The following is a 72,089-nucleotide window of genomic DNA, read 5'->3' on the forward strand; positions in this document are numbered from 1 at the left end:
ATGGATCCACCGGATATGAAGTCAATTTGGTGCTCAATTCCTCTAATTGGAGGTAAACCATGCGAAACCTCTTCAGGAAAGACCACCTCGAATTCTTGTAAGAGAGAAACAATAACACTAGGCAAAGAATAGATAAGGTCGTTAGTGCTCAGGAGTGCCTCTTTATACAAAAGGATAAGGGGCAGCTGATTTGAAAACAAAACTCCTTTGATCTCACTTTTTTTTGCATAAAAGATATTTTTCTTTCTCGCTCCTTTTTTTTTCCTTGCCCACTTCTTTTGTCTCTTTCCTCTCATTTTCTTTCCTCTCATTTTTCTTTTCCTCGACTTCTTTTTTCTCAATTTTTTTCTCTAAATTTCTTTTTCTTTCTTCTTTTCATTTGCTTTTTGTAGTCTCAACTGGTCCTCCATAACTTTTCTTAGAGTCAACGGTACAAGAATAATAGGTTGTCATTTCAAAGTAAAACTATTCCTATTTGTGAGGCTATCATGTGTTACCTTTCGATCAAATTTCCAAGGTCTTCCCAACAATAGATGGCATGCATGCATGAGAACCACGTGACACAACAGCTCATCTTCATATTTGCCAATAGAGATTGCTACCAAGACTTGTTTTGTTACCTTGATTTCTCTGCAAGCGTTTAGCCACTGGAGTCGATAAGGTCGCAAATGTTTCCGTGTTGGTAGTGATAATTTCTCCACCAAATCAGTACTTGTCACATTGATGCAACTCCCCCCATCAATAATAACACTGCAAACCTTGTTATTGACAAAGCAATAGGTATGAAACAAATTCTCCCTTTGATTACCTTCTTCCTCCTTAGCTTGTAGATTGAGAACTCGTCGGGCCACCAATAAGTCTCTAATAACAACATGTTGTTCATCATCACTATCCTCTTTTTGTGGCATTCCTTCAACTATTTCATCCTCATCTTCCGACTCAAGTTCACCTTGGGTGTTTATTACCATCACCATTTTGTTCACACATTGACTAGCTATATGGCCATGCCCTTGACATTTAAAACACTTGATATCATCAGTTTTGGAGGAAATGGGCTCACGGTTACCTTGAGTAGAAGATGGTGTGGATTTGGGCTTCTTGAAGGGTTCAAACTTTGGCTTATTGAGGTTGTTCCTCCTTTCTTGGAGACGCTCGCCATGTGTCGTGAGTAGTCATTGGTTGTCCCTTCCTAGCCAATCCTCTCCTCTTGAGTTGTTCTTCCACTTTTTGTGCTTGGTGGACCATATCCGACAGCTCAACATAATGTTGCAATTCAACAATATCAGCAATTTCTGGATTTAAACCATGTAAAAACCTGGCCATAGTGGCTTCCCGATCTTCATCGACATTAGCTCGGATCATGGACAACTCCATCTCCTTGAAATATTCATCCACACTTTTGGAGCCTTGAGATAACCTTTGAAGCCACTGATATAAGCTTCTATAATAATGGCTGGGTACAAACCTACTTCTCATGAGCACTTTCATCTCCTCCCAAGTGGACACAGGTTGCTCTCTATTCCTTCTCCGAGTTATCACCACTTGATCCCACCAAATAGCGTAATCAGTGAATTCAATGGTAGCTAACTTCACCTTTTTAAGCTCTAAGAATTCATGACAGTCAAACACCATTTCCATCTTAGTTTCTCATTTCAAGTAAGCTTCTGGGTCATTTCTCCCTTGGAAGGTTGAAATTTTCATCTTAATCCCTCCTAAATCATTATTTCTTCTAGTTCCGTTTCTATCTCCTCGATATCCAATCCTGCCCCGATTGTAGTTTTACTCATCAAAGTCTTCCATAATAACCTCTTCATCTTCTTCGACATCAATCCCTTGGGCATGTCTTCATTGTGGTCTAGTAATACAATCTTGTTGATGTCTTCTTGGTGTCCCATCCTCCACCCGATCCAAACTCTCATGGATAGATTCTGATTCCGCCCTCATCATTCGCTGCATCTCCCCCATCAATGCCTGTAATTGCAGGTTCAGAAGTGGCCTAGCCCCCTCATTTGCTCCATCCTCCTGGTTGTTGGACATGGCTGCAAAATGAAAGAAAAACTCACAAGCACTCAACTCACGTTTGGGTGGTAGCTCTCAATTGATGTTATCTCTCAGGTCTTGATCAAACTCTAGAACAAATCAAAATATCACGTAGCAATTCAAAAGATACCACTGAAACTTATGATAGCAGAATTTTTAGAGGAAATGAAAGAGTAGAAGTTTGAGAATAAGGAAAACAAGAAAAGAATTGTTGAAGACAATTTACTTCAATTCACATAAGCGGCTTTTTTTTCTGCGCTTTCTTCTTCTTCTTTTTTTTTGTCTTTTCGTTGCACTTGATTTTCCCCACGATTGTTTTTTTTTTTTTGCTTTTGGCTAAACAACAAGTAATCTACTTATGATTGCATTCCCCATAATTTACTTCAATTCACACAAGTTTGAGAATAGATTTGCACTTGCCTTTGAATTGAAGCTCTGATACCAGATGATACAAACCCCACCAACAAATGTGATGGAACCCGAGACAAAGGTGGATAGAACCTCAAGAACTAAATGACAAGAGTGTGAGTCTTGACCCGTAACCTAGAACTGGCATGAACCAAGCCTGCGAAGGAAAGAAACGCCACACCCGGGGTGATAAGTTTTGATGGGCTGAACGCCACGAGAGTAAACTCGATAAGTTCAAAAAGTCCTTTCAAGAAGTAAGAGAGCACACAATCTCACTAAAAACTAAGTTGCTTCATACTAAGATGTCCCTCCCTTATATAATGGGAGTGAACAAGGAAAAGTACAAGATAAGTGCATTCACAATTAGAGTCCTAATGTTGCATGTCTCATGCAAGCAATCTAGGAACCCAAAACAAAATAAATACATGCACAATTAGAGTCCCAAGTCACATGCTTCATTAAACAATCTAAAATACTTAAGTCTTCATGCATGAACGAGTTCCCATGCTTATTAGCGTTCTTCCATTAAGCACGGCCAGTCATGGATGGTTATGTCCGATTACGTGGATTAGGCCACGACTAGCAGTTGGGATTATCTTGGTCTCTCCTTGCTTATAGTACTCCTAATATTTTTTGATTAGCCCATTTAGTGTTTTCTTGGAACGCTTTGCCCGCAGTCTTGTAATTGGACCTTCCGGAAATGATAACTGATCTCTCCTATCTTCAACCCTTGGGTATACATCAAAATAGCTATAGCCTCCATGTGCATGAGTTGACATAGGTTCACATACATCGATATATATAAGGCTCATTACGTAGTTCTCTCATTCACCCCTTAAAAGGTAACTTAGTTATCTAGCTTTTTAAGCATAAAACATATGTATCAAATAAATCTAATTCAAAAGATTCCAAAATGTCAATATTTTACAATTTAGTTATGCATGTATAGGAAGTAACAACAACTTATATGGCCAAGGAGAGAATTCCATGTATAGGAAGTAATTGATCATCACTTCTAGTGCGTGTGTTGCTCATTTCAATATTGAATATGTCATTAGATATGTCTAGTGCATATATCCCATTGCACAACATTCCAGTCTAAAAAAGAATACCATTTAAAGTTATGTAACAACAACTATTACTAAAAGTAAGATGGTAACATTTTTTATTTAAGCAATAAAAAGAAATAATGTTCTTTATTAATGAAGGAACATAATAATAATTATCCAACCAAAACTAGTCCACTATAGAGTTTTAACAAATAAGTTTCTATGACTATAGTTGCAACTTTTGCTCCATTGTCAACTCGTAAATTTTCTTTTTGCTTAACCAGTTTTCTACTATTCCTTGATCTCTATATGTCATTACATATGTGTGAGGCACACCAATATCCAATACTTAAGTGTTTGAGGCAATAGTAGGACATTCAATAATGAAGATACCTTTATGAGGTGGCACATCAGATGCTCTCTTCTTCTTTATGAACTCAAGATAAATTTTATAGTTTTTCTCTAATGCCCCATCTTACCATAATGGTGACATGCGCCCTTTAGAGCCAATTCTTCTTTCTTGGCCTTCTTCTTCCCCAAATCAGTCATATGCTTCAGATATACTTTAAGTCATCAATAGCATCAAGAGTCGGACTTATGGGAAGAGACTCTTCAAGGACATAGGCAATCTTCTCAATCTTGAAAACAATTCTCAGGTTTTGAAGCCAAACCAAGAAGTTTGGTCCTGTCAATTTATTTATTTCTAAAATCGAGCACAAAGTCATAGAAGTTATGCTTATTTTAACAACCTAGAAATACAAAATTAAATATATAAGAGAGACAAATTAATTATGACATGAAAAAAATTCACCTTCATAAAAAGGATCTCACTTGCTTACCCAAATTTAAAAGCCCTTACTTTGAATTCGAGAGATGGTAGGTTGTCTCCAAGTGGATTGATATCCATTATAGATAAGAATTACCTTCGAGAAAGTCCAGCAAGTGATTCTTAATTTTAGTGGTAGGTATCAAATATACCAATTATATATCACATATATATAACTATCACTTTATATGCTATCAACTATTGATATTTGCATAACTCATTAGGTTGTTAACTCAATAACATATATACATCAGATGCATATCACCCAACTTCATATTTATCCATATTAACTTTGGAGTGAGCCCAATAAATCATGAGATCATATCTTAATGGTCTGAATATGTACAATGCCAAATTAGGCTTGGAGAGAGTCCAACAAGTTAAATAAGAAATTAAACTCTAGATCTTATCATATTAATGGAAGATCTAAGCTTTAAAATTTAAATAAGGAATTTATTTTATTAAGGTCTCATCAATTCCATACAAGATATAAACATGACATAGTTGTCATGGTTTAAACATGGTATAAATATGACATAGTTGTCATAGTATAAACATGGTATAAACATGACATAGCTGTCATACATTAACATATTTCTATTATTAAGAATCTGGTTTCCAAAAATAAAAATTTCCTTAACTATATTAGGAAACAATTTAAAATTTTTTAGAAATTCCAAATAGGATTTAGGAAATAATTTTCAAAATTGGAAGTTGCTAATCAGATTAGGAAACAATTTCTAAAATTAAAATTTCTGAATGGATTATAAAATAATTTCAAAAATTATAACTTCTTAATTGATTAGGAAATAATTTCCAAAATTAGAATTTTTCCTATAGATTAGGAAATAATTTCTAAAAGTAGAATTTCCTAACGAATTAGGAAATAATTTCTAAGATTGAAATTCTCTAATAGATTAGGAAATAATTTCTAAAATTAAATTTTCTAATCATATTATGAAATAATTTTCAAAATTGGAAATTCCTAATCGAACATGAAATATGCGGTCAACACCATGGGTGCTTCTAAGCGCATCTTCGATTTTTTTGAGAAAACATATGACATGAAAAACATAAATCTAATATCTATGTTAAAACACAAGTGGCTCTAATATCATGGCTCTGATACCACTTATTAGGACTAAAAAAAATTACATTTCTCCATAATGGTATGATATTATCTACTTTCGGTCTAAACCCTCTTGGATTTATTTTTGGGTTCTATTCAGAAGACCCATACTAATAGAGATATTTTTTATGTTTTTAAACCCAGGATCTTTTCCATTATTTCTAATGTAGGACATTGATTATATTCCTAACATATTTGGCTATGAGAATGATTCATAGAGATGAAGAGAGTTATGTTCTAATTTTAAAGAATATTTTTCCCTTACGATTGTCAAATCCTAAATGTACCACTATACACAATGAAGCCAACTAGCTCTTAACAAACACCGGACTAGTCCCCACTCCCATGGAGTAGCTCCCTAGACATTTGTCCTCTAGACCAGAGTCTGCTAGACATTTTTTTTTCTTGTGATAATTCTTCTACAGGTCATTTCGAGTCCAGGTTTTATTTTTTTTTTTGGTTTTAACACCCCTCTCAACGCCATCCATATTAAGCATACTGAGCATAGACATCTCTTGGAGGAATAAAGGCACGTGATGGATGAGCAATTTCAGAGTATGTGGCAACACTTTCAGAGGTTGGATGGATTATTTGGTCAAGCCACTAACTATTTCTAGCATCAAAGCAAGAGTGAGAAATAAAGGAGGAAAATTGAAGCTTGATGTGTAAGGCATGCCATGAAATCGATGTCAAGTACATCCAATGGTGTAGAAGTAATCTCCCTGATTTCCCAGACTTTCCTCCTTCTCCACCGTATTAGTATTCTTATATCTTATTTTTATTGGGACAATGAAAAATCGTTTGAGGGAATGTACATATGTTAACTTAGTTAGTTTTTAATTTAGATTTTTTTTTGTTTTTGTTTGGTTATGTTTCTTTTTTCCTTGCATCATAAAACTTTTATTTTATTGCATTATCATGCTACCATATCATTCATGCATTTGCTTGTTTATTTCTTATAGCTTAACACTAGCATGATAGACTTGATGTTTTTGTGATAATATACTAGTATGCTTAGTGAGCTATTTTCTTCTATCAGTAGTAGCCTAACTTGAGCATTATTTTTGTTGCAAAATTTTGGTGTTAGCTTAATTGTTAAGGATCTTTCTACACTTATATTTAATTTTGATAGTGATACATTTGAAAATAGTCACAATTCATAGGACTAGATTAGTACTCTTGTTTCCTAGGTGACCCTTTCATTATATTTTAGTTACTAGATAAACTCAGATTATGGTACTCATTGAAAAAATCAAAATCACAAAACAAAAGAGAGAGAAATAGATCATAGTGAAAAAGAGCATGATTAATTATCAAAAAAGAAAAAATATATGAGAGGAAAGAAATAAGGAATAAAAAAATAGTTGTCATGAGTGGAAACTAATAAGTTACCCTTTTGAGAACAAGTTAGGTTACTAAGGAAATACTTATTATGTTTCTCTTGATGCCAAGTATTCCATTGATACCTTATATATATAAGTACTCTAGATTAGTTTTGATGTAGATCAACCAAGTTAAGTTAGACTCTATGTCTTTGATGTCTTGTGTCTAAGTGTGTAGGGACTAAGGAATACAAGAAGTCGAGTGGATGATACAACGAGTAAGAAGGATGATACAAGAAGGGAGTTGATGGGCTCAATGCATTTGAGGGATGAGGAGCTATGGAAAAGTACACTAACGGAGCAAAAAAAGATACACGCGGTGCATTCGAGGGACAAGAAACTAGGATGAAGCCTGCTTGAGGAGAAGGTCGGAGTTGAGTTTGGGTGGGCTCAACTATGGACTACCGGAATATCACCCAAGTGAGTGGATTAAAGAATGGTTAACTTCTGAGGTTAACTATTCAAGGCGCCTAGAATGTCTCTAAGTGCCCTGAAGATTTGAAGAGCCTTAGTTGTCTTGAGGCACCTCGAATGAATAGGACCCAAGGTGCCTCAGATGGATCTTAGGCGCCTCATATGTAGGAAGCAACCGTTGTAGTGTGGATAAGCAGTGACTACCATGACAACCGACTCGAGGCGCCTTAGATGAACTAAGGTGCCTCAAGTCTGATAGATTAGTAAATTATTGAGCATAAATCAAACTTCATCCACATGGAGGCACCCTCAAAGATAATTGAGGTGCATGGAATTACCATGTTAGCAAAATGGTCATTTCGACTAGTAGAATATAAATAGAGACCTTGTCCTCTAAGTTATATAACACACTTTATATTTCTTTTCATCCTCTCAAATGTTGTAAGGGGCCACTCTGCCTCTAACCTTGTCAAAGAAGGAGATTGATAGTGCTTTCCACAGTCTTGGATTAACAACCACTCAGTTATAACCAAGTAAATGCCCTGCCTCTTATTTTTTATTTATGTTATTTTTTAATTAATTAGTGTGTCCTTGCTTAGATAAGTTAGTAAGAGAATTCAAAATTCTAACTTACATGTTATTCACCCTCTCTAACCGATCCACTAATCCTAACAAGTGGTATCATAGCTCAATCATCTCATAAGGACTAATCGTCGACTAAAGCAACAAGGAATATGGCCAGATCAATCATCTATCTATCAAAGTTTGAGGGGGAGTTCAAGCTTTGGAAGCATTGAATAAAGGTATTTTCAAAACCAATTTCGATATATTACTACTTATTAAATATGGTTTTGAAACACCTAAGGATAAGAATGGAGAAAAGAATAAGAGCTCTAATAGAACAAGAAGCAACAGACTGAGTTCATGGAAAACGGTAAGGCTGAGTTTCATCTTCTAAGTGTACTATCATCTCAAGAAATCAATCGAATCGACTCTTACAACTCCACCAAAGAACTCTAAGATAAATTCCTAGAGCCGCATGAAGGAACCTCAGAGGCCAAGTACAAGACAAGATTTACTTAGAAATCAGCTAAGCAACCTTCAGATAGAAAAGGGAGAAAAGGTAGCATAGCTATATACCAGATTGAAGGAGCTAATAATTGGTCTCAACAACCTTGGTGAAATATTAACAAATAGAGATTCGCTAAGGTATACATTAAATGCATTTCCAAGAACCCTAAAATAGACATCAATTGTAGACTCTTACTATATCTCCAAAGACCTCGAGATAAGTAATTTAGAAATTTTATTTTGGACTCTCGAACTTCACAAATCTCAATGTATAGGACTAAGAAAAGAAAAGAAGTTGAATTAGAACCCAGTACTAACAGCAAAGAAGAATGAACCAGATTCAGAGTCATCTTTTGATGAAAACGAAGAAGCATATATCGTAATAAAATTTGATAAAGTTTTTAAAACTAACAACTTTGATAAGCGACAAGTTACGAAGTTTCTTCAAAGTCATGGGAGAAGAAAGGTAAAATGCTACAACTGTGATAAAGAAGGTCACATCAAAGATCAATGCCCTAGATTAAAGAATAAGGGAAAATTCAAAAATAAACAACTAAAGAAGACATAGAAAAACCTAAAAGTCACATGGAGCGACTTATCGTCAGAAGAGTCTGAGATAGAGGAATACGCCAGATTAGCACTAATAACTAACCACCCAAAAGAAGATGATGGAGACACTTCGGCGGAGAGCATTGATGAAGGGAGAGCATCCACTTACGAGTCTGATATGGTAAGTGAGGTACGACTCTTACCTTCTGATAAATTATTCAAAGCAATTAGGATGCTAAGTAGATCACTATGTAAAACAAGCAAGAAATATGTTGAAATAAAGAAAAATAAATTAGAGTTAGAGAATAAGTTAGAAGAATTTGATAAATTTAAAATTGAAAATGCAAAATTAAAAGATCAAATAGAAATGTTAGAAAAGGATTACTCATGCTCAAATTCAAATTTATTCAAATGTTAGATAGTATCGAGGACTAAATTAGTATTTAAAGAATCATAGAGGCTAAATTAAAAAAAAAATAAATTTTGATGTTCCACTAAAATACTTGATAAATCAAGTAGAAAAAAATTTGTTTCAGATTCCCAAATCAATTTTGACTTATTAGATTTCTTTGGAATTACTAGAAATTTAGTTGCTAGAAATTAATTTGTTTGAATTATTATTGGAAAAATTATTTTTCATATACTTTTTGTTTAATTTTCTTTAGGTTTAAATTTTTCTTTGACAAACAAATATGTTATGTGTTAATAGAAAAAATTTCAGATTTTTTGACTTTTAAAAATGTTAATGTACATTTTCGAGCTGAGTCCGAGCCGAGTGTAGCTCACGAGCAGCCTAGGTATAAAATTTCTTAAACCTTCCTCCTTTGAGTTTAACTGATTCTGTTTTTCTTTTGTAGCTGACATTATGATGCGCGCCCAAGTTGTCAGGATAATGAAGGCCCAGCAGGCCGAGATCGAGGCGGCTGCTCCCAAGGAGATGGAGCGGCTCGGCTTGACCCCGGTCGACTCGCAAGAGGGCACGGCTAGGGAAACTGCAACTGTTGGAGAAAATACAACTACGAGCGATGGGACCACCGAACGGACTCCCAGTGTGGGAGCGGCAACCGAACCAGGCTCAATTTACAACGTGCCACACGTCATTCCTGCTGAGGGATCGGGGTCCTCAGGTAAGAATGGAGGCGCCGTCCCAATTTGCTACTTCAGCCATTCAAGCCTCTGAGGAGGGAGGCGTCCCATCCCAAGCCCCTGTAACAGTGGAGGCTACTTCCTCCGATCGGACTCCATCCGTGGTTGAGCTGCAAGAGCCGCTCGTCGTTCAACCACTCACCTCCCTTCCTCTGGCTGAGTGGAAGATAACCCGCTCAGCCATTCATCCTGCTGCCCAATCTTCCGGTCCGTCTACCTCTGCCCAATCGGCGTCGGGTGGGAGACGATTCATCACCGCTGCCCATTGTGTGCCGACCGAGGATCTTCGCGCGCCAAGCGACCAGCCCGAATCTTCCCAACACCAAGTCTACATCCGGAGTCGGCTCGGGCGCGTCTGGGAGGAGGCGAGGGAGCGAGAGGCCATGAAGTCCCCGAGCACGCTGGCCGACAGTCATCTGGAGATGTCCACCGGGGTTAGTTCTCTCAGCTATCACTTCATAAATTGTCTCTGATAGGCACTAATATTTGTTTGCAGCACTGGGTGGAGATCATCGCCATGTGCCAGCGGTTGGCACAGGTGGAAGATGAGCTGAAGAAGCTCAAAATTTCTAGAGAAGGCTCTTCCTCCCGGGGGCCGCCGTCCACTCAACTAAAGGCCGAGCTAGAGAGGGCCCAACAACTTTTGACAGAGGAGCAGCAAAAATCGGCCGAACAGGCCAGTAGGCTGAGTCAGATTGAGGCTCAACTGAAGACTTACGACTGAAAACTCGATCTGGGCACTACAAGGAAACAGCGCGCCGTCGCCGATCTGGAAGAAAAGAATAAAGCAGCCCGACAGATGGCCGAAGATCTGAAGAAGCCAAGGACTCTCTGTCTGCCGAGCGGGAGGGTCGGTCGACCAAGGAGGCAGAACTTCAAGGCCAAATGAAGCGCCTCGAGGAGGAATTAGAGGCTTCACACACCGCTTTGAAGACCTATCAGGAGGCCGAGCCAAGTCGCTTCGCGGTCCTGAAGCAACAGTACCTCTGCTCGGACCAGTTCATGGGGAAGGCGGCCGATCGGATCGTCCGATCGTTTGAGCAGGCGATCGATGTGACGCTCAGCCAACTGAAGATGAACGGGCATGTCTCCGAGGCCCTATCTAATAAAGATGTGAATCATGTCTAACTTCTCGAATCCATCCCCGACAAGGTCTTTGAATACATCGATTGAGCAAGGGGTCAGTAGAGTTTTTTACAAGTCTAAACTGTAATCCTGCCGCTCGGCAGCGCTTATTCATGAAATCATTTTGCGCCCTCTTCATATGTTGTTTGCTTGCCAAGTATTTGGATGCGTAGTCCCGCTCGGCTGTGGCGCCCGTGCCATTATTGAAGTATTCACTTAGGATCATACCTCCGGGGTTTAGAGTCGCCGCTCGACTTCAATTTTAGTGTATACGTTAGATAATTTTCTAAGGTCAGGGTTTAACGTCACCGCTCGACGGTCTTTAAGGTGAGGTTTTTATAGTTGCCACTCCAACTCTAGGGTTTAACGTCGCCGCTCGACGTCCTTCAAGACATGGTTTTTATAGTCACCGCTCCGACTTTACGGTTTAACGTCGCCGCTCGACGATCTTCAAGACGGGGTTTTTATAGTCGTCGCTCGGACTCTAGGGTTTAACGTCGTCGCTCAACGGTCTTCAAGGCGGGATTTTTATAGTCGCCGCTCCAACTATAGGGTTTAACGTCGCCGCTCGACGGTCTTCAAGGCAGGGTTTTTATAGTCGCCACTCCGACTCTAAGGTTTAACGTCGTCGCTCGACGATCTTCAAGGCGGGGTTTTTATAGTCGCAGCTCTGACTCTAGGGTTTAACGTTGCCGCTCGACGGTCTTCAAGACGGGGATTTTTTAGTCGTTGCTCTGATTCTAGGGTTTAACGTCGCCGCTCGACGGTCTTCAAGATGAGGTTTTTATAGTCACCGCTTTGACTCTAGGGTTTAACGTCGCCGTTGGACGGTCTTCCAGGCGGGTTGGCCGCTCAGCAATAACTTTGTAAACCTTTGCTTTAGCTTTTAATCCTGCAGCCGAAGGAAACAGAAAACAAAGATTACATGGTATTAGTTACATCAGCGCACCTTTCACCCAGCTTGGTACTACTGGAGGTGGTTTGCACTTCATGGACGCTCTAGCCTCCGCCCATCCTCGTCTTCTAGGTAATAAGCACCCGACCGAGCTTTCCCATGACCTTGAAGGGTCCAGCCCAAGGAGCCTCTATCTTGGTGGCATCCTCAACCGGCTTCACCTTTTTCTATACGAAGTTGCCGACCTGAAAAGATCTAGGTATTACCCGCCTGTTGTAGTTTTTGCGCATCCTTTGTAGATAAGCTGTCAGCCGGACTACTACTTTGGCACGTGCTTCATCCACTAAGTCCAGCTCCTGGAGTCTCCGCCCGACATTCTCTTCGTTGTACTGCTATAGATGATCGGATTCGATTCCAACTTCAACAGGGACGACCGCTTCGCCTCCATAGACCAAGTGAAACGGTGTCACTCCCATCCCCTCTTTTGGGGTCGTTCATATTGCCCATAGCACGCCCGGAAGCTCGTCCTCCCAGATGTCCCCAACGTGGTCGAGCCGAACTCAAAGAATTCACAGAATTTTCTGATTGCCGACCTCAGCTTGCCCGTTGCTCTGGTATACGCCACGGAAGTGAAGGCCTACTGAATCCCATAACCTTTGCACCATTCTCTGATACGTTGCCCGATGAACTGTCTCCCATTATCGGAGACAAGCCGACGCGGAATTCCGAACCGGCATATGATGTGCTGCCAAATGAATTTCTAAACCATATGCTCAGTTATTCTTGCGATCGGCTCGGCCTCGATCCATTTGGAGAAGTAGTCTACCGCGACGAACTTTCGTTGGTCGGTCATCATGGAGAAGGGCCCCACTATATCCATGCCCCACTGGTCGAACGGGTAGGATACTATGGACATCGTCATCACTTCTATGGGTCGGTGTGAGAGGCTGTGATACCTCTTACAGGACATGCATGTGGACACTGTCCGAGCGGCATCCACCTTGAGGGTTGGCTAAAAATATCTGGCCAGCAGTATCTTCCTGGCCAACGACTGGCCGCCCGGGTGCCCTTCGCAAGTTCCTTGATGCACCTCCTGTACAATGTACTCGATGTCTTCTGGCCCGACGCACTTGAGTAGAGAAGACTTTCTTGTACAGTTGATCCCCAATCAGCTTGAATCTTCCTGCTCTCCTTCTCAACAGGTGGGTTTCCTCTCGATCGGACGGTGTAATTCCCAATCGTAAGAACTCTATCAACGCTGTCCTCCAATCGTTTGGGAAGGCGAGTCCCTCCCTCCGATCAATGTGTGCCACCAGAGATACATGCTCGATCGGCTGCGATATGACAACAGGCAATATAGAGCTAGCTACCACTTGATTTTCCGCTCAGGGTATCTTCTGAATAATCACCTTCTGAAAGTGGGCTTTTAACCTTTCAAAGGCTTCGGCGTGGAACTTGAGTCGGGTGTTGCTTATCTCAAATGTCTCAGCGAGTTGCTGAGCGACTAACTGGGAGTGCGAGTGAATCAAGACCCTGATTGCTCCGACATGCCGAGCGGCTTGTAGGCCTGCTATGAGTGCCTCGTATTCAGCCTCATTATTAGTTGCCCGATATTCTAGCCGAACGGGCACATGCATCCATTCTTCCTGAGGGGAGATCAGTAGTACAACGACTCCACTCCCTTGCCGAGTGGATGATCCATCCACATATATCATCCAAGTGGCTTTTGGCTCGAGATTCTGTACTTCGGTGACAAAGTCTGCCAAGGATTGTGCCTTGATAGCCATTCGGGGCTGATACTATATATCGAACTCACTAAGCTCCGTTGTCCATTTGATCAGCTGTCCGGATGCTTCTGGATTGAGGAGGACTCAGCCCAGATGGTTGTTTGTCATTACTATGATTGTATGCACAAGGAAGTATGGTCGAAGCCTCCGAGCGGCGAGCACCAGCGTAAAGGCAAGTTTCTCGAGACCAGTGTAGCGGGATTCAGCATCTTTTAAGATATGGCTCAGGAAGTATATTGGTTGTTCCTTGCCGTTCGACCATACCAACACCGAGCCGACAGCGTGCTCGGTCGAGGATAAATAAATGTGAAGTGGCTCGTTGGCAGCTGGCTTAGCCAATACAGGCAGATAAGTCAGATATGCTTTTAGTTCTTCAAACACCTCGTCGCACTCCTTGTCCCATTGGAATTTGGTAGCTCGGTGTAGTATCTTGAAAAAATGGAGGCTCCGGTCAGCAGACTTGGAGATGAATCGAGATAAGACAGTTATCCGACCGGTGAGGCGCTGAGTTTCCTTTAAATTCCTTGGAGGCGGCATGTCTTGTAACGCCTTTACCTTACTAGGGTTCGCCTCGATGCCCCGCTCGGTGACAATGTAGCTGAGGAATTTCCCACCTTTTGCATCGAATAGACATTTGCTCGGGTTCAGCTTAATTCCATATGCGCGGACCATCTAGTAAGTTTCTTCTATATCTGCGAAGAGGTCGGCAGCTCAGAGAGACTTAATGAGTATATCATCGACATATACTTCCTTGTTTCATCCGATCTGTTGTTGGAACACCTTATTCATGAGCCTTTGGTAAGTAGCTCCAGCATTCTTTAGTCCAAACGGCATTACGTTGTAGCAATAGGTGTCGTCCGCTGTGATGAAGCTCACCTTTTCTTGGTCCTCCCGGGCGAGCGGCACTTGGTGGTACCCTTGATACGAGTCCAGCATGCATATCAGCTCGCACCCAGCTGTGGAGTCCACTACCTGGTCGATCCGGGGAAGTGGGTAGAAATCCTTTGGGTAGGCCTTGTTGAGGTCTCAAAAGTCAATGCAGACCCTCCACTTGTTGCCGGGCTTTGAGACTAGCACCACATTCGCAAGCCAGCTTGGGAATTAGACCTCTCTAATATGGTCGTCCTCCAAAAGCTTCTCTACCTCAGCTCGAATGATCTAATTTTGCTCGGCGCTGAAATCCCTTTTCCTTTACTTCACCGGCCTTGCATCTGGTCGGGAATGAAGCTCATGCTGTGCTATGCTCGGGGAAACACCGGGTAGTTCATGCATGGACCAAGTGAAGACATCATGATTTTACTGAAGACATTCGATCAGCTTGGCCTTCTGCTCAGCTTGCAGGTCGGCTGCTATGAAAGTCGTTGCCTCCGCCCGGCTAGGGTGTATCCTCACCTCTTCTTTCTCTTCAGAAACTAGAGTAGGAGGTTTTCCAGTTATGGCATTTACCTCGTGTTGAGGAGCTTTTCGAGCGGACTTAACCTCCGCCTTCACCATCTCGACGTAGCAGCGCCGAGCAGCCAGTTGGTCTCCTTTGACTTCCCCGACCTGGTCTTCCATGGGAAACTTGATCTTCTGGAAATAGGTCGAGACTACCGCCCAGAATTCATTGAGGGTCAGCCTGCCCAGGATGATGTTATAGGCCGATGGGGCGTCCATGACGATGAAGGTGGTGGTCCTGGTCTTTCGGAGCGGTTCCTCTCCAAGTGATATAGCCAACCTTGTCTGACCGATTGGCTGGACTTCATTGCCGGTGAACCCGTACAAAGGGGTTGTCATTGGTAGCAGCTCGGCCCAGTCTATCTGGAGATGATTAAAGGCCTTTTTGAAGATGATGTTGTCCGAGCTCCCTGGGGATGTCTATGGCCACCTGGTTGTAGCGCTAAATGTAGGCCCGTAGAGTCTCTCTAGGCCCTTGCTTCATAGAGAACAGACTGACGCTGGTCTTCTAATAGCACCTGCTGCTCACGAAGTGGTGGAGGAAAGTCATTCGGAAATCTTTGAAGCTAATCTTCGAAACCAACGTTGTGTTGACCCGAACAAAGTAGTGAGGAAGACTCGGCACTTAACTCCATCCGTGTATTGATGAAGGGTTGTCGCGTTGTCGAACTTGCCGAGGTGGTCGTCGGGGTCAGTTGACCCGTTGTACTCGCCGATCGCCAAGGGTGTATAGTGCCTTGGCAGATGATCCTGCAGAATTGCTTCAGAAAATTGGCGATTGATCCGCTCGGGTGATGCGTCAGCTCGGGGCGCTTTGCCCTTTCTTGCATCCCGAACGGGAGCTTCGTCGGAGAAAGACCAGTCTCGATTCGTTTGCGCGATCTCAGAGGGCATCTGAAACAAGGCCCGATGAAATGGGATCGGGGCGGGCGGCGCCTCCGCTTGTGTACCGGTCGAGCCTTTGTTTTGACCCCATATGGAGAGCTGTTCCGACCGGGCCTCGTGCGTCGCTCGGTCTCCAGATACTGAAGTTGCTTATTGCGCCAGTTGCTCGGCTAGCGCCTTCTGTTGCTACTCTATTATCTTGGCTGCTCGTGCTTGTATGAGCGCGTCAAGTTCCTCTTGAGAGAGCGTCACGGTGTGTTGGCGTCCAGCTTCTTCCATCTCCTTAACTCGGATTCAGGTGCGTTACCACAGACGGCGACAATTTGATCATGTCTGAGTGCTGAGTCGATGGACGCTGGGGACGTGGTGCTGCTGTTGACTGGTCGAAGACTCCAAAGACATAGATCCTTTGCCGCCGTGAACCTATAGACACAGTGCCGAGTTGGGGAAGGGTTCCCCGGCGATGGCCCTCCGACGTTCAAGTCAGATCTCCGACAGAAAGAAGTAGAGCAAAGAAAAAATGAGAACTATAGCTACAGTGAATAATAGCGCATACCTCCATCGACGTCTGGGGGCCCTTATATAGGGCTCCCTAAAGGTGCGTGCACGCTCCCCGAGATTTGCACGCTCCTCAAAGCATATCTGGAATGGATGTGTCAGAAAAGCGTGTAGGACGCCATACTTTAATAGCACGAGCATATCTCTGACGCGACAGTGGAAGTTTTTCCCGTACAATTCTCTGTCTGACCAAGACGCCGACCATGCCTCTTATCGACGACACTAGTTCCTAGGAAGATATCGCCAACTGCTCCCTTTGTCCTTTACCGGGCCGAGCATAGGAACCCCTCGGCTAGCACCTTTCCCAGGCCGAGCGGAGGAACCGCTCGGCTAGCACCTTTCTCGGGTTGAGTGGAGGAACCACTCAGCTAGTACCTTTCCCGGGCCAAGCGGAGGCATGTCAGCTGACGGCCTCCAGGCGGATGCCCACTCGGACGAAAGCCGTGTCTACTGTTAGCCGAGCGGGATGGTCGCTCGGCTTTCGTTTCTTCCCGCTTTACCTTGTGAGCGTCGGAAACTTGGCGTTAGGCCGAGCTGTCGAAATGTCGGGTCGACCATTCCTCTTGCTGATCAGGAAGGTAATCCGCCCGGTCGAACGGCTGTCGGGTGTTGACCATTTTGACCTCCTGCCAAGCGGGTCCCCCCTTACCACCGAATCAATCTTGATATACTATCTCCTCCCTTGATACTCCCTGTGTAACTATTCTTGAGATGAAATCAATCCTTGCAATCTATGAATCCAAAATGCAAAAACTCTTGATTCCCACTGATCAACAATATGTCTAGCAGAATCATGAATCTGTTTTCAAGAGATTCTAGAGATTTATGAATAAGACTTGGCATGCAATTGATTAATCAAATTTAGTCTTTTTTCTTTCTCTACAAATTTCTCACGAGTCATTGGGCAGCATAAAGGAGATGGTTATGTAGTACATGTGTCTAATAAGGCTACATAATAGGGAAAACAAAGAGAATCCAAAGATCTCAGGAAACTGTAACATTCCCTGGCACATCACAGTCCAAGTTAATACATAGATTTCATTTCTGCAAATTATGCAAAATTCCAGGTATTCAACAATTTGTAAACATTCACAACTCCTTTCCCTGAACTCATCATTATCTAGTTTTCTCTTGCATAATGCTACTCAACTTTGTAAGATGGATTCTCAATTGCTTCAGCCTACAGAATTCCTGTGCACATAATTCATCTTTTGATAATAGCTTGAATTAGAAAAGTCAGAGTTGCACTTTTTCCAACTCAATTGCTTGAAGGGGATTATTTCATTTCCGTAGCAATGTGGAGAATTTGTCTACATAGGGAAAGAGATCTTGTAGCAACTCGGCAACTGGCAGTTTAATTCTCTAGCTGAAACTCCTTGAGTCTGCCACATAATTCCAGATAAGGACTGTTTGAATCTCTTAGCCCAGAAATCACTTTCAACCATCTGATTTTAGAATTTAGGTTCTGTTTCCTACTGATTTAGTTTTCTGAATTCATTGGCAGGGTCTCACTTGCAACTTGTTGCAGGTTGGAAGCTTACTCTTGCACAAGAATGGAAGATACTAAGATTCATTCAACAATCTAGCAGCTCCTAGAAATCAGCAACTTCAGCCCCTTCAATTCCAGAATTCATCTCAAAGAGCCTGGTTCAAGAAATCAGATTCCATGTAATCAGGTTTTTTTTTTAATTTTTTTTATTTTCTTGCTGCTAAGTGTACTGATTAGAATGGACAATTTATAAACACTTTAGTTCCCTTCCCTTCTTGAAATAACTTGTTGGTTGTATCCTTATTGTAAAATTTCAATAGGGCTTGCACAAAACCATTTACATTCATGCTACAATTCACACTTTTCTGCAATAATATTTCAGATTCTAGGATTTAGTTTCAAGAACCTTATTTCCAGAAGTTCCAAGCTTTCAATCACAATAGACTTGGATAGAAAATAATACAACATGACAATTAAGTAACAACTTTTTTGAATTTCTTACTGATTAGAAACCTGCAAACAAACTTGGCATAGGAAAAATCAGGACACCAAATTCAGGAAAATCAAGAAGTCAATTTCAAGGAGCTGAGATTCAAAGGAGTGTTAGACTTGAGTTGTGAGGAGTTTTCAGAGGAAATAACATCAATTAGCGCTAAATTAACTGTGACTCAAATGAAGTAGTTACAGGTCCACCAATTGTACCAGAAATCAAACAAAAGTCCAGCTTCGAAATATAAGAATTCTTTGATTTTTTTCCAATTTCAGAAATACCAAGAATAAGATTCATATCCTCAATTGCCCCATTCATGAAAATCAAAATTAGGATTTAATCTTAATGGAGCTTCAAGAACCTTATAGCAGAACTAGATCTGATTCCGAGATAGATCCTAATGTGCCATTCTTATCATTTTTTTTCTTCAACTCCTTTCTCCTACATCATCATTTTTTTTCTTCTTTTTTTATTTTTTTTTCCTTCTCTATTCTCTCAAACCATTACATTCTCTAAATTCAGCACTGAAATGAGGCTACAAAGAAATTTTCAGATTTTACATCCATCTTGGTTACATGCTCAGATCTTGATCAGATTTGAAAAGGTTGGAACATCAAATGGTAGTGTGGAAATCAAATGCTCCACTTGGAATCTTACTAATCAGAAGTTTGTAATCAAAACTTAGCACACTGCAGTTATGATCTAATTCACAATTCAGCTTTTCAGAATATTCAAAAGTCAGCTTCTTAGATCACAGGTGTTTTTTTTCTCTAAGTCTCTGATTTTTTTTCTGTTATCAATTGAAACATTTGACATGTCCTTCACCTCCTCAGTAATACTCTCAACATCAACTATGGAATCTCACAAAAGAAATCTCTTCAATTCATGAATTCAGAGCCAGATTCAGGTTACAATTTCTGGTTTCCCAATTCCTGTCCACAACTTCTTAATAGAACTCAAATTTCCCAATGACTCAAATGATGACACCTATACTTCCAGGATCTCCTAAACTTAAGATGCACCTCAAGTGGTTCAACAATTTAACTCCTGCAACCCATTCTCAAAGATCAACTACCCATCAAGAAAAGAATTGTTGAAGACAATTTACTTCAATTCACATAAGCGGCTTTTTTTCTGCGCTTTCTTCTTCTTCTTTTTTGTCTTTTTGTTGCACTTGATTTTCCCCACGATTGTTTTTTTTTTTTTGCTTTTGGCTGAACAACAAGTAATCTACTTATGATTGCTTTCCCCACAATTTACTTCAATTCACACAAGTTTGAGAATAGATTTGCACTTGCCTTTGAATTGAAGCTCTGATACCAGATGATACAAACCCCACCAACAAATGTGATGGAACCCGAGACAAAAATGGATAGAACCCCAAGAACTAAATGACAAGAGTGTGAGTCTTGACCCGTAACCTAGAACTGTCACGAACCAAGCCTGCGAAGGAAAGAAACGCCATCATTAAACAATCTAAAATACTTAAGTCTTCATGCATGAACGAGTTCCCATGCTTGTTAGTGTTCTTCCATTAAGCACGGCCAATCATGGATGGTTGTGTCCGATTACGTGGATTAGGCCACGACTAGCAGTTGGGATTATCTTGGTCTCTCCTTGCTTATAGTACTCCTAATGTTTTTTGATTAGCCCATTTAGTGTTTTTTGAAACTCTTTGCCCGCAGACTTGTAATTGAGCCTTCCGGAAGTGATAACTGATCTCTCATATCTTCAACCCTTGCTTATACATCAAAATAGCTATAGCATCCATGTGCATGAGTTGACATAGGTTCACATACATCGATATATATAAGGCTCATTACATAGTTCTCTCATTCACCCCTTGAAAGGTAACTTAGTTATCTTGCTTTTTAAGCATAAAACATATGTATCAAATAAATCTAATTCAAAAGATTCCAAAATGTCAATATTTTACAATTTAGTTATGCATGTATAGGAAGTAACAACAACTTATATGGCCAAGGAGAGAATTCCATGTATAGGAAGTAATTGATCATCACTTCTAGTGCGTGTGTTGCTCGTTTCAATATTGAATATGTCATTAGATATGTCTAGTGCATATATCCCATTGCACAACATTCCAGTCTCAAAAAGAATACCATTTAAAGTTATGTAACAACAACTATTACTAAAAGTAAGATGGTAACATGTTTTATTTAAGCAATAAAAAGAAATAATGTTCTTTATTAATGAAGGAACATAATAATAATTATCCAACCAAAACTAGTCCACTATAGAGTTTTAACAAATACGTTTCTATTACTATAGTTGCAACTTTTGCTCCATTGTCAACTCGTAAATTTTCTTTTTGCTTAACCAGTTTTCTACTATTCCTTGGTCTCTATATGTCATTACATATGTGTGAGGCACACCAATATCCAATACTTAAGTGTTTGATGTAATAGTATGACATTCAATAATGAAGATACCTTTATGAGGTGGCACATCAGATGCTCTCTTCTTCTTTATGAACTCAAGATAAATTTTATAGTTTTTCTCCAATGCCCCATCTTACCATAATGGTGACATGTGCCCTTTAGAGCCAATTCTTCTTTCTTGGCCTTCTTCTTCCCCAAATCAGTCATATGCTTCATATATACTTTTAGTCATCAGTAGCATCAAGAGTCGGACTTATGGGAAGAGACTCTTCAAGGACATAGGCAATCTTCTCAATCTTGAAAACAATTCTCAGGTTTTGAAGCCAAACCAAGAAGTTTGGTCCTGTCAATTTATTTATTTCTAAAATCGAGCACAAAGTCATAGAAGTTATGCTTATTCTAACAACCTAGAAATACAAAATTAAATATATAAGAGAGACAAATTAATTATGACATGAAAAATATTCACCTTCATAAAAAGGATCTCACTTGCTTACCCAAATTTAAGAGCCCTTACTTTGAATTCGAGAGATGGTAGGTTGTCTCCAAGTGGATTGATATCCATTATAGATAAGAATTACCTTCGAGAAAGTCCAGCAAGTCATACTAAATTTTAGTGGTAGGTATCAAATATACCAATTATATATCACATATATATAACTATCACTTTATATGTTATCAACTATTGATATTTGCATAACTCATTAGGTTGTTAACTCAATAATATATATACATCATATGCATATCACCCAACTTCATATTTATCCATATTAACTTTGGAGTGAGCCCAATAAATCATGAGACCATATCTCAATGGTCTGAATATGTACAATGCCAAATTAGGCTTGGAGAGAGTCCAACAACTTAAATAAGAAATTAAACTCTAGATCTTACCATATTAATGGAAGATGTAAGCTTTAAAATTTAAATAAGGAATTTATTTTATTAAGGTCTCATCAATTCCATACAAGATATAAACATGACATAGTTGTCATGGGTTAAACATGGTATAAATATGACATAGTTGTCATAGTATAAACACGGTATAAACATGACATAGCTGTCGTACATTAATATATTTCTATTATTAAGAATCTGGTTTCCAAAAATAAAAAATTCCTTAACTATATTAGGAAACAATTTAAAATTTTTTGGAAATTCCAAATAGGATTTAGGAAATAATTTTCAAAATTGGAAGTTGCTAATCAGATTAGGAAACAATTTCTAAAATTATAATTTCTGAATGGATTATAAAATTATAACTTCTTAATGGATTAGGAAATAATTTCCAAAATTAGAATTTTTCCTATAGATTAGGAAATAATTTCTAAAAGTAGAATTTCCTAACGAATTAGGAAATAATTTCTAAGATTAAAATTCTCTAATAGATTAGGAAATAATTTCTAAAATTATATTTTCTAATCATATTATAAAATAATTTTTAAAATTGGAAATTCCTAATCGAACATCAAATATGCGGTTAACACCATGGGTGCTTCTAGGCGCATCTTTGATTTTTTACTATGGCTCTAATACCATGGCTCTGATACCACTTATTAGGACTAAAAAAATTTACATTTCTCTATAATGGTATGATATTATCTACTTTCGGTCTAAACCCTCCTGGATTTATTTTTTGGTTCTATTCAAAAGACTTCATACTAATAGAGATATTTTTTATGTTTTTAAACCCAAGATCTTTTCCATGTATTTCTAATGTGGGACATTGATTATATTCCCAACATATTTGGCTATGAGAATGATTCATAGAGATGAACAGAATTATGTTCTAATTTTAAAGAATATTTTTCCCTTACGATTGTCAAATCCTAAATGTACCACTATACACAATGAAGCCAACTAGCTCTTAACAAACACCGGACTAGTCCCCACTCCCATGGAGTAGCTCCCTAGACATTTGTCCTCTAGACCAAAGCCTACTAGACATTTTTTTCTCTTGTGATAATTCTTCTACAGGTCATTTCGAGTCCAGGTTTTATTTTTCTAGTTTTCACACCCCTCTCAACGCCATCCATATTAAGCATATTGAGCATAGACATCTCTTGGAGGAATAAAGGCACGTGATGGATGAGCAATTTCAGAGTACGTGGCAACACTTTCAGAGGTTGGATGGATTATTTGGTCAAGCCACTAACTATTTCTAGCATCAAAGCAAGAGTGAGAAATAAAGGAGGAAAATTGAAGCTTGATGTGTAAGGCATGCCATGAAATCGATGTCAAGTACATCCAATGGTGTAGAAGTAATCTCCCTGATTTCCCAGACTTTCCTCCTTCTCCACCATATTAGTATTCTTATATCTTATTTTTATTGGGACAATGAAAAGTCTAAGTTTGATGGAATGTACATATGTTAACTTAGTTAGTTTTTAATTTAGATTTTTTTTTTTGTTTGGTTATGTTTCTCTTTTCCTTGCATCATAAAAATTTTCTTTTATTGCATTATCATGCTACCATATCATTCATGCATTTGCTTGTTTATTTCTTATAGCTTAACACTAGCATGATAGACTTGATGTTTTTATGATAATATACTAGTATGCTTAGTGAGCTATTTTCTTCTATCAGTAGTAGCCTAACTTGAGCATTATTTTTGTTGCAAAATTTTGGTGTTAGCTTAATTGTTAAGGATCTTTCTACACTTATATTTAATTTTGATAGTGATACATTTGAAAATAGTCACAATTCATAGGACTAGATTAGTACTCTTGTTTCATAGGTGACCCTTTCATTATATTTTAGTTACTAGATAAACTCAGATCATGGTACTCATTGAAAAAATCAAAATCACAAAACAAAAGAGAGAGAAAAAGATCATAGTGAAAAAGAGCATGATTAATTATCAAAAAATAAAAAATATATGAGAGGAAAGAAATAAGGAATAAAAAAATAGTTGTCATGAGTGGAAACTAATAAGTTACCCTTTTGAGAACAAGTTAGGTTACTAAGGAAATACTTATTATGTTTCTCTTGATGCCAAGTATTCCATTGATACCTTATATATATAAGTACTCCAGATTAGTTTTGATGTAGATCAACCAAGTTAAGTTAGACTCTATGTCTTTGATGCCTTGTGTCTAAGTGTGTAGGGCTTAAGAAATACAAGAAGTCGAGTGGATGATACAATGAGTAAGAAGGATGATACAAGAAGGGAGTTGATGGGCTCAATGCATTTGAGGGATGAGGAGCTATGGAAAAGTACACTAACGGAGCAAAAAAAGATACACGCGGTGCATTCGAGGGACAAGAAACTAGGATGAAGCCTGCTTGAGGAGAAGGTCGGAGTTGAGTTTGGGTGGGCTAAACTATGGACTACCGGAATATCACCCAAGTGAGTGGATTAAAGAATGGTTAACTTCTGAGGTTAACTATTCAAGGCGCCTAGAATGTCTCTAAGTGCCCTGAAGATTTGAAGAGCCTTAGTTGTCTTGAGGCACCTCGAATGAATAGGACCCAAGGTGCCTCAGATGGATCTTAGGCGCCTCATATGTAGGAAGCAACCGTTGTAGTGTGGATAAGCAATGACTACCATGACAACCGACTCGAGGCACCTTAGATGAACTAAGGTGCCTCAAGTCTGATAGATTAGTAAATTATTGAGCATAAATCAAACTTCATCCACATGGAGGCACCCTCAAAGATAATTGAGGTGCATGGAATTACCATGTTAGCAAAATGGTCATTTCGACTAGTAGAATATAAATAGAGACCTTGTCCTCTAAGTTATATAACACACTTTATATTTCTTTTCATCCTCTCAAATGTTGTAAGGGGCCACTCTGCCTCTAACCTTGTCAAAGAAGGAGATTGATAGTACTTTCCACAGTCTTGGATTAACAACCACTCAGTTATAACCAAGTAAATGCCCTGCCTCTTATTTTTTATTTATGTTATTTTTTAATTAATTAGTGTGTCCTTGCTTAGATAAGTTAGTAAGAGAATTCAAAATTCTAACTTACATGTTATTCACCCTCTCTAACCGATCCACTAATCCTAACAAGTGGTATCAGAGCTCAATCATCTCATAAGGACTAATCGTCGACTAAAGCAACAAGGAATATGGCCAGATCAATCATCTATCTATCAAAGTTTGAGGGGGAGTTCAAGCTTTGGAAGCATTGAATAAAGGTATTTTCAAAACCAATTTCGATATATTACTACTTATTAAATATGGTTTTGAAACACCTAAGGATAAGAATGGAGAAAAGAATAAGAGCTCTAATGGAACAAGAAGCAACAGACTGAGTTCATGGAAAACGGTAAGGCTGAGTTTCATCTTCTAAGTGTACTATTATCTCAAGAAATCAATTGAATCGACTCTTACAACTCCACCAAAGAACTCTAAGATAAATTCCTAGAGCCGCATGAAGGAACCTCAGAGGCCAAGTACAAGACAAGATTTACTTAGAAATCAGCTAAGCAACCTTCAGATAGAAAAGGGAGAAAAGGTAGCATAGCTATATACCAGATTGAAGGAGCTAATAATTGGTCTCAACAACCTTGGTGAAATATTAACAAATAGAGATTCGCTAAGGTATACATTAAATGCATTTCCAAGAACCCTAAAATAGACATCAATTGTAGACTCTTACTATATCTCCAAAGACCTCGAGATAAGTAATTTAGAAATTTTATTTTGGGCTCTCGAACTTCACAAATCTCAATGTATAGGACTAAGAAAAGAAAAGAAGTTGAATTAGAACCCAGTACTAACAGCAAAGAAGAATGAACCAGATTCAGAGTCATCTTTTGATGAAAACGAAGAAGCATATATCGTAATAAAATTTGATAAAGTTTTTTAAACTAACAACTTTGATAAGCGACAAGTTACGAAGTTTCTTCAAATCATGGGAGAAGAAAGGTAAAATGCTACAACTATGATAAAGAAGGTCACATCAAAGATCAATGCCCTAGATTAAAGAATAAGGGAAAATTCAAAAATAAACAACTAAAGAAGACATAGAAAAACCTAAAAGCCACATGGAGCGACTTATCATCAGAAGAGTCTGAGATAGAGGAATACGCCAGATTAGCACTAATAACTAACCACCCAAAAGAAGATGATGAAGACACTTCGGCGGAGAGCATTGATGAAGGGAGAGCATCCACTTACGAGTCTGATATGGTAAATGAGGTACGACTCTTACCTTCTGATAAATTATTCAAAGCAATTAGGATGCTAAGTAGATCACTATGTAAAACAAGCAAGAAATATGTTGAAATAAAGAAAAATAAATTAGAGTTAGAGAATAAGTTAGAAGAATTTGATAAATTTAAAATTGAAAATGCAAAAATTAAAAGATCAAATAGAAATGTTAGAAAAGGATTACTCATGCTCAAATTCAAATTTCTTCAAATGTTAGATAGTATCGAGGACTAAATTAGTATTTAAAGAATCATAGAGGCTAAATTAAAAAAAATTAAATTTTGATGTTCCACTAAAATACTTGATAAATCAAGTAGAAAAAAATTTGTTTCAGATTCCCAAATCAATTTTGACTTATTAGATTTCTTTGGAATTACTAGAAATTTAGTTGCTAGAAATTAATTTGTTTGAATTATTATTGGAAAATTTATTTTTCATATACTTTCTGTTTAATTTTCTTTAGGTTTAAATTTTTCTATGACAAACAAATATGTTATGTGTTAATAGAAAAAATTTCAGATTTTTTGACTTTTAAATAATCTTTTATGAATTTTTTAATAAAAACTTAATTTTAAAAATTAAAAATATTTTAGAGATTAATTTTTGAAAAACTTGATTTTTTACAAATAACCATCATATTTTGAATGTTTAGAAAAATTAACTAGTTGTTTTGACGTTATAAACTATTTTTGAGTAATTAATTTTAAAAAATCACTATTTTTATAAGGAAAAATATTTTCTCACAATAAAAATTAATTTTCTGATGATTTTTTTCTATAATTAGATTGATTATGCTTAACATTAACAAATTTTTTAGTATTTTTCAAAAGGTAAAAGTAATTTTAAATTATTTTTTTAAAATATGAAGTTTAATTTTTAAATATTATTTTATCTGAAACATAATTGCGGTAAAATATACAAACTTACATGACATATGTATATCCCTTAGAAAATTTTTCAATGTTTTTCTCTGCTAGGTTCAAATTTTTACCCATATTTTTTATTTGATCTAAGGGGGAAAATTATTTCGTTAAGTTAAGGGGGATGATTTAATTGTAAAATTTATGTTATTATTGAAATTTTAATTTTGATAGATAATTTCTTGTTTGATTTCCATATCTTTAACTAGGGTTGATGCACATCAAAAAAGAAAACATTATAACTACTCCAAGTTAGTTTTGATATAGATCAATCGAGTTAAGTTAAGTTATGTATCATTAATGTCTTGTGTCTAAGTGTGAAGGGACTTAGAAACACAAGAAGTCAAGCGGAAGACGCATCAAGCGAGAAGAATGACACGGGAAGGAGCCGACGGGCTCAGTGTATCCGAGGGACGAGGAATTATAGAAGAGTATACTATTAGAGTAAGAAGGATGCATACGATACATCCGAGGGACAAGAAGTTAGGAGGAAGCTTGCTCGAGGAAAAGGACGGAGTTGGGTTCAAGTAAGCTCTACTCTGGACAACTAGAACATCACCAATGCGAGTGGATCGAAAAATGATCAACTTTGAAGTTGACCATTCAAGGCACCTGGAATATCTCCAGGTGCCCTGAAGACTCGAGGTGCCTTAGTTGGCTTAAGGCATCTCGGATGAACAGGAGCCAAGGTGCTTTAGATGGATCTCAAGCGCCTTACATGCAGGAAACAACAGTTTGTAATGTAGATAAGCAGCAACTGTCATGGCAGCCGACTCAGAGTGCCTTAGCTCAGCCAACTTAAGGTGCCTCAGATGAATTGAGACACCTTAAGTTTGATAGATCCGCAAACTGATGAGCATAGACAAACTTCAAAGACATGGAGATGCCCTCAATGCCAACCGAGGCACCTAGAATTGCCACGTCAACAAAATGATCATTTTAATCAGTAGGCTATAAATAGAAGTGTAGGTTCCTTGGCTACCGGCTAGAGGGGGTGAATAACCCTGCATAATAAAAACAAATATCTTTCTCAAAACTTTAGAAATAAAGCACTTGTATAAAAAGAAACTGATTAATAGACAATAAAAGAGGCACAACAATTTACTTGGTTTGCAATCAGGGGATTTCAAATCCAAGACGTTTGAAAGCTCACTAATGTGTCCTTCAGGCGGAAAAGCCTCTTACAATAGTCAAAGCTCACAACTACAAAGCTATACTCAATTAGGATCGATTACAAGTATTATATCTAGCTTCTGGGATCAACGTTGTATTTATAGCCCTGATCGGGGCGCTTGGAAGGGTTCCAGGAACCTAGAGGGGGATAAAATTTTATCTCCATCGTAACGGATTGCAATAGCTGGCAAAGTGATAAACTTTATGGTCCAAGCGCCTGGACCAGGTTTGGGCACCCGGACCAAGTTGTTCTAGCTCGACTAGGGCGCGCACCTGAGGCGCCCTAGGTCTAGGCGGTTGATAAACCCTAATTTTATTACGAAATGGATATCAAAAGAATTAAGTGATTGAATTCATTCTATAGTAATGTAGCATAGAGATAACTTGGGTTGTCTCCCAATGAATGTAGTAATGATGGTATCTTAGGATTAATTTGTTTGTGATCTTTAGGTTTTGATAGGGTAATGTGGGTTTTGAGTTTTGATTCTAAACCTAACAAATGAGATAGCAAAACACGTATGAAATTTAATCTAATGAAATGAACAACATCTTATCTATCCATTAATAGTGATCTCACAAGGCATTATCACTCTACGCTATGATTTCACCATAAATGGAGCTAAACTAAGGAATGAAATAGCAAAGACAAATATAAAACTAAACTAACCTAACTACTGCATATTGACTTGAATAGAAGCTAAATGTAACAGATCTAAAACAGGAACAAAACTAAAGCAAAACAACATGTAATAGAAATCCAACCATTTGTCACATGGAAGGAGATATACTCATATATGTGAACATGAACAGATAAGAAGTAACAACAACTGAAAATTGAAACTAACTAAAACTAATTGAGATTTATGAAACTGAACAACAACAAGAACAGACAATCTCAACTGGTAATTAGAAAGAACATAAATAGAATTGTGATCTAGGGAAGGAGATAAATCCGGGTGAGCTAGGATAGCCCCAAGCACTCACTGAATTGGATGAAGATGCCTGAATCTTCAGATGATCGGTTCTTATCCAGTGACACAACAAGAACAAGAAATTGATGCAGTAATCGAGAAAACCAAAGGAAGTAGAAACAAACACCCCTAACCAATTGGATGCATTCAGATCTCCAAGGAAGGCAATCGTCGGCTGGAAGGAGAGGGAATCGGGATCAAACTTGCAGATCACTCCACTTCACAGCCTCTTCTTCTTCGCTCAAGAATAGAAGCAGAATTGGCTTCTAGATCTAGATCAGAGGGATGAAGTGGCGTCGCCAGCGATAGAGAGGATGATGACCGGAGGAAGGGAAGTGCCCTTGACCTCAGAAGATCACCGATGGTGGAAATCGGAAAAAAATCACTCTCCTCTACTTCACGCGATCGCACTCCACCTGTAGCAAATTGATGAATGAAGAACCCCACTGTAGCTTCTCATTTGAACTCATCTCAGATCTGAATGGATAGTCTAGAATACTTCGGATCTTGATCAGCGATCGGATCAATTCAGGTCTAGATCAGAAGCTCCAGATCTTGATCGATGGCTGTGATCTACTTTCCCTTAGCTTGGATGGACCAGATCCATGATGGATGGCTCAGATCTCTCTTAATCTTGAATGAATGGTCTATATTACTTTAGAGCTTGATCTATTCAATTAGCCCTAGATTTGAATCCAAATCTGGTATGATTCGATCGAGTCCTTGCCCTTTGATGTCTACAAAGAATATATCCAAATATTAGCATTAAATACCATGAATATAAGATAATTTGTAATTAAGTCCACAAATGAATACAACTCATGAAATGTGATATAAACATGGAATTAACACATGAGAAGATCAAATGATATGCTTATATAAATCAAAATATCATGACAAAATGATGGTTATCAAATTCCCCCACACTTATTCTTACACATCCCGGGCAAGCAAACAAAATAGAAGAAACAACTAAAATTCATCTCCACAATAATTCCCTAGCAATATTTAGAAAATAGTAAAAGAAATTTAACTAAGACCATCTAAAGATTAAAATAATCATGAATACAATTCCTACAATAATCAATAAGTATGGTGATTTAATCTAATTAAAGAATTAAGCAAGATACAATCTCACAAGGTATTCACCTATTCAACTCTCACATTCAAACATGTATAAGTGCAGCTCACTCAATGCAACTCACAACACTTCACTACCATAAATTTGCTTATTTTCTATTTCTCCATCACTATAAAAACATATCATGCATGAATCAAAAGGGTTTATTGTGGATTGCAATGGAATCAAAAGGAATTAAGTGAAGTGAAATGTAATAGGCTTGATAAGTGGACTGCTTAAGAAAGGAATCAATGAAGAAATGAGAGTATTGAAGGAATACACTTGATAAGTTGCTCAATTTGATGTGAAAAAGAGATGAATATCATTTGTCAAAGATTAAACAAGAGATTAAGACAATATCTCCTTCAATTGGATAGTTACCAAAAAAATTTTGGTCCTGTCCGAGGGCTGAGTCGATGGGCGCTGGGGACGTGGCGCTCCTATTGACTGGTCGAAGACTCCAAAGATGTAGATTCTTTGTCGCCGTGCACCTGCAGACACAGTGTCGAGCCGGGGAAGGGTTCTCCGGCGATGGCCCTCCAATGCTCAAGTCAGATCTCCGACAGAAAGAAGTAGAGCGAAGAAGAAATGAGAACTGTAGCTATAGTGAATAATAACGCATACCTCCATCGACGTCTGGGGGCCCTTATATAGGGCTCCCTAGAGGCACGTGCACACTCCCCGAGGTGTGCATGCTCCTTAAAGCATACCTGGAATGGATGTGTCAGAAAAGTGTGCAGGACATCATACTTTAATAGCACGAGTATAACTCTAACATGACAGTGGAAGTTTCCCCCGTATGATTCTCTGTCTGACCATGTCGTCGACCATGCCTCTTGTCGGCAGCACTAGTTCCTAGGAAGATATCGCCAACTGCTCCCTTTGTCCTTTACCGAGCCGAGCGTAGGAACCACTCAGCTAGCACGTTTCCCAGGCCTAGCGGAGGAACCGCTCAGCTAGTACCTATCGCGGGCTGAGTGGAGGCACGTCGACTGACGGCCTCCAGGCGGATGCCCACTCGACCGAAAGCCGTGTCTACTGTTAGCCGAGCGGGATGGCCGCTGAGCTTCCGTTTCTTCCCGCTTTACCTTGCGAGCATTGGAAACTTGGCATCAAGCCGAGCTGTCGAAATGTCGGGTCGGCCATTCCTCTTGCTGATCAAGAAGGTAATCCGCCTGGTCGAACGACTACCGGGTGTTGACCACATTAACCTCTTGTCGGGTGGACCCCCCTTACCACTGGATCACATGCCCTCCCTTCAAGTCTAGTCGAAGGAGGCTGAAAGTCTAACTGAATGGACGAATAGCCTGGCGAGTAGTTGGCTGGTTGACTGATAGATGGGTTGGATCCCACTCGGTCTCCGTAGGACTGATCTTTCTTCCCCGGTCGGTGCTTCGTGTCTTTATACTTAGTTTTTTGGATACTTTTCCTCACCGCTGTCGAAGGGGTGTGGGCCGGTCAGCTAATGCTGATGTCGCCCGCATCGCCTCGTGATGCGCGAAAATCCTTTCCATTAAGGTCGAGCACGCACCCATTAAATGCTATCCTGTGGGACGGCGCCACGTGTCATTGGCGTAGTCGCCGCACGTCTGAGGTGACAACTGTTGATGTGACGTTTGGCGATTCAAATTCAACGGTCTGATGTGCATTCCGATTCCTGCGCCCTAGATCGGATGGCCCCGATCGACTGCAACTATATTTATAAAGCCTCAACGTCGCCGTGTCTTCCTCTGCGTTCTCATTCTGCCCTCCGACTGTTCGCTCCGGCTACGTTGCTTGCCTCCAATGTTTCGGTGCCTTCCAGCTTCCTCCAGCAGCCTTTCCCTTTCCTATAAGCTCTGGCTCCTATTCATTCATTTTCTTTTCTCCCCTATTAGCGTTTTCCGGTGTCCCACTGTCTTACCCGATGAACCTCCGCCATTTTTCCGATGATCTTCTTAACGAACTCCTCTGTTTCTTCATCTTTTACTTAGGCCAGCTCTTCCCAGCCAGTCGGCCTTGCCCCTAGTCCTTGGTATACCACCATGGAGACCAGGTTTGATGCGGGCAACGCAGCACATCTTATAAATGCCTTTGACCTCCCATCCGACCATGAGGTTGTCCTGGCCGGCCCGTCCGATCGACCACATATCCCGCCGATCGACACTATTTGTTTCTTTCGAGACCAGTTCGTGGTCGATCTCCAGTTTTCCCTCCATCCGTTCATAACCAAAGTTTGTAATTTTTTTCAAATCCCGCTCACCCAGCTCATCCCCAATTCCTTCCGTTTGTTATGTGGGGTAGTCGTGCTATTCAAAGTGCACAACATCCCGCTGACCCCTCGGGTCTTCCATTACTTCTACTACCACCAAACAGTCCGAGCTGGGCACCTACCTATTCCAATCCTGCATCGGCTTAGTTTTCTTCGATAGAATGTCCTCCTCCAACAAGCACTGGAAGGAGTACTTCTTCTACATCAGACTCCCCGAGCGGCCAAGCTTCCGTACTCAATGGCAGACCGCTCTGCCACCTCCGCCCGAGCTGAAGAGATACAAGACTCAGCCAGATTACCTCCACGCTGCCAACATATAGGCCGGGCTGAAGTTCGATATTCACAAATTACTTCCAGAGGGCGTAATGTACATCTTCGGGCTGAGTCCGAGCCGAGTGTAGCTCCTGAGCAGCCTAAGTATAAAATTTCTTAAACCTTCTTCCTTTGAGTCTAACTGATTCTGTTTTTCTTTTACAGCTGACATTATGATGCGCACCCAAGTTGCCAGGATAATGAAGGCCAAGCAGGCCGAGATCGAGGCGGCTGTTGCCAAAGAGATAGAGCGGCTCGGCTTGACCCCAGTTGGCTCGCAAGAGGGCACGATTAGGGAAACTGCAACTGCTGGAGAAAATACAACTACGGGAGATGGGACCACCGAACGGACTCCCAGCGTGGGAGCGACAACCGAACCAGGTTCGGTTCGCGTTGTGCCACCCGTCATTCCAGCTGAGGGATCAGGGTCCTCGGCCGACGAAGTTCCGTTCTCCTCCTGCAAGAGCCTCTACGGAGGGAGGCGTCCCGTTCTAATCCGCTACTTCAGCCATTCAAGCCTCTGCGCTGAAGTTCGATATTCACAAATTGCTTCCAGAGGGCATAATGTACATCTTCGGGCTGAGTCCGAGCCGAGTGTAGCTCACGAGCAGCCTAGGTATAAAATTTCTTAAACCTTCTTCCTTTGAGTTTAACTGATTCTGTTTTTCTTTTACAGCTGACATTATGATGCGCACCCAAGTTGTCGGGATAATGAAGGCCAAGCAGGCTGAGATCGAGGTGGCTGCTTCCAAGGAGATGGAGCGGCTCGACTTGACCCCGGTCAGCTCGCAAGAGGGCACAACTAGGGAAACTGCAACTGTTGGAGAAAATACAACTGCGAGCGATGGGACCGCCGAACGGACTCCCAGCGTGGGAGCGGCAACCGAACCAGGCTCAATTTACAGTGTGCCACCCGTCATTCCTGCTGAGGGATCGGAGTCCTCAGGCAACGAAGTTCCACTCTCCCGCAAGAGGCGCCGAACGGAGGCGCCATCCCGATTCGCTACTTCAGCCATTCAAGCCTCTGAGGAGGGAGGCATCCCGTCCCAAGCCCCTGTAACAGTGGAGGCTACTTCCTCTGATCGGACTCCATCTGTGGTTGAGCTACAAGAGCCGCTCGTCGTTCAACCACTCACCTCCCTTCCGCCAGCTGAGTGGAAGATAACCCGCTCAGCCATTCATCCTGCTGCCCAATCTTCCGGTCCGTCTGCCTCTGCCCAATCGGTGTCGGGCGGGAGATGATTCGTCACCGCTGCCCTTCGTCTACCGACCGAGGATCTTCGCACGCCGAGCGACCAGCCCGAATCTTCCCAACACCAAGTCTACATCCAGGGTCAGCTCGGGCGCGTCTGGGAGGAGGCGAGGGAGCGAGCGGCCATGAAGTCCCCGAGCACGCTGGCCGACAGTCATCTGGAGATGTCCACCGGGGTTAGTTCTCTCAGCTATCACTTCATAAATTGTCTCTGATAGGCACTAATATTTGTTTGCAACACTGGGTGGAGACCATTGCCATGTGCCAGCAGTTGGCACAGGTGGAAGATGAGCTGAAGAAGCTCAAAATTTCTAGAGAAGGCTCTTCCTCCCGGGGACCGCCGTCCACTCAACTAAAGGCCGAGCTAGAGAGGGCCCAACAACTTTTGATGGAGGAGCAGCAAAAATCGGCCGAACAAGCCAGTAGGCTGAGTCAGATTGAGGCTCAACTGAAGACTTACGACTGAAAACTCGATCTGGGCACTACAAGGAAACAGCGCACCGTCGTCGATCTGGAAGAAAAGAATAAAGCAACCTGACAGTTGGCCGAAGATCTGAAGAAGCCAAGGACTCTATGTCTGCCGAGCGGGAGGGTCGGTCGACCAAGGAGGCTGAACTTCAAGGCCAAATGAAGCGCCTCGAGGAGGAATTAGAGGCTTCGCGCACCGCTTTGAAGACCTATCAGGAGGCCGAGCTAAGTCGCTTCGCAGTCCTGAAGCAACAGTACCTCTGCTCGGACCAGTTCATGGGGAAGGTGGCCGATCGGATTGTCCGATCGTTTGAGCTTGCGATCGAGGTGACGCTCAGCCAACTGAAGATGAATGGGCATGTCTCCGAGGCCCTATCTAATAAAGACGTGAATCATGTCAAACTTCTCGAATCCATCCCCGATAAGGTCTTTGAATACATCTATTGAGCAAGGGGTCAGTAGAGTTTTTTTTGCAAGTCTTACCTGTAATCCTGCAGCTCGACAGCGCTTATTCATGAATTCATTTTTCGCCCTCTTCATATGTTGTTTGCTTGCCAAGTATTTGGATGCGTAGTCCCGCTCGGCTGTGGCGCCCATGCCATTATTGAAGTATTCACTTAGGATCATACCTCCGGGGTTTAGAGTCACCGCCCAACTTCAATTTTAGCGTATACGTTAAATGATTTTCGAAGGTCAGGGTTTAACGTCGCCGCTCGACGGTCTTTAAGGCGAGGTTTTTATAGTCGCCACTCTGACTCTAGGGTTTAACGTCGCCGCTTGACAACCTTCAAGACATGGTTTTTATAGTCGTCGCTCCGACTCTAGGGTTTAACGTCGCCGCTCGACGATCTTCAAGATGGGGTTTTTATAGTCGTCGCTCGGACTCTAGGGTTTAACGTCGTCGCTCGACGGTCTTCAAGGCGGGGTTTTTATAGTCGTCGCTCCGACTCTAGGGTTTAACATCGCCGCTCGACGGTCTTCAAGGCAGGGTTTTTATAGTCGCCACTCCAACTCTAAGGTTTAACGTCGTCGCTCGACGGTCTTCAAGGCGGGGTTTTTATAGTCGCAGCTCTAACTCTATGGTTTAACGTTGCCGCTCGACGGTCTTCAAGACGGGGTTTTTTTAGTCGCTGCTCTGATTCTAGTGTTTAACGTCGCCGCTCGATGGTCTTCAAGACAAGGTTTTTATAGTCACCGCTTCGACTCTAGGGTTTAACGTCGCCGCTCGACGATCTTCCAAGCGGGTTGGCCGCTCGGCAATAACTTTGTAAACCTTTGCTTTAGCTTTTAATCCTACAGCCGAAGGACACAGAAAACAAAGATTACATGGTATTAGTTACATCAGCGCACCTTTCACCCAGCTTGGTAGGATTGGAGGTGGTTTGCACTCCATGGACGCTCGAGCCTCCACCCATACTCGTCTTCTAGGTAATAAGCACCCGACCGAGCTTTCCAATGACCTTGAAGGGTCCAGCCCAAGGAGCCTCCAGCTTGGTGGCATCCTCGACCGGTTTCACCTTTTTCTATACGAAGTTGCTGACCTGAAAAGATCTAGGTATTACCCGCCTGTTGTAGTTCTGGCGCATCCTTTGTAGGTAAGCCGTCAGCCGGACTACTACTTTGGCGCGTGCTTCGTCCACTAAGTCCAGCTCCAGGAGTCTCCGCCCGACATTCTCTTCGTTGTATTGCTGTAGACGATCGGATTTGATTCCAACTTCAACAGAGATGACCGCTTCACCTCCATAGACCAAGTGAAACGGTGTCACTCTCATCCCCTCTTTTGGGGTCATTCAGATTGCCCATAGCACGCCCGGAAGCTCGTCTGCCCAGCTGTCTCCAACGTGGTCGAGCCGAACTCAAAGAATTCATAGAATTTTCTGATTGTCGACCTCAGCTTGCCCGTTGCTCTGGTATACGCAATGGAAGTGAAGGCCTACTGAATCTCATAGCTTTTGCACCATTCTCTGATACGTTGCCCGATGAACTGTCTCCCATTATCGGAGACAAGCCAGCGTGGAATTCCGAACCGGCATATGATGTGCTGCCAAATGAATTTCTAAACCATCTGCTCAGTTATTCTTGCGATCGGCTCGGCCTCGATCCATTTGGAGAAGTAGTCTACCGCGACGAACTTTCGTTGGTCGGTCGTCATGGGGAAGGGCCCCACTATATCCATGCCCCACTGGTCGAACAGGTAGGATACTGTGGACGTCGTCATCTCTTCTATGGGTTGGTGTGAGAGGTTGTGATACCTCTTGCAGGACACGCATGTGGACACTGTCCGAGCGGCATCCACCTTGAGGGTTGGCCAAAAATACTCGGCCAGCAGTATCTTCCTGGCCAACGACCGGCCGCCCGGGTGCCCTTCGCAAGTTCCTTGATGCACCTCCTGTAGAATGTACTCGATGTCTTCTGGCCCAACGCACTTGAGTTGGGGTCGAGAGAAGACTTTCTTGTACAGTTGATCCCCAATCAGCGTGAATCTTCCTGCTCTCCTTCTCAACAGGTGGGTTTCCTCTCGATCGGACGGTGTAATTCCCGATCGCAAGAACTCTATCAACGCTGTCCTCCAATCATTTGGGAAGGTGAGTCCCTCCATCCGATCAACGTGTGCCACCAGAGATACATGCTTGATCGGCTGCGATATGACAACAGGCGATATAGCGCTAGCTACCACTTGATTTTCCGCTCGGGGTATCTTCTGAAAAATCACCTTCCGAAAGTGGTCTTTTAACCTTTCAAAGGCTTCGGCGTGGAGCTTGAGTCGGGTGTTGCTTATCTCAAATGTCTCAGCGAGTTGCTGAGCGGCTAACTGGGAGTGCGAGTGAATCAAGACCCTGATTGCTCCGACATGCCGAGCGGCTTGCAGGCCTGCTATGAGTGCCTCGTATTCAGCCTCATTATTAGTTGCCCGATATTCTAGCTGAACGGGCGTATGCATCCATTCTTCCTGAGGGGAGATCAGTAGTACACCGACTCCACTCCCTTGCCGAGTGGACGATCCATCCACATATATCCTCCAAGTGGCTTCTGGCTCGAGATTCTGTACTTCGGTGACAAAGTCTGCCAAGGATTGTGCCTTGATAGCCATTCGGGGCTGATACTATATATCAAACTCACTAAGCTCCGTTGTCCATTTGATCAGCTGTCCGGATGCTTCTGGATTGAGGAGGACTCAGCCCAGATGGCTGTTTGTCATTACTATGATTGTATGCACGAGGAAGTATGGTCGAAGCCTCCGAGCGGCGAGCACTAGCCCAAAGGCAAGTTTCTCGAGACCAGTGTAGCGGGATTCAGCATCTTTTAAGATATGGCTCAGGAAGTACACTGGTTGTTCCTCGCCGTTCGACCATACCAACGCCGAGCCGACAGCGTGCTCGGTCGAGGATAAATAAATGTGAAGTGGCTCGTTGGCAGCTGGCTTAGCCAATACAGGCAGATAACTCAGATATGCTTTTAGTTCTTCAAACACCTTGTTGCACTCCTTGTCCCATTGGAATTTGGTAGCTCGGCGCAGTATCTTGAAAAAAGGGAGGCTCCGGTCAGCAGACTTGGAGATGAATCAAGATAAGGCAGTTATCTGACCGGTGATGCGCTGAGTTTCCTTCAAATTCCTTGGCGGCGACATGTCTTGTAACGCCTTTACCTTACTAGGGTTCGCCTCGATGCCCCGCTCGATGACGATGTAGCTGAGGAATTTCCCACCTTTTGCGCTGAACAGACATTTGCTCGGGTTCAGCTTGATTCCATATGCGCGGAGCGTCTAGTAGGTTTCTTCTATATCTGCGAAGAGGTCGGCAGCTCAGAGAGACTTAATGAGTCATCGACATATACTTCCATGTTTGATCCGATCTGTTGTTGGAACACCTTATTCATGAGCCTTTGGTAAGTAGCTCCAGCATTCTTTAGTCCAAACAGCATTACGTTGTAGCAATAGGTGTCGTCCGCTATGATGAAGCTCACCTTTTCTTGGTCCTCCCGGGCGAGCGGCACTTGGTGGTACCCCTGATACGCGTCCAGCATGCATATCAGCTCGCACCCAGCTGTGGAGTCTACTACCTGGTCGATCCGGGGAAGTGGGTAGAAATCCTTTGGGCAGACCTTGTTGAGGTCTCGAAAGTCAATGCAGACCCTCCACTTGTTTCCAGGCTTTGAGACTAGCACCACATTCGCAAGCTAGCTCGGGAATTGGACCTCTCTAATATGGTCGTCCTCCAAAAGCTTCTCTACCTCAGCTCGGATGATCTAATTCTGCCCGGCGCTGAAATCCCTTTTCCTTTACTTCACCGGCCTTGCATCCGGTCGAGCATGAAGCTCATGCTGTGCTATGCTCGGGGAAATACCGGGTAGTTCATGCATGGACCAGGCGAAGACATCATGATTTTGCTGAAGACATTCGATCAACTTGGCCTTCTGCTCAGCTTGCAGGTCGACTGCTATGAAAGTCGTTCCCTCCGCCCGGCTAGGGTGTATCCTCACCTCTTCTTTCTCTTCATAAACTAGAGTAGGAGGTTTTCCGGTTATGGCGTTTACCTCGTGCCGAGGAGCTTTCCCAGCGGACTTAACCTCCGCTTTCACCATCTCGACGTAGCAGCGCCGAGCAGCCAGTTGGTCTCCTTTGACTTCCCCGACCTGGTCTTCCATGGGAAACTTGATCTTCTGGCAATAGGTCGAGACTACCGCCCAGAATTCATTGAGGGTCAGCTTGCCCAGGATGATGTTATAGGCTGATGGGGCGTCCACGACGATGAAGGTGGTGGTCCTGGTCCTTCGGAGCGGTTCCTCTCCAAGTGATATAGCCAACCTTGTCTGACCGATCGGCTGGACTTCATTGCCGGTGAACCCGTACAAAGGGGTTGTCATTGGTAGCAGCTCGGCCCAGTCTATCTGGAGATGATTAAAGGCCTTTTTGAAGATGATGTTGACCGAGCTCCCTGTATCAATAAATATGTGATGAATAGTGTAGTTGGAGATTATCGCACGGATGATGAGAGCGTCGTCGTGCGGCACTTCGATCCCGTCAAGATCCTTGGGACCAAAGCTGATCTCGGGCCCGTTCGCCCTCTCTTGGCTGCATCCTATAGCATGGATCTCCAGTCGTCTAGCATACGACTTCCGGGCTCGGCTGGAGTCTACCCTGATCGGTCCACCAGCTATTATGTTGATTTTACCCCGAGCGACGTTGCTCCAGTTTTCTTCCTCCCGAGTGGAGTGCCTGACTTGCCTGCGTGAGGCTGGAGTGCAGTCGTCACTCCTTGCTTGATGATGATGTCACCGCTCGGGTGACCGCCTGATCTCATCTCGTCGTTCGGCACTCTTCCGCCAATATCGCAGTTCGGGGGAAGGCGATCGACGACGATAACTCCTAGGAGTCGGTTGGGCGACTGTAGGGACTCCACGGCAGTCTCGGGTGTTGTGGGTGGCGGATTGATGGAAGGCACAGAACATAGGAGTCCATACCTTTCCCTTGGGCTTTGGCCGTTCGGCCGACACGTGCTGGATGGCGTGTGCCCTTGCTTCCGGATGTGGTCGTGCCATATCGGCTTGGGGCCCTCTTGGAGGCTGATGGCTGGTCGGCGACCTTCGTTCGGCGTGCACAGCAGGCTCTGATGGCGCTTCTTTCCTTCGGGCCGCCTGAGCTTCCTCTACGTTGATATACTCGCTGGCCTTCTTTAGCATATGGTCGTAATCGCGGGACGGCTTCCAGATGAGCGATCGGAAGAAGTCCCCGTCGTTGAGCCCTTGGGTGAAGGCATGCATCATAGTTTCGGATGAGACCGTGGGGATGTCCATGGCCACCTGGTTGTAGCGCTGAATGTAGGCCCGTAGAGTCTCTCTAGGCCCTTGCTTCATAGAGAACAGACTGACGCTGGTCTTCTAATAGCACCTGCTGCTCACAAAGTGGTGGAGGAAATCCATTCGGAAATCTTTGAAGCTCTGAATCAATCCGTCTGGCAATCTTTGAAACCAACGTTGTGTTGACCCGGACAAAGTAGTGAGGAAGACTCATCACTTAACTCCATCCGTGTACTGATGAAGGGTTGTCGCGTTGTCGAACTTGCCGAGGTGGTCGTCTGGGTCAGTTGACCCGTTGTACTCGCCGATCGCCAAGGGTGTGTAGTGCCTTGGCAGAGGATCCTGCAGAATTGCTTCGGAAAATTGGCGATTGATCCGCTCGGGTGATGCGTCAGCTTGGGGCGCTTTGCCCTTTCTTGAATCCCGAGCGGGAGCTTCGTCTGAGGAAGACCAGTCTCGATTCGTTTGCGCGATCTCAGAGGGCATCTGAAACAAGGCCCGATGAAATGGGATCGGGGCGGGCGGCGCCTCCGCTTATGTACCGGTCGAGCCTTTATTTTGACCCCATATGGAGAGTTGTTCCGGCCGGTCCTCGTGCGTTGCTCGGTCTCCAGATACTGAAGTTGCTTACTGCGCCAGCTGCTCGGCTAGCGCCTTCTGTTGCTACTCTATTATCTTGGCTGCTTGTGCCTGTATGAGCGCATCAAGTTCCTCTTGAGAGAGCGTCACGGTGTGTTGGCATCCAGCTTCTTCCATCTCCTTAACTCAGATTCAGGTGCGTTCCCACAGACGGCGACAATTTGATCATGTCCGAGTGCTGAGTCGGTGGACGCTGGGGGCGTGGCGCTGCTGTTGACTGGTCGAAGACTCCAAAGACATAGATCCTTTGCCGCCGTGAACCTACAGACACAGTGCCGAGTCGGGGAAGGGTTCCCCGGCGATGGCCCTCCGACGTTCAAGTCAGATCTCCGACAGAAAGAAGTAGAGCAAAGAAGAAATGAGAACTATAGCTATAGTGAATAATAACGCATACCTCCATCGACGTCTGGGGGCCCTTATATAGGGCTCCCTAGAGGTGCGTGCACGCTCCCCGAGACGTGCACGCTCCTCAAAGCATATCTGGAATGGATGTGTCAGAAAAGCGTGCAGGACGCCATACTTTAATAGCACGAGCATATCTCTGACGCGACAGTGGAAATTTCCCTCGTACGATTCTTTGTCTGACCATGACGCCGACCATGCCTCTTATCGACGACACTAGTTCCTAGAAAGATATCGCCAACTGCTCCTTTTGTCCTTTACCGGGCCGAGCGTAGGAAGCCCTCGGCTAGCACCTTTCCCGGGCCGAACGAAGGAGCCGCTCAACTAGCACCTTTCCCGGGTCGAGCGGAGGAACCACTCAGCTAGTACCTTTTCCGGGCCAAGCGGAGGCACGTCAGCTGACGGCCTCCAGGCGGATGCCCACTCGGCCGAAAGCCATGTCTACTGTTAGCCGAGCGGGATGGCCGCTCGGCTTTCGTTTCTTCCCGCTTTACCTTGTGAGCGTCGAAAACTCGGCGTTAGGCCGAGCTGTCGAAATGTCGGGTCGGCCATTCCTCTTGCTGATCAGGAAGGTAATCCGCCCGGTCGAACGGCTGTCGGGTGTTGACCATTTTGACCTCCTGCCAAGTGGGTCCCCCCTTACCACCGAATCAATCTTGATACACTATCTCCTCACTTGATACTCCCTGTGTAACTATTCTTGAGATGAAATCAATCCTTGCAATCTATGAATCCAAAATGCAAAAACTCTTGATTCCCACAGATCAACAATATGTCTAGCAGAATCATGAATCTGTTTTCAAGAGATTCTAGAGATTTATGAATAAGACTTGGCATGCAATTGATTAATCAAATTTAGTCTTTTTTCTTTCTCTACAAATTTCTCACGAGTCATTGGGCAGCATAAAGGAGATGGTTATGTAGTACATGTGTCTAATAAGGCTACATAATAGGGAAAACAAAGAGAATCCAAAGATCTCAGGAAACTGTAACATTCCCTGGCACATCACAGTCCAAGTTAATACATAGATTTCATTTCTGCAAATTATGCAAAATTCCAGGTATTCAACAATTTGTAAACATTCACAACTCCTTTCCCTGAACTCATCATTATCTAGTTTTCTCTTGCATAATGCAACTCAACTTTGTAAGATGGATTCTCAATTGCTTCAGCCTACAGAATTCCTGTGCACATAATTCATCTTTCGATAATAGCTTGAATTAGAAAAGTCAGAGTTGCACTTTTTCCAACTCAATTGCTTGAAGGGGATTATTTCATTTCCATAGCAATGTGGAGAATTTGTCTACATAGGGAAAGAGATCTTGTAGCAACTCGGCAACTGGCAGTTTAATTCTCTAGCTGAAACTCCTTGAGTCTGCCACATCATTCCAGATAAGGACTGTCTGAATCTCTTAGCCCAGAAATCACTTTCAACAATCTGATTTTAGAATTTAGGTTCTGTTTCCTACTGATTTAGTTTTCTGAATTCATTGGCAGGGTCTCACTTGCAACTTGTTGCAGGTTGGAAGCTTACTCTTGCACAAGAATGGAAGATACTAAGATTCATTCAACAATCTAGCAGCTCCTAGAAATCAGCAACTTCAGCCCCTTCAATTCCAGAATTCATCTCAAAGAGCCTGGTTCAAGAAATCAGATTCCATGTAATCAGGTTTTTTTTTAATTTTTTTTTATTTTCTTGCTGCTAAGTGTACTGATTAGAATGGACAATTTATAAACACTTTAGTTCCCTTCCCTTCTTGAAATAACTTGTTGGTTGTATCCTTATTGTAAAATTTCAATAGGGCTTACACAACCATTTACATTCATGCTACAATTCACACTTTTCTGCAATAATATTTCAGATTCTAGGATTTAGTTTCAAGAACCTTATTTTCAGAAGTTCCAAGCTTTCAATCACAATAGACTTGGATAGAAAATAATACAACATGACAATTAAGTAACAACTTCTTTTGAATTTCTTACTGATTTGAAACCTGCAAACAAACTTGGCATAGGAAAAATCAGGACACCAAATTCAGGAAAATCAAGAAGTCAATTTCAAGGAGTTGAGATTCAAAGGAGTGTTAGACTTGAGTTGTGAGGAGTTTTCAGAGGAAATAACATCAAGTAGCACTAAATTAACTGTGACTCAAATGAAGTAGTTACAAGTCCACCAATTGTACCAGAAATCAAACAAAAGTCCAGCTTCGAAATATAAGAATTCTTTGATTTTTTTCCAATTTCAGAAATACCAAGAATAAGATTCATATCCTCAATTGCCCCATTCATGAAAATCAAAATTAGGATTTAATCTTAATGGAGCTTCAAGAACCTTATAGCAGAACTAGATCTGATTCCGAGATAGATCCTAATGTGTAACAACCCAATTTTTCTCATTAGAAGTTCTAAAAGTTCTTAAAAATATTTAGAAGTATTTTAGAAATATTCTAGAGATTTTTAGAAATTTTTAGAGTATTTTTATGTAATTTTTGGAGGTCGTTTGGTATTTTTACTAAACGAAGGAAGTTTCGACAAAAAAATGTCCAAGCCGAGAATTGAACACACGACCTTTGACTCGGTCAAAACCCTGCTGACCAGGTGTGCAAACGAATTTTCTATTTAAAAAAGATAGTAAATTTATTTAAGATAATTGACAGAATATTATAAAAGGGATAAGTTGATGTTGGATTTGTCTGTTTAGAAAAGGTAGCGAATTTATTTAAGATAATTAACAGAATATATAAAAGGGATAAATTGATGTTGGATTTGTCTGTTTAGAAAAGATAGCGAATTTATTTAAGGAGTTAACAGAAAGATTAAGTTATAAAATGGGATAAGTTGATGCTCTGTTTTCCCGTGACTTAAACCATTCTCTCCTTCTCTTCTGCGTATGATGGCGGTGCCCGGGCAGAAAACGAAAGGGAGTTAGGGCATCATCTCCGGCGGCCGGCCAAGGTCCTAGAAGCCCTTTTTTGTTCGGTTGTGAGTCCAAGAATCAAGGTAAGTGCTTCTCACCTGCAGTAGGAGTAGTTTCGGACATTTGTTCTTCTTGAATTCGAAGCATAAGAAGCGCTTATATTGCAGATTTTAATTAAGCGCGTATAGTGCAGATTTTTAATTAAACCTATAGTACAGATTTTAATTAAGCTTATAGTGCAGATTTTTATGTAGGTTTATGGTGCAGATTTTAATTAAGCTTATAGTGCAGATTTTATGTTTGCATAGTATGCAGAAATAGTGTAGAATAGTATGCAGAATTTTGATTAGCATAATATGCAGATTTTTGTTTATGCATTTCAAAGTTAGAATTTGTTTAAACATTTCAGTTTTTAAAGAAGCATTCTTTTATTAGAGGTATTAACAAGTATAAGAAAGATAAAGAAAAGAAAGAAAAAGGCCAAGGCCTTAAGTAGATCCCAAAGTCAAGACTTTAGGAATTTTGGCACACAAGGTACTCGTTAAAATGCCGAGGCATTATATATTAGAAGTATTAAAATATAACAAGTATTTTACTTTTATCAGTGGCACTGTACTGGACTCTTAGTTGTCCTTGGGTTGGGCTCCCATAGTCGTCCCTAGGTTTTGATAACCTAGTATGCAGGACTCTCAGTTGTCCTTGGGCTGGGCTCCCATTGTCGTCCCTAGGTTTAGATAACCTAGTAAACCCTACTAGATTCGGGACCAGCTATCTCGTGTCTAGTTAGGGATGCGCGCATAGCAAGTACAGTTGACAGGCCCAAGAAGAAAGTTGATTATTATTTTGAAGTATTAAAGTATAAGTTTTCAAACAAAAGAAATAAGCTTCACATAAGTTTAAAATTCAGCAAGTTTAGCTTTCTTATATACTGACATGTTGTTTAGATTTTCTTACATGTTTAGTATTTCAGTATGCTATGTTTCGTTTGCTATTAGATGAGCATTCAGTTTCTAGATTTCTTTCAGCTTACATGCATACTCGAGTTTTGTGAGTTAGATAGCACTTACTAAGTAATTTTGCTTATAGATGCATTTCCTCTTACTGCAGATAAAGGAAAGGAAAAGCTATAGTAAAGGAAGACGACAAGGAGGTGCGGATGGATGTGTGATGCCTGGACTATAGAAACCTTGGGATTTAGCATAAGAATTTATTAACAAAGAGTTGAGTAGAATGTATTAGATGAGTCATTTAGTCTTCCGCTGCTAGTTAATTGTATGTTTTTGAGTTCTCCGAGAGTTTTAGGAATTTCTATCAACATGTGAACAATGATAGTCAAGTAAAGTTAGTAGTCCAGTAGCGCTCCGCCCTCACAGTCCAGTAGTGAGGAGGGTGGGGTGTTACATAATGTGCCATTCTTATCATTTTTTTTCTTCAACTCCTTTCTCCTACATCATCATTTTTTTTCTTTTTTTTTCCTTCTCTATTCTCTCAAACCATTACATTCTCTAAATTCGGCACTGAAATGAGGCTACAAAGAAAATTTCAGATTTTACATCCATCTTGGTTACATGCTCAGATCTTGATCAGATTTGAAAAGGTTGGAACATCAAATGGTAGTGTGGAAATCAAATGCTCCACTTGGAATCTTACTAATCAGAAGTTTGTAATCAAAACTTAGCACACTGCAGTTATGATCTAATTCACAATTCAGCTTTTCAGAATATTCAAAAGTCAGCTTCTTAGATCACAGGTGTTTTTTTCCCTAAGTCTCTAATTTTTTTTCTGTTATCAATTGAAACATTTGACATGTCCTTCACCTCCTCAGTAATACTCTCAACATCAACTATGGAATCTCACAAAAGAAATCTCTTCAATTCATGAATTCAGAGCCAGATTCAGGTTACAATTTCTGGTTTCCCAATTCCTGTCCACAACTTCTTAATAGTACTCAAATTTCCCAATGACTCAAATGATGACACCTATACTTCCATGATCTCCTAAACTTAAGATGCACCTCAAGTGGTTCAACAATTTAACTCCTGCAACCCATTCTCTAAGATCAACTACCCAATTTGAGCTCAAAACTTCACACATATTCCACCACCCTTATATCCCTTTAGGACTTGAATATTCTGTTTTGGCTTCCAACAAAATATGGCTGAAATTTCACTTGAATTGTAACATCATTTAACCTCCCACAATACAATTCTTGAGTTCATCCCACAATTTCAGAATCTCCAAAACAATTTACAATACGGAACCTCCATAAACCTCAAGCATATTCAATCCTCCCCCACACTTAACCTTTGTCCACATCTTGGTCAAGATAACTCATCAAGAATTCAACCAAACTATAAATGAAAGAATGGCAAAGTGATGCGAACCTCGACGAACAATGCCGCGAGACCCAGCAACAATAAGATTAGAACTAAGTTCCGGGATCGTCCAAAGGAGGTTTCGGAGGGATGGAATATTGACCCGTTGATTATAGAGAATCAAGAACCAATATTATGAGAACAATGGAGAATATCGACCCAATGATTATAACAAAACCAAGAACCGATATTATAAAAGTACTGAGAATTACAAGTGCTCACCCGTAATCCCTGCAGAGTTGCTGAAGAACAACAAGGAGGAAAACTCTCTCAAAATATAATGTTTGCTATCTTCTTTGATATCTACTCAAGACATTATATAGAACTGAAAATGGTAGTTTTCAAGGCATGGAAGGAGAAGATAATGAATGCAAGTAATGCAAGTCTTCATGCACACTCCCTTTCCAACAAATGGTAGTTTCCAATGCATGGAAAGAGAAGATGATGAATGCAAGTCTTTATGCACACTCCCTCTAGCTATCCTCCAACTTGGGAATTCATCCAAAATGTAGGTGGCATTAAATGGCACACCAATTCCAACCAGAATGGTGAGTTTTTCCACCATTCTAGTATGATCACTACAAGAAAAAAGCCTTACAACAACGATTTTTCACCGTTGTCGTAGCCCCTTTCGGACTGTTGTTAAAGGCTGTGTTGTTAAAGGGGGTACTCAAAGACAATAGTTTTTAACCGTTGTCTTTGAAGACAAAGACATCAGTTTTTACAACGGTGAAAAACTGTTGTCTTTTCCTTCAAAGACAATAGTTTTTCACCGTTGTCTTTGAGCGTCTACCTTTAATAACAGGGTCTTCAACAACAGTTTTAAACTATTTACGACAACAGTGAAAAACCGTAGTCTTTTTTTTGATAAAAAATAAAAAAAATATTAAAATTTATTATACAATTTTCTAGTATTATAAATCATTCAAAATACTAAATTTGTAAATAAAATTTAACATATAATTTTCTAACATTCAAAAATAATATTTACAACATTCTGAAGAAATTTCAAAAGCAGCCAACAAAATGACAACGACACTATTAAAACAAAGGTAGAACAACACAACATCCTAATCCTAGAAGAGTAACACAACATCCTAATCTTGATATCCAATTTTGAAGAGTTGGATCATTTGAACTACTTTTACCATGTACAACACTAGAAGAGTAACAAAACACTGCTTCTTAATTCTCCTAATCCTTCATCTTCTTCATCCTTGCCATGTTTGCATCGTACTTGGATCGAAGTGGACCAAGTAGATAAAGAAAGAAGACAAACTAAATGCCTTCATCTTCTTCATCCTTGCTTCTTAATTCTCCTAATCCTTCATCTTCTTCATCCTTGCTTCTTAATTCTCCTAATCCTTCAAACTCCACCTGTAAGAAGAAGATAAAGAAATGTCACTTGATCTAAACTAAATGCCTATGAATAATAAAAAAATCTGAAATCTCATAAAGTATACTTAATTCATTAATAATGCATCATATTGAATGCCTCTCCATGACTAGCTTAATAGCCTGTGCTATAGACATGTCTTCATTTGTTTCATACCTGAGTTTGTTAGCCTGTAAACGTTGAACAGTCATTTCACAAGAGAAATATTTCCAAGTTATCAACACTGCAGATATAAGGTTAATAAAGAACTTGCCTCTTCCAGAATGGTTTTAAACACCTTACCAACTTTTTCCACTAGATCTTGAGGCACTTGATGTCCATCACCATCAAAGAGTGCGTAGCTGAAAAATAGAAGTAAATTTGTCTCCATAAGATTATAGTCTCCATGATCAGTGATATCTGTTAGTTATTCAGTTAACCATTACCTCTCCAAGTCATGATCATACAAGACAGAATTGTCACCAGAAGTTCGATAAATTGGTAGACCAAGTCTTCCAATCCAAGATGCCAATGGATTCTCGTTGCAGACACCATGCAACCTGAAGTGTCCAAATTAAAACTTCTAGTCACTGAAATTTTGAAGGCTGGCCACAATCCTCTTCAGAAGGAATGAAAACAAAAACACAAAAAAAAGAAGCATACCAGGCTGCTCCCATGTCAACAGGAAAACCAAATGAGTAGTTAGTGTGAACTCGACCACCAATTCTATCCCGAGATTCTAAAAGCACAACCTAAGGAATAAAAAATAAACTTCCATGTGATACAAATTTACCCAGCCACTTCACACACTGCATTCATATCAGAACTTAGAATCTAATATGTAAAGGCAACTGAAAAAACTGTTAATTTATATCAACATAATACCTAAAAAGCTGCATTTTTCAGTGCATGAGCAGCTGCAATCCCTGCAAATCCACCACCAATGACAATGGCAAAAGGAGAGTGAGATTGCCTTGCTTCAGTCTTCTGATAGAATGATGCTGCAAGAAAATTTAAGTCAATATATATATAGATATATATGTTGATGTGAAGCAGTAAAATGCAAACTAGAATATATTTTAACACCATGAAAAAAAACATAATTAATAATAAATCCAACACAAGAACAAGCAACATATTCTGTCGTGTTGTATATATATTTACCAAATGCATTTTCCTTCCACATGGTTGAACTCTAAAAATAATTCAGAAAGTACCCCAATAATAAGACTGACAACAGAAAACACCCCAAACATAAAAATTTAGTTTTATTTGCAATTATGACAGATAATCATGTAACTAGCTTCAGTATTCCCACAAAAAAAAGATATGTAACATAACAATATACTGATACAAAGAAAACTAAAGGGATGACCATTAAAGGAAAGAATACCTTAAATAAAATGAATTCAGAAAGTTCCCATAGGCTCTGGATTAATCCTTTAAGTTTACTTTGATCATGAGCTAAATCATTGCAGTGAATAGATTTAAATCGAAGTAGGTAAAATTCCCATTTTGGTAGCCTGTATACCTCACGAAACCCATCTGTAATTTCACACTAGAGGTTGAAATCGAGCTCTTAAAAATCTTTAAACTTGATATACCGAAAGCTGGAATAGAGCAGGAGGCTATACTCACCAGAAAAATCCAAATTGATGCTGGAAATCATTGAAAAAGGGATGAGTAGATTCAAAACTCTACTAAGCTTGAACACCAACATCTCACGACTGGAAGCCCTAAGAATCGACCTGAAATCAGTCAAAAAATTGAAGATTTTGTGACTAAAAATTTACGCAGAAATAGGTCACAAAAAGGACTCTATTTTGGCAGAAACAAGCATAAAAAATATGTAAGGAACAAAACCCCTCAAATGATTTGAAAATGAGGGAGGCGGGGAGGCGAAGGGTGTCAGTGACAGTGGCGAGTACGCGGAGAAGAAGTTTGTCCAAGAGCAGCAGAGATCTCTTCCTCCATCGCAAGTTCGGAAAATGACATTTACAGAAGTTTGTAATTTTTCAGGAGGTCACAATCTAGAAAATGACATTTAGAGAAAAATTAAGTACCTTTTTGCCAATCATTCGCCCACCAGCACTATGAGCAAAGTATATATTGTAAAAGTGGCAGATGAAAGCTTGAGGATCCTTTTGAGATAGCTCCTCGAGATACTGGGAATAAGAAACACCAGGAGAAGAAGGCTCGGGAATCGTATGCCCTTGGTCCTTGAACCATTTTAGATCTTTAGCTAATTTTTCAGACCTTTGCAAGCCAGTACTCCTGAACTCAGCATCTACAATACAATGGTTATGTATATACTGAACTATGTTCCAAATACATAACACTAGTAAATTGCCACAATTTGCCTGTTCCTATAAATAAAATCAAATTTTCTTTAAAATATCATAGATAGTAGTTTATCTTATTATTTCATCATTAGATCCAAAAAGCAGCTACCATGCAAGCACAAGCGTGTTACTGATAGAAACTAACAAAACCAGACTATCAGTTAGAAAGCAACAAATGCCCTGTTTTATTCCAATTTCCTATCCTTATTTTGCAACTACTTGTAGCATCCATCAACTACTAAATTTTAACATAATATAATTTGCAGGCGACGCAACCACAAGAGGTCACCCACTGCCTTCATTTGGTTTGGATTGGGATGGATTTTTTTGACAGTCCATACGGCTGAATTAATAAAAGAAAATTCAACTGATACATACAAACTTTATCCTATGTAGAAGTGTAGCTGAACCTTTCTTGTTGAGCCAAAGGATTTATAAAAATGATGACTTGTATACTTGAAGCAAAATCTACGCAGCAGTAAATATAACAGCTTTGAACGGTCAACGAAAACTTTAGCTGATGATGTTCAATTATTATATCTCAAAAGCTAAATTTGTATGATTTCCCAATTGAATAAATCGCTTATCAGAGTTTGTGCTTTCTGTCCTCGATTAAACGTAAAAAGGTTAACAAGTAGAGACAACTAAGGACTTCATCAAAGATGGAAACCAAAGCTTACACCAGGGATAGGCGGCCTTCTGGATGATCGTTTCGAGGGTATCATAAACGATCTTGCTGTCGACTAGAAAACGGAGGTAGCACTCGATGGACGGTTCCCACTTAGCGACGAGCGGCGATTTAGACTCCTTCTCGCCTTCCTTCGCATGATCCTTAGTGTGCAGCCTCATAGCAACGACCCTCATCTCGTCAACGAACGAGCGGTCCCGGGAGGCCTGCCGCTTCATCGGCATCTCTGCGGTGGTCACCGTGACGACCATGGTGCGCAGGGGCTTCCGGTAGGAGGCGTCTCTCCGGTGACGGTGAGGGAGGGCGAAACGAACCGGACCAGAAAGGGAGGCAGGGATGAGGTGTGCTCGAGCACAGAAAGCTTGGGATTGGGAGATAGGAAGCGTGGAGGAGGCCATACTTATGCTTCAGCCGCTACTCTTCCTCCTCCTGTCCCAGGCTGCTGTTACAGCTACGGGGCAGCAGCAGCAGCAGTGGAGCCAAGAAGCTTGTGCTCCCTTCTCTTACGGTCTGTTCCACGACATCAGCCACCCATTTCGTTGAACAACTGATCCGCCTCAGTGCGGGGATCGGATGTACGAGCTCACCTGCGACGGCGACAAAGCCACCATCTCCATCGGCTCCACACACTACTTGATCACTCAGCTATCTTACAAAAGCGGCACGATCCGCTTGGTGGATTCGAAGTTTGCGAGCGGAAGCTGTGGCCTCCCTTCCCAATCTTTATCACCCTCCGATCTTTCAAGCTCTGGCTTCGACCATTACCAAAATGGTTGGTGGGCAAGTTTCATGAGTTGAGGAGAAGAATCGAGGCCCAGAGTTTGTATCAGCTTGTTCCTTGCTTGAGCAACAAAAACAACACTTTTGTCTATGTCGTTGTTGCAGATAAAGGAAATAGTTTGTCGTACCTTTATCCATCATGTCATTTTGTGTCGATGATTCCAGCGGCAGAAGTGAGGAGGCACTAGTGAGGAGGCAGCGAAGATGGATGAAAGTCGAGGTGGCGAGGAGGAGACGTTGGTGAGAAGGAGGAAACAAAGATGGCTGAAAGTCGAGGCGACAAGGAGGAGGCGGTGAAGATGAAAGTAGAGGCCGCGAGGAGGAGGTGGCGAGGCCGAAAGTTGAGGCAACGAAGAGGGCGTCGAGGAAGGAGGCAGCGAAGAGGGTGGTGAGGAGGGAGGCGGCGAAGAGGGCGGTGAGGAGGGAGGCGGTGAAGTAGGCGGTGAAGAGGGTGGTGAGAAGGGAGGCGGCGAAGAGGGCGGTGAGGAGGAGGCAGCGAAGAGTAGGGTTTTGGGAAAGAGACAGGAAAAAAACAAGGCGTAAACAACACTGACAAAAAAATGACGAAGGAGAAAAAGTGGCGAAAGAAAAAACAATCGCATTCAACAACATTTAATAGACAACGATTTTTAAAACCGTTGTCGTAATTCCAAAAAAGCGCACATAGACAACAGTTTTAAAAAAACTGTTGTCGTACCCTTTAAAAATCGTTGTCGTATCCCCAAAAAAATATAAATAGACAACAGTTTTTAAAAACCGTTGTCATAAGTCAAAAAAATTACTAAAAGACAACAGTTTTTGTTAAAACTATTGTTAAAAGGCAAAAAGACAACGGTTTGGTATAAAACTGTTGTCGTTTGAGTGTTGTTGAATGACATTTTTCTTGTAGTGGATATTTGGCTAGGAACATGTTGCATCATGATATTCCATTCTTCCGTAGCTAATTGGCCCATTTTAGGGTCGACTTGCATGAAGTTGATCATTTGGCATGACATCAACTGTAACTCCATAGCCTGCCCTTCCAAGATAAGAGATGTCAATGCTTGTACAGCATGTTAAACTTGCTTGACCTCTGTTTTTATTATTAGCTCAGCTGGCACATGCAAGTCCTCTTCATGCTCCTCGTGGTTCGGGACGTACATCTCGACTTGCAGTCTGTCTCATTGGCTTGGAGCTGATCCGGAGTTGTATCATCCCCTCCTTCCTCAAAAGGATTCGTCCTCGAATCTGAAACAACAAAAGGGGAAAGATCAGAAACATTAAAGGTTGAACTCACTAAGTACTCACCTGGAAGATCCAGCTTGTATGCATTGTCGTTGATTTTCTCCAATACTTGAAATGGTCCATCACCACGTGGGTTCAGCTTGGATTGCCTTCGTTTCAGAAATCGCTCCTTTCGAAAATGAACCCAGACCTAGTCTCCAGGTTGAAAAGTAATCGACTTTCGTCCCTTGTTAGCACTGGTTGCAATCTGCTCATTCCTCCTCAGCATGTGTTGCCTTGCCTTGTCATGGATCCTTTTCACCAAATCAGCCTTCGCTTGACCTTCAAGGCTAGCAATCTCATCCACAGGTAATGGAATTAAATCTAATAGAGTTAATGGATTAAAACCATAGACAATCTCAAAAGGTGAATACTTAGTAGAAGAATGTATAACCCTATTGTATGCAAATTCAATGAATGGTATGCAATCTTCCCATGCTTTTAAATTCTTCCCAATGGCAGAACGCAACAAATTTCCCAAGGTTCGATTAACGACCTCGGTTTGTCCATCAGTCTGTGGGTGACAAGTGGTAGAGAATAACAACTTTGTCCCAAGTTTTCCCCACAAGACTCACCAAAAATGGCTGAGGAACTTCACATCTCGATCACTAACAATTGTTCGAGGGACCCCATGCAAACGGACCACCTCCCTAAAGAATAAATTTGCCACATGTGTAGCATCATCAGTTTTATGGCAAGGGATAAAGTGTGCCATCTTCGAAAATCGGTCCACAACCACAAAAATACTATCTCGGCCATTCCTAGTCCTAGGCAAACCTAACACAAAATCCATTGACACATCAGTCCAAGGGTGGCTAGGCACAGGCAAAGGCATATAAAGTCCATGTGGTTGCACCTTAGACTTGGCTTTCTTACATGCAAGGCACCTAATGCAAATCCTTTCAACATCTCTTTTCATATGAGGCCAGAAGAAATGTTCTTTCAAAATGTCTAAGGTTTTCACAGCTCCAAACTGCCCCATTAATCCACCCCCATGTGACTCCCTAATAAGCAACTCACGCAAAGAACTTTGGGGAATGCAAAGTCTATTTTCTCAAAACAAGTAACCATCATGCATATAGAACTTATCAAATGCACCCTTTTCGCATGCTTTAAAGATATCAGCAAAGTCAACATCATTCACATACAATTCCTTCAGGTGCTCAAATCCAAGAAACTTTGATCCTAAGGTAGAGATAAGGGTGTACCTGCGTGACAAAGCATCTGCTACCACATTCTCTTTTCCTTGCTTGTATTGGATCACATAAGGAAACATTTCAATGAATTCAATCCAACGAGCATGTCTACGATTCAATTTACCTTGGCCTTTCAAATGCTTCAGTGACTCATGGTCTGTGTGAATAATGAACTCCTTGGACCACAAGTAATGTTGCCATGTCTCCAAAGCTCGCACCAATGCGTAGAGCTCCTTGTCATATGTTGGGTAGTTCAACGCTGCACCATTGAGCTTCTCACTGAAGTAGGCAATTGGCCTCTTTTCTTGCATAAGAACAGCACTTAGCTTTTCTTTTAATGCGTTGAAGGCTTTCTCTTGTGCCTCTCCCCACTTAAATCCAATATTCTTCTTGATGATTTCCGTTAAAGGGGCAGCGATGGTGCTGAAATTTAGCACAAACCTCCTATAGAACCCGGCTAAACCATGAAAACTCCTTACTTCAGTGATGGTGCTAGGGGTAGGCCATTCTCTGATAGCTTTCACCATCTCCTCATCAACTTCCACACCTCTGGAACTAACAACAAATCCAAGGAAAACAACCCTATCTACGCAAAAGTTGTATTTCTTAAGGTTAGCAAATAATTTTTCACGCCTCAAAGCTTCAAGCACACATTTCAAATTATCAATATGGTCATGCAAACTCTTGCTATAGATCAGAATGTCATCAAAATAAACAACAACAAATTTTCCAATAAATGCACGTAGCACATGGTTCATGAGACGCATAAATGTGCTAGGAGCATTCGTCAATCCAAATGGCATCACTAACCATTCATATAGCCCCTGTTTTGTCTTAAAAGCTGTTTTCCACTCATCTCCTTCCTTAATTCGAATTTGATGATACCCACTCTTCAAATCAATCTTAGAAAATATAGTGGATCCATGTAATTCATCAAGCATGTCATCTAAGCGAGGAATAGGGTGACGATACTTTACCGTTATCATCTTTACAGCTCGACAATCCATGCACATCCTCCAAGTCCCGTCTTTCTTTGGAACTAGCAGCACAAGCACAGCATAGGGACTCATGCTTTCACGAACATGTCCTTTGGTCATAAGTTCTTCGACTTGCCTTTGAAGCTCTTTGGTCTCTTCTGGACTACTTCGATAAGTTGGTCGGTTTGGAATGGAAGCTCCCGGAATGAGATCAATTTGATGCTCGATTCCTCTTTTGGGTGGTAACCCAGGTGGCGTATCCTCGGAAAAGACATCCTTAAAATCCTGCAAAAGAGACATCACAACACTAGACAAAGAAACATTATGGTCAGCCAAAGAAAGATAGGCCTCCTTGTATAGAAACAAGATCATCGGTCTATCGGAGTTCAAAGCACTTTTGATCTCTCTTTTTTTTGTATAGAAGCTCATTTTTCTTTCTTCTTTCTTTTTCAAGGCCGAACTCTCAATCTTTTCTTTTTTTCCACTCTCTTTTTTCATTCTTAGTCCACCATCTTTTTTTTCATTTTCACTCTCATTTTCTTTTTCTATCTCAGCCACACCTTTTCCTCTTGCTGCAACGGACTATTTTATCTGGAGTTGTTCCTCAAATACTTGACGAGGTGTCAAAGGTGCAAGTGTAATATTCCTACCATCCTTGCTGAAGCTGTAGCGGTTCTTATACCCATCATGTGTGGTCCGTCTATCAAATTGCCACGGTCTTCCAAGAAGCAAATGGCTAGCTTGCATGGGTACAACATCACACATAACCTCATTCGTGTACCTTCCAATCATAAATGAAATAAGGACCTGCTTGGTTACCTTCATTTCTCCACTGTCATTGAGCCATTGGAGTTTATATGACTTTGGATGCTTCAAGGTAGGTAGACCAAGCTTGTCCACCATTAACTTGCTTGCCACATTAACACAGCTGCCACCATCAATAATCAAACCGCATACCTGATCTTTCACATGGCAGTGGGTGTAGAAGATGTTCTCCCTTTGCAGCCCGTCATCATCTTCTTTGGCTTGCATATGGAGAGCTCTTAGCACAACAAGAGGTTGGCCATCAACAGCAAGCTCAACATCACTAGTATCTTCAACTGATGGAGTGGACTCATTTCCTTCATCTTCCTCTTCAGTTTCGATTTCCCCATTATCCAATATGATCATTGATCGCTTGTTTGGGCATTGAGAAGCAATATGACCTGATCCTAAACAACGAAAACATTTGATGTCACGATTTCTTTGAGGTTGGGAAGATGAGTTACCCCTATCTTTGTTGCTAGGTTGTGTCTTGCCCACATTTCTCTCTCCCTTTGATTTTGAAACTGCTTTCTCAGTTGGTTTTGATGATGCCCACTTCTGCTTCCAAGGGGATGAACTCGTAGCCTCATACTTGGAAGATGATAGCACTCCTTTCTTGAGTTGTCTTTCAACTTTCATTGCCATGTGTAACACATCGTCAAGCTCCACATAGTGATGCAGCTCAACAATATTGGTAATCTCACGGTTCAGGCCACAAATGAACCAAGCCATGGTCGCCTCTCGGTCCTCCTCAATGTTAGCCTGAATCAAGGCTATCTCCATCTCCTTGTGGTAGTCTTCCACAGTCATGGACCCCTGCTTCAGACTTTGCAATTTCAAATGTAAGTCCCGATAATAGTGAGATGGAACAAACCTTCTTCTCATAACGGCTTTCATATCCTCCCAATTGTCGATGGGAAGCTCACGGTTTCGACGTCTACTCAGGGTCAGCTAATCCCACCATATAATGGCATAGTCGGTAAAAGCCACCGCAGCAAGCTTCACTTTCTTCTCCTCCGAGTAATTGTGACAATCGAATACCAGCTCAACTTTCCTCTCCCATTCAATATACATATTAGGGTCATTTTTACATTGAAATGGAGGAATGAACAGCTTAATAGTGCCCATGTTACGATCTACGGCTTCCCTTTCTCAGTGTTGCCTTTGAACATGCCTTGGCCTTTCGGGTTTGATAGCCCTAGCCCTCCTCCAAGTAGCATTGGAGACCACTTCATTGCTCGCCCCATCATCATAGTCATCATCTGGGACATTTGGAGCAAAATGTGGCCGCTGGTCGTGTCTCCGATGCCTAGGTAATGGCTCTTGCTGAAGTTGTTCGAGCCGATCCTCATGCCTATCCAACCGATCTTGAATCTCATTGAACACGACATTCATGCGCTCAAATTGTTGCTACATAGCCCGCATGATTGTAGTCTGATCAGCCCCTCCTCCATCACTTGGATCAACCCTGCCACCGTGCTCTCGAGACATAGTGAGCTGCAACTGAAATATTATGAACAAAGGAGGATCCTCACTCACTCCCTCACGTATTTACACTCAGTTGGATGTCACAAAAACACTCATGTTTCGCTCAGAAAATTGAGTTCTCTCTGCTCACTTGTTTTCCTCCAAAAAGTTCTAGAGAAACTAAGCAAGTCAAAACAAGAAAACACTTATTCAACCCAACAAACTCAGAATACCGATTTTAGGCTCAGTTGGATCAAGGTTACGATATCAATCAAGGAACGATGGAAAGAAGATATGAAGCAAACAGAAATGATGATATGATAGAGAAAATCAAATCAAAGCAACACAATGGAGATGGTAAACGGAGTTGAAAAGAAACGTGCAAATGGAAACGGAATCACGTCACGAGATGCAATCAAAACAAATCAAATGATCTTTGTTCTTCCTTTTCTTTTCTGCTCTTTTCTCTTTTTTTTTTGTCTTTCTTTTATGTTCTTTTTTTTTCTTCCTTTTTTTTCTTTTCTTTTTTTTCTTTTCTTTTTTTTTTCTTTTCTTTTTTGCAACAATACTAGAAAGTAGATGAAGATTGTGATGATAAAAACAAAATAAACACTAGGAAAGATAGATAAACCTGATTTGGAACTTGGCTCTGATACCAAAGATGATGCGAACCTCGACGAACAATGTCGCGAGACCCAGCAACAATAAGATTGGAACTTAGTTCCGGGATCGTCCAAAGGAGGTTTCGGAGGGATGAAATATTGACCCGTTGATTATAGAGAATCAAGAACCAATATTATGAGAACAATGGAGAATATCGACCCAATGATTATAACAAAACCAAGAACCGATATTATAAAAGTGCTGAGAATTACAAGTGCTCACCCGTAATCCCTGCAGAGTTGCTGAAGATCAACAAGGAGGAAAACTCTCTCAAAATATAATGTTTGTTATCTTCTTTGATATCTACTCAAGACATTATATAGAACTGAAAATGATAGTTTCCAAGGCATGGAAAGAGAAGATAATGAATGCAAGTAATGCAAGTCTTCATGCACACTCCCTTTCCAACAAATGGTAGTTTCCAATGCATGGAAAGAGAAGATGATGAATGCAAGTCTTTATGCACACTCCCTCTAGCTATCCTCCAACTTGGGAATTCGTCCAAAATGTATGTGGCATTAAATGGCACACCATTTCCAACCAGAATGATGAGTTTTTCCACCATTCTAGTATGGTATTTGGCTAGGAACATGTTGCATCATGATATTCCATTCTTCCGCAGCTAATTGGCCCATTTTAGGGTCGACTTGTATGAAGTTGATCATTTTGAATGACATCGACTGTAACTCCATAGCCTGCCCTTCCAAGATACGAGATGTCAATGCTTGTACAGCATGTTGAACTTGCTTGACCTCTGTTTTCATTATCAGCTCAGCTGGCACGTGCAAGTCCTCTTCATGCTCCTCATGGTTCGTGACATACATCTCGACTTGCAGTCCTGTCTCATTAGCTTCGAGCTGATCCGGAGTTGTATCACAAAGCAAATATAGTGGAAGATAAATTTATTGAGTAAGTTATTCAACTAGCATTTGAAAGAAAAAGAATTCAAAGAATGGGAAAAGAAATATCCTTCATCATATTCATGCACACATATGATTGTTGGTTAGTCCTAGGAAGATCATGTCGGTTCCACTGTACAAAAATTTTGTACAAGTGTCGAACCTTTCCTTACTAACCTATTGTGTTCTTTAGAAGTTAAATTAGGAATCACAAATGGAACTTAACATTATTAATTCCGAATTTAACTTATCTGTTTTTAATGGTTTAGACTTGGATCGCAAGCGGAACTTAACACTATTGATCCAAATCCACCTATGTAATAAATTTAATTAAATATTAATTTCTAAAATTGGCTTCCAGGTTAAACATGGCGAGGCACTAGGCCTTCTTGGATATGGGAGCAACCACCACTTCCTAGACAAAGCCTTTTAAGGAAAGCTAATATTTAATTTACTTATATAACTCTAGGTTTAACCAAAAGGAACAATCGAATCACAAATTTGAAAAATAAAAAAAAAACACAAACTCGAATAACAAATTCAAAAAACTAGAATCTAATGTCTCTTGTGTTTGGAATTTATACAAAGAAAAATAACTAGTATAATGCGGAAGAAAATTACTAGTTATACCTTCTCTTTGTATGCTAATGACCTCAAGATCTTCTGCCGTATTCCTCGCCTCACCTTGGACGTTGTGTGGGCGACGAACCTCCAAGATGAACATCACCCAAAGAGCTTCTCCTTCTTCTCTATGTTTCGGCCACCACCACCACCAAGAAGCAAAAGAGAGCAAAGGGAAAAGAGAGGGAGAGAGGGCCGGCCACAAGAGGATCACCAACAAGAGAATAAGAATTGTTATCTCATGAGGCCTCCTCTCCCCTTCTTTTATATTACTTGCCCAAGGCAAATAAGGAAAGACTTTTTACAAAAATTAAAATCTTCCTCTTGTTTTTCCTTTTCTCTTTTTATTTTTCCTTTTCTTTCCTCTTGATTGATTCAATCATCAAACATTTATTGATTAACTTGATTGGCCTGCCCCTTGCTTGGGCACCAAGCAAGGGTGGCCGACCACAATAAAAGGAAAGAAATAACCTTTGTAAAAATTTTATAAACAAAGAAAAAACTCTTATAAAATTTTACAAGCTCTCTTTCAACTTCCTAAAGTGAATGTTAAAAAAGGAAAGTTTTAAAAATTAAAACCATGTTTTAAAAATTTAAAACTTCTTTTCTGAAATTTCCTTTTTTAACATGGTTAGAAAATTTCAAATTTAAAACTTCTTTTCCTTTTTTCTTAAAACCATCAGGATGGTTTAAAAAACGAAAGTTTTAAAACTTTTAAATTTTCTTTTAAACCATGTGGCCTAATTCAAATAAGGAAAGTTTTATATTTTAAAAACTCTCTTTTAAAACTTGTAGTTTTCTACAAAGAGAAGATTTTAAAAATTCAAAACACCCCTCCTATTTAAATTTATTATGGTCTGCCTTTACTTGCTTGGGCACCAAGCATAGGGCCGGCCCTTCTTGAGGAGATGGTGGCCCGCCCTTGGCTTGGTCACCAAGCCTTGGGTTGGCCCCTTTCTTGAATACCAAGATGGACTTTTATTTGGATGAACTTGAGGCATTAATGAGGCTACGACATGGACCTAGAGGAGAAATTGGTCTTGGCCTTCCGATGAGCTTGAGTATCCCGTGTTCGCCCTGAATACACAACTCAAGTTCATCAATAATAGCTCATCCCACTAGAGAGTTATTATTGCACTACCGTACTATTCCTAAATTACATTATGGGCTCCTTCATATCATGAGTGTGTTAGTCTCCCTATGTTTAAGATAACGAATGTCCATTAATTTAATTGAATTATTGACAACTCACTATAATTAATGTCTTAGTCCAAGAGTAGTACCACTCAACATTATTGTCATGTCGGACTAAGTCCACCTGTAGGGTTTTACATGACAATCCTTATGAGCTCCTCTTGGGGACATTCTCAACCTAGATTACTAGGACACAGTTTCCTTTTATAATCAACAATATACACTATAAGTAATATCATTTCCCAACTTATCGGGCCTATTAATTTATCAAGCTAAATCTCACCCTTTGATAAGTTAAAAAAATAAATACTAAATATATATGCTTGTTATTATATCAGAATTAAGAGCACACATTTCCATAATAACTAATGTCTAGTTCTTTTATTAAATCAGTATAAAAAGAACTTACCTAAAATGGTCCTACTCAATACACTTAGAGTGTACTAGTGTAATTTATTAGTCAAGATAAACTAATACTTAATTACACTATGACTATTCCAATGGCTTGTTCCTTTCCATCTTAGTCGTGAGCAACTGTTTATAATTTATAAAGAACTGATAACATGATCTTCTGTGTGTGACACCACACACCATGTTATCTACAATATAAATTAATTGAACAACTATACTTAACAAATAAAATGTAGACATTTGACCAATGTGATTCTTTTATTTCAAAAATAAATGTTTACAAAAGCTAGGCTTTTAGTATACACTCTAACAATCTCCCACATATACTAAAAGGCTATGCTGCCATATACCCTGCCATACATTTGATTCCCAACCCTTCAACATGCCCATCAAAAGCTCTTGCCTTAAGGACCTTAGTGAAAGGATCTCCAGGTTATCACCTGATGCAATCTAGGCGGCAACAACTTCTCCTCATTATACGATGTCTCGTATTGGGTGGTACTTGCGCTCTATTGTGTTTACTTGCCTTATGGACTTATGATTTCCTCGAGTTTGCTACTGCACCACTATTATTACAATAAATTGTAGAAATTTTGGGCAAACCAGAAATCATGTCTGAGTCCATCATGAAGTTTCTGAGTCATTCAGCTTCTATGACTGCCTCAGAGGCTGCCACATACTCAGCTTCTTTGGTGGAGTCCGAAAAACACCTATGCTTAACACTCCTCCATAGTTATAACTTCACCTCCTAAAGTAAACACAAAACCCCGAGGTTGACTTACTATTGTCCCTTCTGATTTGAAGTCAAAATCCATGTAAACCCACAGGGATCAAATTATCTGTCTTGTAAACTAACATATAATCTGTAGTCCCTCTAAGGTACTTTAATATATGCTTTACGGTAGTCTAGTGTTCCGGTCCTGGGTTACTTCGATATTTGCTAACTATGCCCTGGGCAAAACAGATATCCGGTCTCGTACACAGCATTAGGCTTTTGATAGCCCAAGCAAAAGGAACTATCTTCATGTCCTCTATCTCCTTTGATGTCTTCGGAGACATTTCTTTTGATAAAGCTACTCCATGCCTTAAAGGTAGAAAGCCTTTCTTGGAGTCTTGCATGATAAAACAAGCTAGGATAGTATAAAGCTTGTGATAAGCACAACATTCTTTTCTAGTGATCCCTTTGATCCAGAGAATATGTGCGCATTCTCCCAAGTCCTTCATATCGAATTGCTTGGACAACCATACCCTTACTTCCGACAACACTTTGATATTGTTTCCAACTATCAAAAATATTATCTATGTATAGTACAAGAAATACCACCACGCTTCCATCACACTTCTTATATACACAAGACTCATCCAGACACTGAATAAATCCATATGACTGGATTACTTCATTAAACCGGATGTACCAAGACCTTGAAGCTTTGCTTTAGTCCATAGACTGATTGAGCTTGCACACAAGATGCTCTTTGCTCTTTCCAATGAACCCTTCTGGTCGCTTTATATGGATGTTTTCTTCAAGACTTCCATTAAGAAAAGTTGTCTTGACATCCACTTGCCAAATCTAATAGATAAAAGAATCTGGATAGACTTGAGCATGGCTACCGGTGAGAACGTTTTCTTTTTCAACAAGCCTTGCTTTGAAAGTTTCCACCTTCCCATCTATCCCTCTTTTCCTATTTGTTAGTTAAAGCCCTAGAGCCAATCATTATGTGATTGTTGTATGGACTCATTGTATCATATTCTTGTATATAAATAAAGGCATTTTGTTTTGGTTATTATACTTACTTGTATTGGTGCCAAATAACTATGTATAATAGCATCCTTGAGTAGAGGGTTCTTACCTATATCAATCGGTTAGTTGAACCGATAGTGAGATGATATAGGGAACACTACTCTTAATCATTCCAAGTCGAGTATTAACATTCAGGGACAATGTTAATACGACGAGACTAGCATGTAGGTCAACTCGATGACTTGATCTCACAAGTCATGGATATAGAGATATCAAGTTGACACATGGATATGCATTGGAGAATGTATACTGAATAACCCGCCATGAGAAAGTATCATGGATCGTTATATGAGTGTCATATACTTTCTCATGTGGCTATTAGTAAGACTACTAATCCTTGGACCTGAAGTCACCATGGTTCCCTACATAAGGAGTTACGTACTTTGGTTTCGTCGAATGTCACTCGTAACTAGGTGGACTATAAAGGCGATTACTGGGTATGTAACAAATTATGCGGAGGAATGTGAGTGATGTAGATGGGATATATCCCTCCTATATGACGGGAGAGACATCGATATTCTTGATAGAGTGAGACCACTAAGTGCATGGTCATGCCCAAATGAGTCAATATAAGATATTGAGCTCATTTGATCAAGTGAGTCTACTTGGAGTTCGAGATTTAGATTGATTAGAGGATGACACGGTCTATGCCTCATGTTGATCAATCTAGATGTCTAGGATAGAAGGACAATGTCATATATTGTGAGGAGCCACAATTAGTAGTCACAAGGTGATGTTGGATCTCAACATTCTTGTAACTTGGGTAGTAATGATGTGTTGCTAGATACCGCTCATTACTTATGCTTCTAAATAGGTTTAGGAGCATTGCCAACGTTACAAGAACCTATAGGGTCACACACAAAGGGCAATTAGATGGAGATTAGGTTCATTTGATGAACCTAAAGAATTAGGTTCATGTGATGAACCAAATTAGATTAAGAGTAATCCAAATTAGGCTAATTGAGTTGGACTCAATTTGGTTCATGTATTAAATGAGTCTAATTTGGACTTAGACTCATTGAATCAATTTAATTCAATGAATAGGGATTCATTAAATTAAAATTGACTTGAACTAATGGTTAGATTAGATCAACCAAGGGAGAGAAGTGGTCAAGTTTGACTTAACTTGAAAGGAAGATGAAAGGTCAAGTTTGACTTGACCATTTGCCACCTCATTGGAGAGTTGGCATTAAGTGGCTAATGGTGATGTGCCACATCATCAAGGCTAGCACATGTGTGTCCCACCTCATGAGGGAGATCAAGAGTTTTTGACTCTTGAAATTCCATGGAGTATATAACCCCTCATGAAAAGTGGCCGGCCACTTTTAGTGCTTGTGGAGTTTCAATTTTGTTTTGTAACTCCATCATCTTCTTTCTCCTCTCAAGCTCTCATCTTCTTCTCCCTCTCCTCCACCTCCTTGGCCGAAACTTCTAAGGGTGCTAGCACACCTTTTAGTTGTTTTCTCCATCATTTGTTCGTGTGGATACACATAGAGAAGTATCTACTTTGATACTTTCGAGATCCGGCGAACCATGGACGAGCGGGATTACGCAAAGGGCATCACATTAAGGGTAACCTCTTCATCTTGTAGATCTAAAGTAGATCTAGGCTTAGAAAACTCATACTCGAAGTTTTACTACTTTTATTCTTTGCACGGATCGGTGGCGGGGGTTTCAGGGTTTCCGCAACGCAAAAAGCAGTTTTTGTGGCCTGAAAAACCCAACACTATTGTAGACCCAATGGCATTTACACCATTTGGTGGCTCTACAAGCTCCCAGAATTTATTAGAATACATATATTCTAATTCTATATTCATTACTAAAAGATGCTGCATCTTTATCTTGGAGCGCTTCGTCATATGTCTGGGAATTAGGTTCATGTTCACTAGGGATCAAGTCTAAAGACTTCCAAAACATGAATATTTTAGGTTGCCTAACAACCCTCCCACTACGACGAGGAACTTTCTGTAATTGTGTATTATTTATGATACGTGTTGCAGTTTCTTGTGATATTTCATCTTGTACAGTTGGTACTAGATTAGACATGTCCTTTATTATTTCCTTAAGAACAAATTTACTTATGGGCTTGTGGTTTATTACATAGTCCTCTTCTAAAAATCGGTCATTGGTGCTAACAATGACCTTCTGATTTTTAGGACTATAAACCTCCTTTCGTTCCTCTAGGATAACTCACAAACAAGTGAATTCCCATCCAACTTCTCAGTGTCTCCATTCAGCACATGTGCTGGACTACCCCAAATCCGAATACGCTTCAGATTAGGCTTACGCCTATTCTGCAATTCTATGGGAGTAGAGAGTTCTGACTTGGAAGGTACTATGTTCACTTTCGTTTCCAGAGTATATCCTTAAAATGAATTTAGTAATTTTGAATAACTCATCATTGATCTAACTATTTCCATAAAAGTCCTATTCCTTCATTCTACAACACCATTCTGTTGGGGTGTACCAGGTGCAGTCAGTTGGGATTGAATCCCGACTTCTGATAAGTGACTCCTAAACTCTCCTAAGAGGTACTTGCCACTACGATCTCACCATAGTATCTTGATACTTTTACTTTGATGTTACTCCACATCAGTTTAGTACTCTTTGAACTTATTAAAGCACTGAGACTTGCGGTGCATCAAGTAAATGCACCCGTATCTTGAATAGTTGTCTATAAAATAGATGAAATATTCAAAACCACCTCTCACTTGGATAGTCATAGATCCACACAAATTAGAATGAACCAATTCCAACACATCTTTGGTTCTATATCCCTTAGACTTAAAAATCTTCTTGGTTATTTTTCCTTCCGAGTAGGACTCACAGGTTGGGAAGATTTCCACTACCAATGAACCCAAAAGTTTATCGGTTATTATCCTTTGAATCCTACTCAAGTTAATATAACCTAGCCTTAGATGCCAAAGATATGATTGGTTCATTTTTGAAGGTTGCTTTCTCTTATTAGAGTTAGAAGATATGTTATTAATTTCCATTTGTTGCATCGTGGGAGTTATTGGATTTTTAAATTGCCAACAAACGTACCAGAACAAATAACTTCCCTCTTTTTCTTGATAACAATTTTGTTATTAAAAGAGGCAGAATATCAAGTTCTTTGAATAGTTTAGAAACTGAAAACTAGTTCTTTCTAAACTTGGTATGTAAAGATAATTTCTCAAAAATCCATGTTTTATTCCTATCGAAGAATAAACATCTCCCACTGCAACAGCTGCTACTTTTGCAGCAGTGCCCATGGTGATTTTCTCATCATATAGTTGTCGGATTTCCTGGAACCTCTGCATTAAATTGCAGACATGCTCAGTGGCTCCCATATCTACACATCAGGTATTGGTAGATAACACCACTAAATATGTTTCAACAACTAATGAATAAAATACCCCTATATTTTTCTTGGTTCTTGAGAGGACATTCCATCTTAGAGTCCAAGTTTTTGTTTCCAATCTTAATTGGGACTACTAAGTCTATTTTATAGTATAACAGCGAGGAGATTGACAAACATCCTAAGAATCACAAAAATATTTGGTCAAGACCAACACCTTAAAATCCCCATGAATTTTGTATGTCACGATAGTGTGGACATATACAAAAACAAAGAGGAGATTTTATCCATTAATTTTATTATCTCGTCATCCTAATTTTATGACAAATAAAATTAATAGTTGGTCTATCTTTGATCAAATATTTGGTCAAAACTTTGAATTTGAAATAATATTGATTTCTCAAAACAATATCATTTAAATTCACCAACACCTCAAACACCGTGAATTTTGCATGCCAGATAGTGTGGACGTATACAAAATTGAGCATTTATAAGAGAAGGGTTATACCCATTAATAACCTTGTCAACCTATCTTTATGACAAATAAAATTACCTCAAACACCGTGAATATTGTATGCCACGATAGTGTAGACGTATACAAATTCAAACATTTATACGAGGGGTTTTATCCATTAATTTTATTATCTTGTCAACCTGACAAATAAAATTTCCTCAAACACCGTGAATTTTGTATGCCACGATAGTGTGGGTGTATACAAAATCTTAACATTTGTAAGAGAAGGGTTATAATTTTATTATCTTGTCAACCTATCTTTATGACAAATTAATAGTTGGTTTTTCTTCGGTCACACAAATAATAGCAGTGACTCCGATGGGGAGGATACTATTAGACATGCCTGAGTGTATACCATTACTTGACACCTAGTCCATTAATAAGATTATGCTCCTTCCGATGGGGAAGATAACACGCTCTTGATTAATTCCCTATAGTTATCCAAAATGGAAGTTTGATCTAGTGATCCGCAAACAAACTCATCCGATATGGAGGAAGACACTCAGAGTCAACGCGCAATTTTGTTTGCATCACTTACAAACTAATAATGGAGACCGTGGAATTTATTTAAAATCCCTCTCCCACTTAGTTATTTAAAGTGAGGAATTTTAACCTATGCAAGAATACATCACATGCACACACACACATCACAGTAAATAAAAGTAATAAATTTGGAAATTAATTTTCCAACTATTATGGTCTTTTCTATCACTGTTCTCCGTATGTTCCAACCCTAGCCGCTGTCATCTTTAGCCACCGCCATTGGGTCCATGTCATTGGGTCCATCGAGCTTCCTTTTCTGCGGCACCTCTAGTCCTCCAAAAGCACCACGTTTCGTAAGGATACGATCCGCGACAAAAATAGAATTTTACAAATATCGATCCTATATTCCACAAAGGAATGCACATGTATTCTAGTTCGAATAAAAAAAAGTAAAAATTTAAAACTAATACAGATCCTGCTGTATTTGATACAAACAATCATGCACACACAAAAATAATGCCCTTAACATGTCCAAGGGTCCAATCACACACAATATCTATATGTCATAATAGTTGGAGCCTGCGACCACAAAGTTAGCACATCCTACTATTATCCTACCTAAATTTTGTATGACATGTGTATAATTAATTTGAAAACCAAAACACACAGAGGCAAACCCTAGATCTAATACCAATTGTTGGTTAGTCCTAGGAAGATCGTACCGGTTCCACTGTACAAAATTTTTGTACAACTGTCGAACCTTTCCTAAATAACCTATTGTGTTCTTTAGAAGTTAAATTAGGAATTGCAAATAGAACTTAACATTATTGATTCCAAATTTAACTTATCTGTTCTTAATGGTTTAGACTTGGATCGCAAACGGAACCTAACACTATTGATCCAAATCCACCTATGTAATAAATTCAATTAAATATTAATTTCAAAATTAGCTTCTAGGTTAAACATGGTGAGACATTAGGCCTTCTTGGATATGAAAGCAACCACCACTTCTTAGACAAAACCTTTTAAGGAAAGCTAATATTTAATTTCCTTATATAACTCTAGGTTTAACCAAAAGGAACAATCGAATCACAAATTCGAAAAATTAAAAAAAACACAAACTCGAATAACAAATTTGAAAAACTAGAATCTAATGTCTCTTGTGTTTGTAATTCATATAAAGAAAAATAACTAGCATGATGCAGAAGAAAATTACTAGTTATACCTTCTCTTTGTATGCTAATGACCTCAAGATCTTCTGCCGTATTCCTCGCCTCGCCTTGGACGATGTGTGGGCGACGAACCTCCAAGATGAACACCACCCAAAGAGCTTCTCCTTCTTCTCTATGTTTCGGCCACCACCACCACCAAGGAGCAAAAGAGAGCAAAGGGAAAAGAGAGGGAGAGAGGGCCGACCACAAGAGGATCACCAATAAGAGAATAAGAATTGTTATCTCATGAGGCCTCCTCTCCCCTTCTTTTATATTACTTGCCCAAGGTAAATAAGGAAAGACTTTTTACAAAAATTAAAATCTTCCTCTTGTTTTTTCTTTTCCCTTTTTATTTTTCCTTTTCTTTCCTCTTGATTGATTCAATCATCAAACATGGATTAATTAACTTGATTGGCCGGCCCCTTGCTTGGGCACCAAGCAAGGGTGGACGACCACAATAAAAGGAAAGAAATAACCTTTGTAAAACTTTTATAAGCAAAGAAAAAACTCTTATAAAATTTTACAAGCTCTCTTTCAACTCCCTAAAATTAATGTTAAAAAAGGAAAGTTTTAAAAAATTAAAACTATGTTTTAAAAATTTAAAACTTCTCTTCTAAAATTTCCTTTTTTAACATGGTTAGAAAATTTCAAATTTAAAACTTTTTTTGCTTTTTTCTTAAAACCATCAGGATGGTTAAAAGAAAGAAAGTTTTAACACTTTTAAATTTTCTTTTAAACCATGTGGCCTAATTCAAATAAGGAAAGTTTTATATTTTAAAAATTCTCTTTTAAAACTTTTAGTTTTCTACAAAGATAATATTTTAAAAATTCAAAACACCCCTCTTATTTGAATTTATTATGGTCGTCCTCTACTTGCTTGGGCACCAAGCATAGGGTCGGCCCTTCTTGAGGAGATGGTGGCCGACCCTTGGCTAGGTCACCAAGCCTTGGGCCGGCCCCTTTCTTGGACACCAAGATGGGTTTTTATTTGGATGGACTTGAGGCATTAATGAGGCTACGACAGGGACCTAGAGGAGAAATTGGTTTTGGCCTTCTGATGAGTTTGAGTATCCCGTGTTCGCCCCAAACACACAACTCAAGTTGATCAATAATAGCTCATTCCACTAGAGAGTTATTATTGCACTACCGCACCAATCCCAAATTACATTATGGGCTCCTTCATATCATGAGTGTGTTAGTTTCCCTATGTTTAAGACAACGAATGTCCATTAATTTAATTGAGTTACTGACAACTCACTATAATTAATGTCTTAGTCCAAGAGTAGTACCACTCAACCTTATTGTCATGTCGAACTAAGTCCACCTGTAGGGTTTTACATGACAATCCTTATGAGCTCCTCTTGGGGGCATTCTCAACCTAGATTACTAGGATACAGTTTTCTTCTGTAATCAACAACACACACTATAAGTAATATCATTTCCAAACTTATCGGGCTTATTGATTTATCAAGTTAAATCTCACCCTTTGATAAGTTAAAGAAATAAATACTAAATATATATGCTTGTTATTATATCAGTATTAAGAGCACACACTTCCATAATAATTAAGGTCTAGTTCTTTTATTAAGTCAGTATAAAAAGAACTTACCTAAAATAGTCCTACTCAATACACTTAGAGTGTACTAGTATAATTTATTAGTCAAGATAAACTAATACTTAATTACACTACGACTATTCCAATGGTTTGTTCCTTTCCATCTTAGTCATTAGCAAATATTTATAATTTATAAAGAACTGATAACATGATCTTCTGCGTGTGACACCACACGCTATGTTATCTACAATATAAATTAATTGAACAACTATACTTAACAAATAAAATGTAGATATTTGACCAATGTGATTCTTTTATTTCAAAAATAAATGTTTACAAAAGCTAGGCTTTTAGTGTTAGTTAGAGCCCTAGAGCCAATCATTTGATGATTGTATTATAGACTCATTGTATCATATTCTTATATAAATAAAGGCATTTTTGTTTTGGTTATTATACTTATTTGTATTGGTGCCAAATAAACTAAGTATAATAACGTCCTTGAGTAGAGGGTTCTCACCTATATCAATCGGTTAGTTGAACCGATAGTGAGATTATATAGGGAACACTACTCTAAATCATTCCTAGTCGAGTATTAACATTCAGGGATAATGTTAATGCAATAAGACTAGCATGTAGGTCAACTCGATGACTTGATCTCACAAGTCATGGATATAGAGATATCAAGTTGACACATGGGTATGCATTGGAGAATGTGTACTGAATGACCCGCCATAAGAAAGTATCATGGATCGTTATATAAGTGTCATATACTTCCTCATGTGACTATTAGTATGACTACTAGTCCTTGGACCTGAAGTCACCATGGATCCCTACATAAGGAGTTATGTATTTTGGTTTCGTCAAACGTCACCCATAACTGGGTGGACTATAAAGGCGATTACTGGGTATGTAACGAATTATGCAGAGGGATGTGAGTGATGTAGATGGGATCTATCCCTCCTATATGAGGGGAGCGACATCGATATTCTTGATTGAGTGAGACCAAGAAGTGCATGGTCATGCCCAAATGAGTCAATATGAGATATTGAGCTCATTTGATTTAGTGAGTCTACTTGGAGTTCAAGATTTAAATTGGTCAGAGGATGACACGGTCTATGCCTCACATTGATCAATCTAGATGTCTAGAATAGAAGGACACTTGTCATATATTGTGAGGAGTCACAATTAGTAGTCACAAGGTGATGTTGGATCTCAACATTCTTGTAACTTGGGTAGTAATGATGTGTTGCTAGATACCGTTCATTACTTATGCTCATAAATGAGTTTAGGGGCATTGCCAACGTTACAAGAACCTATAGGGTCACACACTAAGGACAATTAGATGGAGATTAGGTTCATATAATGAACCAAGAGGATTAGATTCATTTGATGAATCAAATTTGATTAAGAGTAATCCTAATTGGTCTAATTGAGTTGGGCTCAAGTTGATTCATGTGTTCAATGAGTCTAATTTAGATTATGACTCATTGAATCAATTTAATTAAATGAATTAGATTCATTATATTAAATTGGCTTGAATTAAATGGTTGGATTAGATCAACCAAGAGAGATTAAGTCAAGTTTGACTTTACTTGAGAGGAAGAGGAAAAGTTAAGTTTGACTTGACTTTTTGCCACATCATTAGTGAGTTGGCAAGATGTGGAC

The 72,089-nt window shown here is 40.3% G+C and overlaps 4 protein-coding genes across 4 annotated transcripts; all 4 read right to left on the reverse strand.

Moving 5' to 3' along the window:
- Positions 1-36,766: 36,766 nt before the first annotated feature.
- On the reverse strand, positions 36,767-37,801 carry LOC122031358. Its single transcript, XM_042590477.1, has one exon. The coding sequence runs from the start codon at positions 37,799-37,801 to the stop codon at positions 36,767-36,769; it is 1,035 nt and encodes a 344-aa protein (XP_042446411.1).
- Positions 37,802-48,322: 10,521 nt separating this feature from the next.
- Positions 48,323-50,189, reverse strand: LOC122031359 (polyamine oxidase 3-like). The gene is made up of 6 exons (XM_042590478.1): positions 50,144-50,189; positions 49,125-49,216; positions 48,879-48,967; positions 48,662-48,775; positions 48,514-48,577; positions 48,323-48,406 (listed from the first exon to the last, which is right to left on the reverse strand). Exons 1-6 carry the CDS (start codon positions 50,187-50,189, stop codon positions 48,323-48,325), a joined length of 489 nt encoding a protein of 162 aa, XP_042446412.1.
- A 56-nt stretch (positions 50,190-50,245) lies between these two features.
- LOC122031360 (heme oxygenase 1, chloroplastic-like) lies at positions 50,246-51,647 on the reverse strand. Its single transcript, XM_042590479.1, has 2 exons — positions 51,238-51,647; positions 50,246-50,502 (listed from the first exon to the last, which is right to left on the reverse strand). Exons 1-2 carry the CDS (start codon positions 51,641-51,643, stop codon positions 50,246-50,248), a joined length of 663 nt encoding a protein of 220 aa, XP_042446413.1. The 5' UTR covers positions 51,644-51,647.
- A 3,209-nt stretch (positions 51,648-54,856) lies between these two features.
- On the reverse strand, positions 54,857-57,075 carry LOC122031361. Its single transcript, XM_042590480.1, has 3 exons — positions 56,074-57,075; positions 54,964-55,746; positions 54,857-54,907 (listed from the first exon to the last, which is right to left on the reverse strand). The coding sequence occupies exons 1-3, from the start codon at positions 57,073-57,075 to the stop codon at positions 54,857-54,859; spliced, it is 1,836 nt and encodes a 611-aa protein (XP_042446414.1).
- Positions 57,076-72,089: the final 15,014 nt, after the last annotated feature.

The sequence above is a fragment of the Zingiber officinale genome, chromosome 11A (assembly GCF_018446385.1).
Source record: "Zingiber officinale cultivar Zhangliang chromosome 11A, Zo_v1.1, whole genome shotgun sequence".
Lineage (NCBI taxonomy): Eukaryota > Viridiplantae > Streptophyta > Magnoliopsida > Zingiberales > Zingiberaceae > Zingiber > Zingiber officinale.

Coding starts and splice junctions, on each gene's coding strand:
- LOC122031361 (XM_042590480.1), bottom strand. CDS start 57,075: ATGACTGTGGAAGACTACCACAAGGAGATGGAGATAGCCTTGATTCAG. Junction 55,747..56,073: donor CACCTTTGACACCTCGTCAA/GTATTTGAGGAA, acceptor TCTCTTTTGCAG/GATTTTAAGGATGTCTTTTC. Junction 54,908..54,963: donor CCCCTAGCACCATCACTGAA/GTAAGGAGTTTT, acceptor GCTAAATTTCAG/CACCATCGCTGCCCCTTTAA.
- LOC122031360 (XM_042590479.1), bottom strand. CDS start 51,643: ATGGCCTCCTCCACGCTTCCTATCTCCCAATCCCAAGCTTTCTGTGCT. Junction 50,503..51,237: donor GAAGGCCGCCTATCCCTGGT/GTAAGCTTTGGT, acceptor ATTGTATTGTAG/ATGCTGAGTTCAGGAGTACT.
- LOC122031359 (XM_042590478.1), bottom strand. CDS start 50,189: ATGGAGGAAGAGATCTCTGCTGCTCTTGGACAAACTTCTTCTCCGC. Junction 48,776..48,878: donor GTTGACATGGGAGCAGCCTG/GTATGCTTCTTT, acceptor TGGACACTTCAG/GTTGCATGGTGTCTGCAACG. Junction 48,578..48,661: donor TATGATCATGACTTGGAGAG/GTAATGGTTAAC, acceptor TCTATTTTTCAG/CTACGCACTCTTTGATGGTG.
- LOC122031358 (XM_042590477.1), bottom strand. CDS start 37,801: ATGGCTATCAAGGCACAATCCTTGGCAGACTTTGTCACCGAAGTACAG.